At 52.6% G+C, this 60,948-nt stretch overlaps 3 protein-coding genes and 2 long non-coding RNA genes across 7 annotated transcripts in view; 2 read left to right on the top strand and 3 right to left on the bottom strand.

Moving 5' to 3' along the window:
* LOC142093365 (uncharacterized) overlaps nt 1–1,016 on the bottom strand; it is a 3,056-nt gene extending 2,040 nt beyond the window's left edge. Inside the window, exons 1-2 of the long non-coding RNA XR_012677414.1 lie at nt 993–1,016; nt 770–802 (exon numbers count right to left, since the gene is read on the bottom strand). This is a non-coding gene — a long non-coding RNA (uncharacterized LOC142093365). The remainder of the gene's footprint in view (nt 1–769; nt 803–992) is intronic.
* A 16,280-nt stretch (nt 1,017–17,296) lies between these two features.
* On the top strand, nt 17,297–25,123 carry TMEM9 (transmembrane protein 9). The gene is made up of 6 exons (XM_075174422.1): nt 17,297–17,358; nt 19,712–19,813; nt 20,360–20,451; nt 20,896–21,004; nt 21,512–21,643; nt 23,834–25,123. The coding sequence occupies exons 2-6, from the start codon at nt 19,721–19,723 to the stop codon at nt 23,981–23,983; spliced, it is 576 nt and encodes a 191-aa protein (XP_075030523.1). The 5' UTR covers nt 17,297–17,358; nt 19,712–19,720; the 3' UTR covers nt 23,984–25,123.
* Nucleotides 25,124–26,424: 1,301 nt separating this feature from the next.
* On the bottom strand, nt 26,425–39,815 carry LOC142093342 (alpha-1,6-mannosyl-glycoprotein 4-beta-N-acetylglucosaminyltransferase-like). 3 transcript variants are annotated; one of them, XM_075174424.1, is made up of 7 exons: nt 39,049–39,815; nt 38,780–38,960; nt 35,342–35,416; nt 33,523–33,656; nt 29,162–29,293; nt 28,706–28,853; nt 26,425–27,671 (listed from the first exon to the last, which is right to left on the bottom strand). In XM_075174424.1, exons 5-7 carry the CDS (start codon nt 29,267–29,269, stop codon nt 26,527–26,529), a joined length of 1,401 nt encoding a protein of 466 aa, XP_075030525.1. In that variant the 5' UTR covers nt 29,270–29,293; nt 33,523–33,656; nt 35,342–35,416; nt 38,780–38,960; nt 39,049–39,815; the 3' UTR covers nt 26,425–26,526. The 3 variants fall into 3 exon arrangements, with proteins under 3 accessions (XP_075030525.1, XP_075030524.1, XP_075030526.1); XM_075174423.1 differs by having other exon boundaries at nt 38,780–39,815; XM_075174425.1 differs by lacking the exons at nt 38,780–38,960; nt 39,049–39,815 and adding an exon at nt 35,547–35,865.
* Nucleotides 39,816–40,048: 233 nt separating this feature from the next.
* TMEM183A (transmembrane protein 183A) lies at nt 40,049–53,250 on the bottom strand. The gene is made up of 8 exons (XM_075174433.1): nt 53,105–53,250; nt 52,300–52,389; nt 49,115–49,270; nt 46,740–46,899; nt 45,433–45,613; nt 42,030–42,110; nt 41,226–41,381; nt 40,049–40,352 (listed from the first exon to the last, which is right to left on the bottom strand). The coding sequence occupies exons 1-8, from the start codon at nt 53,199–53,201 to the stop codon at nt 40,167–40,169; spliced, it is 1,107 nt and encodes a 368-aa protein (XP_075030534.1). The 5' UTR covers nt 53,202–53,250; the 3' UTR covers nt 40,049–40,166.
* A 32-nt stretch (nt 53,251–53,282) lies between these two features.
* On the top strand, nt 53,283–55,630 carry LOC142093348 (uncharacterized). The gene is made up of 3 exons (XR_012677402.1): nt 53,283–53,529; nt 54,785–54,931; nt 55,039–55,630. It is a non-coding gene; the product is annotated as an uncharacterized LOC142093348 (long non-coding RNA).
* Nucleotides 55,631–60,948: the final 5,318 nt, after the last annotated feature.

Here is a 60,948-nt window from a genome sequence, read left to right on the forward strand (position 1 = left end):
CAAAGGCCCTGATTAACCCTGCATTTAGAGGGAACTGGTCTGTTGCTCTGAGGCAAACTGAACGGCAAGCAAATCGCTTGCAGTTTGGGCCTTTACAAAGTCCAGCACATCCTTGTCAATCTCTTTGACTGACAGACTGAGAGTCCCAGATGGTTCAGAGCTGTCTATGACCATGACAGTGAATGGGTCATCCTCTCAGCCATTATGTGGTTTTCAGCTTCATTCACCTTATTTTTCAGGCATATTTCATTTTACACTCACCACTTACTCCTCTCTTTTCACCCAGCGAGTGTGCCTACTTTGAAGGGGTTGTAACCAGCGCAAAGGTATTATTCCTCCCACTGTGACCATACAGGGGCAGAGCTGTCTATGCAGCCCATGGTGGAGATGAGAAGGGGAGAAACCTCACATGTTTATCATCTGAGAGGGCTGGCCTGTATTCTTCAGTGCCATTACAATTTTGGAGTCCCTCTGTTCCTCCAGGCCAGCTCGGTCACGCTGACAATTTCCCAGTCCTCGCTGGGAGAAGGAATGCACTAGTGAGATGTTCCTCTTGGCCATCCTTACCGTTCCTTTAATGGCAATACTAAGGAACTTGGGTCCCACCCTAAACTGGCAGCAGCAGCAGAGTGGGAGGCTGCCGATGCAGGAGGGTCAACCTAGCACAGAGAACAAGACTCCTAGCAGCCCAGGAAGATACAGAAAAAAACTCTAAAGAGCTCTAAAAAGCAAGGAGCAATCAAATAAACCATTAACTGTTGCTGCTCACCTTCTGGAAGAATATGAAGACAAAACTTCTGGGCTTTGTGTTTATTAAGACTCCATGTCCATCTTTCAAAGTATAATTTTAATTCTCTTCCTGGTGTAGTATTTTCCTATCTATCCATCATCTTCTAAATGGCTATCTCATATTCCAGGCACTTTTCTTTTCTCTGTCCTCTCTATTTATCCTGTTGAACAATTTGTATCTTCTTTGTAGCTTATGAACTTACATCTCATTGATAAGAACATCGAGATCTGCAGTTTGTCTTCTCTGGAAGGGTTTTGGCCTCCTTCCTGACTCTCTAGGTATGCCTCCAAAAATAGAACATGCGCATTGCTGACTTATGACCATATCCTTGCGAAATAAACTTCCTTAAACAACAAGCCACAGCCGTCTGAGGCAGAAGCCAAGATACACTGGCCTTGCCACATGCCACAAAGGTCAACAGACCCAAATTGCTGGATCAGACAGGAGGACAGAATGCCAGAAGCAAAGGACATAAAAAATTAATGACTGTCAGCTTAACTATGTCAGCTGATTTCTGAGCTCAACTAGAAGGTGAAAGGAGAAGGAGGGTCCCAGTTTACCTTTACAAGCCTCAATGAATTGAGGCCTCTTTCAAACACAAGTAGTTATAACAGTTCCTTAAATGTTTCACCCAGGAAATGTTCTTTAACACTCAGCTATACAGTGTATCAGGCAAAGCCATCTACAGGTCCCAGGCAGCCAGTCACGCTGACCTGGTCAGAAGGTGACAGGAAAGCTGTGAGAGTCTACAGAGCAGCTGAGGCCTGTAGTGCTCTCCGCTGTATTTATTAAAAAGGATTTATTATTTGCCACATCACATTGTCCTAACCATTGTTTCCAGAGATGCAAGGTCACAGCACTCATACAAGACTCAGGTACAAGCAAAGCCTTGGTGAACCCGAAAGCCACCTAACTTGGCGGTTGAAAGAGAGCTGCAGCTGGGTCACTGATGGTCACTGAATCACAGAGGTGTCAGTGAAAGGGGGCTCTGGAGGTCCCCAGTCCAACCTCCAACTCAGGGCAGGACTATCTTGAACACCAGATGGGAGCAGCCATGGCTTTTCCACTGAGTCTTAACAACCACCCCTTACTCCCCCCAAGGACAGAGGTTCCCCCCTCTCTGATGACCTGTGCCAGGCCTGCACCAGCTTCCTGGAGAAGCCTTTTCCTAGTGCCCAACCTGAACCTCCTGAGCTGCAACTTGTGGCCATTGCCCATTATAATTTGGCACCACAAGAAGTGTTTGGCCCTGTCACCTTTGTGACCATCCCTTGCTCTGCTGGCCACACGCCTTCCGATTTAGCCCAGGATGCAGTTAGCTTTATGACGAGCACACATAGCTGGTTCATATTCAACTTGGCATCCACCATAACATCTGTGCCCTTTCCTAAAGGACCCCAGGTCCTTTTCCAGGCTGCTTGTTGTAGCAGCATGTTGTCTCTACAGACGCTCAGCGACATAATTCAAAACAGATCTGAGGAATGGCAAGTTGGGGACTGGACAGAAAAGCCACTCACACAGGAGAACATTGCCTCAGCCCTTTCCCCTTGGAGATATGAGGATTTTGCATTGCAGAACAGCCCCACAGGACTCAGGATCCACTGTATTTGGGATGGAAGCAGAGGTTGGGGGCTGCAATCACGAACCCCCACTGGAAGGGAGTTGTGATGGTGCTACCAAATGGCAGCGAAGACAGGAAGGAGCAATACAACATTGCAGAGGGTGGTGTGAAAACTGTAAGAGGTCTCAAAGGCCTCACAGAGAAAGTCTCATAGTTCTTGGGACAGAGCCTTTGGGATCCAAAAGCAGTGAAAGGAAAGGCATAAGTAAAGGATCAGGCTTTCTGGCCAAACACATATGGCAACTTGGGACCCTGAGCTCAGATCTTGACAGCAGCTGTGGGAAGTGCAAGTGACACAAATCTACGTGGCGACATTCTTCTATCCTCCCTTCTCATATCCAAAACTCAAGATCCAGGCAGGGTACAGTCAATATGCTGAAGAGCAGGGTATCCTATTCAGAGGGACCTGGACAGGCTGAAGAAATGGGCTGACAGAAACCTTCTGAAGTTCACTGAAGGCAAATACAAAGTTCTGAACCTGGGCCAGAATAAGCCCATGGAGCAGAGCAGGCTGAGGGCCAACTGACTAGGAGGCAGCTTTGAAGAAAAAGACTTGATGGACAACAGATTAAACAGGAGTCAGCAGTGAGCCCTTGCAGCAAAGGCACCCAACAGCATCCTGGGCTGCATCAGCAAGAGCACAGCCAGCAGGTTGAGGGAGATGATTCTTCCCCTCCTTTTATGAGGCCACATCTGAAGCACTACGTACAGTTTTGGGCTCCCCAGTTACAAAAAAAGGCCTGGACATACTGGAGTGAGTCCAGTGGAGAGCCAAAAAATAGGAGGTTCAGTTGGGGGTTAGAACCCATGAGGTAGAGGAGAGGCTGAAGGAGCTGGATTTGTTCAGCCGGGAGAAGAAAGGATGTGGGGGGACTGAACTCTTATCAGCAGTGCACAGCAATAGGACAAGAAACAACAGGGTTTTGTCCTGATGAGTTTGAGAAAGGATGTTTTACTAGATTTTATGCCTTTTCCAACCTGGTATGTTTTCAAAATCAAGATGTGCTTGATCAAGTAAGAATTGACAAATATCAACCTAGGTAGGATTGTATAAATTCTTTCAAACAAATAGTGAAAAAATCTAGACAAAAAAAAGAAGATGAAATGGGTTCACTCTGCAGTGTTGAGAGGGTGAGAATGTGTGAAGCCTCAGTTTTAAATAATAATGATGGCAATAGTGATGACGACAAAGCTGAGTTGAGAACAGAGTATACAGAACTGGAAATTACCATGAGAGCAGTGGATGGAAAACTCCAAATGCAATTCCAGCACAAGCTGATAAAGCATTGCTATTAGAAAAATATCAATGCCAGCATTTGATCTCAACTTTTGAGGCCTCCACCAGAATACGGGAAACCCTGCTGTTTGTCCATACTCAAGAATGATTTGCTCAAGTAGGAAGATATATGGGTTGCTCAGGTTAGTGGAGGGCAAGCTGTATTAAAAAAGAATGAATAAGGTTAGTTTGTTCAGTGCAACAAAACAGAGATGGGGGAAAAAAAATATTAAATACCTGACAAAGGTAAATACCAAAAGGGAGAACAAGGTAGGACAGAAGGACAAATGGAAATAACTGACCATAAAGAGGAATATCAGGAGATTTTTAACCATCATATCTGGCTAACACAGCCTCCTAGCTGGAATAATAAGGCAGAGTGTCTGACAGAGTTAACAAAGATTTATTTATTTTATAATGGGAACTCTGTGACACAGCTTTCTGCCACTCAAATTCAGAGGTCTTTTCTAAGGTCAGGAACGAAGTCTAGGAGGACAAACAGCCAGGAGATACTGAACTCAGAAACTCTTGGCTGCAGTAAATGCCAGTCGGGAGTGACTTGCTGTAAGTTATTTTCGCAATTTGTTATCCCTACCCTTGGGCATTCTCTTTCAATAGCCAAACTATAGTGAACTTTGTGTACTGTGGGACAGGGCACCCATATATCTGGCCAACAGTAGGGCAATGAAGAAAGCTTTAAGTAAGCACACTCATTTGAACTAACATCAGAAATCAGAGATTGGTGTTTCATCCAGACAGATATACCACTTTTGTCTGTCTGTCTTCTCCTCTGCCAGTCATAGTGATGATTCTTCCCTCATTTGGTGTGTACATGTGTGTATATGTATTTGTGTACATGTCTGCGTGAGAGCATTTTATTGGGACCTGCTGAGTGCTTCAGGGCCTAAGAATCACAACAGTTGTCTTAGGGTTCATGACTCTGCTGACTTGCGATCAAGAATGCAGAAAGCTGTAACCCAAAGAGTATCCCCTCCACCTCCTTCGGCATCCGGCTGACAATTGAGCTGACAGCAGAGCTAATGCTCCAGCATGCTGTCTCTAGTGGGCTGAGTCCCCTGCTGCAGACTATAAATTAAACACGGCCAATTTTAACACCTCTTGATATAGTTATGCATAAAAGGTTTTGGTCCTAGTGGGTCTGTAAGTGGTCAGCCCATCTGCCTGTTCAAGAAGGTGTCAATAAGAAGGAAATAACTCCCCTGGTGAGAGGAATTTTAGAAGCTGTGAGGAGAGGTCGCAGTTGCAGGGAGGACAGTGTGAATGTGGCGGTGTGCACCTACTGACACCCCTGGGCACTTGGCTTCAAGGGCAGGAGCTCCCTGGCAGAGGCCTGTGCCAAACACAACTGCTACAATAACAACAGCAGCTGTACCGTGCCTTTTGGTTAAGAGCATTTTGCTGGACCATGAGCCCCTAGGCTGTTTCCTGAGGAGGTGGGAAACACAGAGCTATTGCATGATTTGTTTAACATTCAGAAATGAGCATTTCTGAAGCATTTACTGGAAAAATCTTTCTCCAGACTTTAGGACAAAACACACAAGACCTGACAGGAACATTCTCCAGTCTACAGTCCCTTTTAGAGCTACAGAGAGCATTCGGAGGCTCTCTGATTCATTTCTCCCTGTTTGGTGAGAGGCACTGACTAATTTGATTGCAAATCAAAGGACTCTCAGTGCCACCATTCAGAATGGAAATTCATCATGGAAACAGTAGCCAGGAAGCAAAACCAAAAAAAAGTCTCTTCATACTCAGAAATCAGCTTTTCCTCACACTCCAGCATCCCCCAGAGGTGAAGAAGTGCCTTGCTTTGACTAATTTGGATGAAGTGGGAGAAGCAGACACAGGGTGGGGCACTGAGACCAGTGTCCCGCTATGCAGCTCTGTCAGCAATCCCATCGCCAGCACGCTGCTGTAACTTGGCCGTTTGCCGCTGACTCCCTGCGAGTATGGGCTGGGCCAACCCCACATTACCCCGCGAGTTCCCAGCACACACGTTCCTAATGAAATGATCCAGCAGAGCATCTCCTCCAGCCAGTGCCAGAGTCCCCCTCCCTTTCACGCTGACCGTTGTTCTCTGTGCACTGCAGGAAGGTGAACTGGCTCACGATCAGGGCTGCATGACCTTCAGCATGACCACTAGTAGTCCCGAGAAGATGTCACTCCTGCGCTAGGCTTTTTGTCTCCACTGACACGGCCGTAGCATATTTTTCAGATCACCTGTTACAAGTGTAAGACAGCACAACTCCATGTTAAAGCTATTTACTTGTCACCGCAGAGGAAGAACTGGACCTGGGAAGTTGTGATCCCATCACAGCCTTCCAGAACACACCATCAAAAGACGTCTCTGTTACTCTGCCTTACAGTCTGTGTGGTGAATAGCTCCCTTGAACCATCAATTACAACACACAATTAGCTCCACTAAGCGAGAGTGTCACAGCACAGTCCTGGCAAACAGCTCTTCCTCCCACTTCGCCCTCATTAGGCTACTCCTCTCTTGCTAGATCTTTAATTAGCTTGTCATAAGCAACTTGGCCTGGGTTGAATACCCTGCATTCTCCCAAATGAAACCATATAAGACAGATGGGACACCAAAAGCAGCAAGAGAGCAGGGTGAGAAGACATGCAAAGAAGACGATATGTGTCTGTAACTTCAGGGACAGGCTTGCCAGGGGCAGTAGTAAGATTTCAGCTGGCTTGGACAAACTGTGGGTGTTAAAAACGTAGGTTGGCTGAGACCCAGCAACCTCATTTCAGCAAACCCACTGTAGGGCCAGCAGAAGGCAGAGACAAAACCCAGCAAAACCAGTGGCCTTGAGGAATAAAGCTATTTATTGTGCCATTAAAGTGAAGAGCCCAGCCATGGTCAACCTACCAATTCAGCTTGGAGCAGTTTCACAAGAAAGCTTTGTTTACACCTCGCCTGACTCCCTTGCTTTCGCTAATTCAGAAGCCAACGCTTGGCCTCAAATCACCTCTTCCCTGAGTTCTGCGGTCAGGCTGTATTCCCCCTGCCTGCCACCCACTGAGCTCAGCAGATGCTCCATGGCGCTGCTGCAAAACATTGAGCCAATACGTGGAGGGAGGGGAGGGCAGCAAAAATGCTGGATGGGGAGGGCAGCCCATAAAATATACACCTGTTGTCAATCAGAAGCCAAGGCGTATGTCAGTCTGCTGCAAATATTTTCCCTTCCACCTCGGTGACCTTTTCAATCACACTTCATGAGGGAGACTGCTCCCATTAAGTGCTACTTGATCCTCTGCTAATGCAGCAGTTATGAAAAGAGCACAGCACTTGTCATTAGGATAAACACCTTTGCAGTGGGAGAAGGCTGAAGAGAAGGGGCACACACCCGCTCTCCCCTCTGCTTCCTCAGGGCCCTTTACCTCTGTCTGCCCACCACCACTGTTACAGCCTCACGTTTGGGCAAGGAAAGCAGGGCCTCGCTGAAGCACCAGCCACTGTCTCTGCATCTGCTGTCTTGGCAGGCTCAGCTGCCAGTGCCCAAGCTAGCACACAAAGAAGAGAGTCGGATTTTCTGATAAGTGAAATGTTCCTCTGCAAGAGAGCAATTCAGGATAAAACGCTAGGTGCACACTGTCCGTTCAACACTCTGTATCACATAGGCTCAATTAACTTTCATGAAGATGGCTCCTACTGCAGCCATCCACTGTCCAGTCAGGTCTGAGAGCCCATTTGAGCTTTCAGTTTTACCACGCTCAGAAAAAAAGGTCTCACGGGAAGCATGAACCCACCTTGCCTGCTGCAGCGTTCCTTGGGACTGCCCTCAATCTTCATAGGTGCGACTGCAGCTTTTGGCAGCCTGTTCGGGTGGCGTGCAGAGGATGATCTGAACAAGACCTCCAAGGGGCTGGGACTAATGGGTGGGTGGGACTACTGCCCTGCAGGACTGGCCCAAGAGAAGAGAAGAGCTTGGAGGTCAGGGCAGCCTCTCCTCCAGGAGCATGCAGAATGATGGCCACAACTCTGGGTGCTGGGAGAGGCGAGATCCTGGAGGACATGGATCCCTGGTTTGATCTGGTGCTGTGTTTCTCTGGCCTCTTCAGAGCACAAACTAGTGCTGCCATTAACGTCCTGCCAGTTGGTTCCTTCCAGCTCCTGGTCACGCTCAGATGAGTGACCAGCACCAAGGTATTTCACCAGCCCTTTGAGGAGGGTGAATAAATTAATTTCTCTGACCCAGAACAGGACTGTACACACACAGAATCTAGCTCTTCAGCCCTGCGGAGAGACCTAAGGACCCCCAAAATGGGACTGACTTTGGAAGAAATGGCACACATTAATGTACTCAGCATCCGCACTGAAATATTTGTCAATGAAGAAGAAAAAGCAATGAAATGAGGTCCCTTTCTTTTCCAGCTGCTTTGTTGCTCCAGCCCTGGCTCTCTAAATTGTGGTAGAAGCCTCCTGGGTCTTGGGGAGCAAAAGAACACCTTTAGCCAGCAGAAGTATCTGGGCTGTCGTCAGCAGCTGTGATGGGCGGTGATGGTGGTAGCACTATTTGGGGCCACTTGGGCTGCGGGTTGCCTGGGTTGCGAGTGTTGAAGGTGTGCGTGCCTGCCTTACCATTATCTGTCCGGCGTGAGTGGTGTGAGATTGCTTTTGGGCAAACATGAGATGAGTATGCAGACGCTTAAGTATTAGCTGCCTTGGGTTTTAAATAAATCCCTTCTGGAAAAGACATCTACTGAGTGGTGTTATGCTGGTCACTGGTCCCTGTGCAATGCCTCAAATCATGTCTGTGTCAGAAAACACAGAATCACAGAAGGGAAGGGACTTCAGAAGTCTCTAGTCCAAGCCCGAACTTTTCTAGAGCTGTACCTGCTAAGGTATTTTTGGCAGGCTAGAGCTCTGTCATGGGAGCAAGCAGAAAAAATGGCAGTGGTTTTACAGGACCGCAGCTCTCTGCACCACTACAAGCTGGTTACTGTGAACGCAATGGTAATCTCTGCAGACCTGGCCACCACTCCTATGGACTATCTGGCCATCCCTGTATTACCAGTCATGAGTATTCTCCAATGAAGAAAGAGTGATCAGGACTGGGAAGGGACTGTGAAATCTGCCCATTGCAGCAAGATCAGTTTTCAGAAGAATTTTCCCTATTTCTGTTGCACTTGAGGTAGAAGACCTACCGAGATCTAAGGAGGTCTCACAGCACACCGAGGGCCCTCCTCCAAGAGTTTGAAGGAATCAAACACTGAACAGCAAGCAGCAAAGGTTCCTGCTGAGCAACTGCACGTCCCCAGCAGTAGCTTTCTGTAGATAAGACAAAAGAAGTAATGGAGGCAATAATGGAGACACTCTCCACTGGCTTTAACCAGAAAGAGATTTCAGCCCATCTGACATGCGGCTGAGTGGGCTTTTCCTCAGCTTGCACTGTGTACATAGAAAAGACAAACGATGCGGCTCTGGGAGATCAGATTGTTGAAATATAAAGGGAGAGATGTTATCTTAGCCCTCAGGAGAAGCTTCCTGACGTGTGACTGCCATCCAGGTGGTGATAACTGGGTATAATTTATTCAGGTAGAAATCCCTCTTCCCACTCTAACAATGTTTTGCTTGCTCTGTCCTGAGTAACAAGCCTACCAATGCCCTGGAAATAATGATCCACAACACATGTGCAGAGTTCCTAAGACTGTGCAATGACGAGAAGTTTCATCAACTCAGATAAATAACCCTGCCTTCTCGGTGACAGTCCCTCATACTTCAGATGTCTCACTTCCCCTACCTGCCAACATCTGAAATCTATAAATAGGGCCAACTGGAGAGGAACAGGGGATGTACACTGCCACCCACTAGATATCTGTTAGGCTAGGGCATACCTTTGGAGGGAGTTAGTGGTAAGTAAACAACGCAGCACGAGGCAGCAGAGGCGTGACCCTGCAAGGTTGGGGCAGTCTGGCGGATCACTAATCAATCCAGCAGACTGGCTCTGGGCACTTCTCCAGCTCTCCTGCCACCGCAGGAGCACAGGTCCCCGCTGCTCCAACGCCTGCAGCAAGGCTCCAGCAGAGACCCCACATCCCTGCAGCGGACTATGCTGAGCTGACGGCGAGGTTCAGGAGATGATTGGGATGCCCGGTGCAGCGCTCACTGACCTTGGTGTCAGCCTCTCCATCACTGCCAGTGCGTTCTGAAGCAGGATACCACCACCTACCTACCAGCACCTTCCAGTAACCTACCAGTACCTTCCAATGTTGCACCAAATACCTTCTGGCACAGCAGCCCGCATCCCCCTCTCTCTGCACAAAGGCTGCTCTCAGCGGTTTGCAAGTCCCAGCAGTGCAGATCACCCATGTTTCCATAGAAAGGGCAAGTACCTCCCTCCACAGACGTTCTTTGCTCCTACAGCCAGAGGCTGAATCTTGCTCTGCATTACACACCCCTTTGTCACTGAGTCCAAAAGAGCAATGGAGGGAAACACGATTTTTGGCTCACTCCTTCTGCTCATGGGACCATTTGTTACACAGAGCCAGAAGCCAAGAATTATCCAGCGCAGGTCTCAGTGATGTGGGAGCGTTTCGTGGTAGCGTGTCACATTTGCACAGGCCACTCCTGTGAAAAAATACCACTTGGAACCTACTCTTGAAAACACTCTGATCAAGCAGCAAGCCACCACAGCAGTAGTGCAGAGCTGCTTCTGTGCTCAGGCCCTCTTTCATCTTCCCTTCCAGGCAGAAGGCTCTTTGACAAGTACACAACAACCTGCTTTCCAATCAGTGTCTACTTGCTGGTAAAAGCTGTTAATTGCCTCGTATAGTCTTCTGTCAGCAACATTATACCCTCCCATCCTGCTGAGACTGGGACGAGGGATTGTCCTGTTCAGTGGCTGCAGTGGGACATGGAGAGGGGGAAGGTGAAATATAATATGAGAAATAATATCCACGGCAGCAAGCAAGGCTAACCGAAAAGACGCAAGGGAAGCAGGATTCCAAGGAGAGAGGAATGCTGGGGGAGGGAAAGCATGGAGTTCTCTTGACAAAGGTCCAGGATCATTTTAAAAGGGCCCAATAAATTATTTTTTAAAGTCTATTTTTAATACAGCCTACATGTGTGATGAGAGCACTGCCTGCCACCCTGCTATCTTACTACCTCCAAGATTAGCAACAAAAAGATTAATTTAGACAGGATGGAATATTTTCTAACAAAAGTGTCACTGCCTGCTGGGGAGCAAATCTGACCCAAAAATAACATATACAGACACCACAGACACCACCCACACCACAGACAATCCCTCACAGATAGGAGTCCCCCAGTTGGAAATACAACAGTTTGGGTTAATTTCAGCACAGCTGGGGTGACTGACGATGACATCATGTGACTGTAATATGTCACTATAATTGATCATAAATATATGTACTCCACTATAGCCGATAACAAAAGCTGCAGAGACAACAGTGGATTAGGCCTACACTCCTATTCTCTGAGGAAAGTTCATCAAGCAGCTATTAAATGCTAAAATGAGCCCACGGTCTTTGGTTTAGGAAGTTCCTAAGACACAGACAGACGGACCTGTGAGGCAAACCGGGGAGTGAATCCTTGTACAGTAGCACGGCTCTTGTACCCTGCCCTACGCATCGCTATCACACAAAGAGAGAAGCAGGCTATTTGGCTAGATGTTCTGACGTGATGCCATATAGGTGTGCACTTGTATTAAAGTGATCAGTGTAATATGGGGAGACTTCAGGAGCTTCCTGCATGTCAGTGCTTGCTTTTCTGGCTTACGTTTTATTTCCTCCAAGTAATATAGAAATAAAAGGCTTATGATCACTCCCTGTCCCCTTTCCAAGGGGAAAGCCCTCTCTAGGGCTGGTCCACACAGAAGATGACAAGCTACTGTAACTGGAGCCTCTGCCGCTCTCTTCCTTGAGGCTCAGCCCTGAAGTGAGAGGCAAAACTCCCATCCACATTGATGGATACATAGGGATGGCCCATCTGGGGACTCTCAGATTAAAAGCTGACGGCGCAGCTGAGAAGGCACAGGGTTTAGGCTGTACTGAGGGAACTTGCCCACTTATTAACATTTTTGCACTCTCTTCTTTGCCAGAGAAACTGAGCATACACTTTACTTACACTGAAAATTACCTCCTCCAAACGCAACTGAAACATTTCTCCACGTCGCTACTATCATTTCTGGAGAGCACCCTGCTCCAAGGGAACCAAACACAGATGGGAGCCACAGATAACCGCAGCCCCCTCCCAGTCCCACCAGCCCTTTCACACACTGGCAATTCATCCTGCCCAGGGCTCTCCACAGAAATCACCCTTTCCAAAACAGAGCAGCTGTTTAGCAGCGGCTCAGCATGGCAGGTCAGAAGATGACGAATCCCACATTCAGTTGAGACTTGGGAATTTTTAGGGAAACAAAACCCCAACTGTGTAAGTTGGAAGAGGGCTGAGACACCTGGTCCAATACTGCTGCTCCCAAAACAGCACCAAGCAACTCTTCCAAACCATGGGGACTTGGCTTTAAACTGCCCCCAAAGCAGTGACCTCTGGCCAGAAAGACTTCCTTCGTCTCACATGAAGTATTTTCTCCCACTCTGAACCTGAAGGAGGGATCCCTGACTATCAGCCCAGCTCAATAGCTCTTAGCTGACGAAGTTTACAGGAGCAGATCACAGCGCGAGGTGGGCTGGGAAGACTGCAGCCCAGCAGGAGCATGACCTTAGAAGGTAAAACCGAGGCACAGCAGGCCTGATGCCAATAATACACTTAGGCCTAAATGTTCCAGTGTTTCATGCCATTCCATCAAAAATCTTGGAGAAACTTATTTTTGGCTGAACCAGGTGTCACAGAAAAGAGCGCCAACTGCAGTGTTTCTCTGCCAAGTCAGGAGGAGACTTACAGGGAAGCCTGTGCAGTGCAGAGATGGGTGCAAAGCAACCAAACAGCAGAGGACTGTCACCAGAGGCTGCAGCCGCTCAGTCTCACAAACATCATCTATCACACCCAGCCTGATTTTATTCCTTGCCCTCTTCCCCCACATCACACGCACATTAGTGGGAGGATAGCAGGAAGGGTGTCACTGACGCTTCACAGACATCTATACACCCAAATGTGCTGTAAGCGCCACCTCTGTAGACAGTGCTTTACACTGATGTCTTAGAAGATGAAAAAACAGTTACGTGTCTGGCTCTGCAAGGTCTCTATCTGCCACAACTCCATAAAAGCACATTCCTCTACCCCCTTAGATGGCCGCTCCAACAGATGAGGCTACTTCTCAAGCTCCTGTGTGTTCACAGTAGGGCTGCATCACCACACAGGCTCCCAGGTTCCAGGACAGAGCATCGGCTCTTGAAAAATACTTATGGCCACAGATAATTCCCTTTTCCCTCTAACAAGACCTCTGTTCTTTACTTGGGAAAGCACATTGAACTCAAGCAGAGGGATGCAGTGCGGACCAATGGCTAGAGCACTGCCCTGGGGTGTAGCAGCTCTCTCTTCTACTCTTAGCACTGCAAGCGGCTTGGGTGAACTTGGACAAGGCCTCTCTCCTCAGCTGTCCTGTTTGTAAACTGTGAATATTTAGACTGGAAATGGTTTCCAATCTAGGGGCAGAAGCAGCCTACGAAACGGTTAAATGCAGCTAAGGTGGAGAAGCATGAGTCAAGCCCTTTGGGACATAAGCCATGTCTGGGTTGTTTCCTCCTCGCCGCCCCAGAGACACCCCGCCGCCAACGCTACGAGTCTCCTCACCATCGCACTTCAAGGTGCGAGTGACCAATCGCTGCACAACTGTGAGCCGTGAGACCCAACACCAAATTCCATGGTCTAGATTTATCCCTTCATGGCTCTTACGTTAATCGTTGTTCTCTATTGCGTTCATCCCATGGGAGGTCATGCCTGACAGAGGGTCCTTCACAACGCCAGCCTGTCTGTGCATGACCAAAGGACACGTACTGACACTGTATCAGAGTCCATCACGCTGGGAAAGCCACATTTTCTGTCAACCCCCACGCACACACCAGCTGCTCCTGCCTGTGACTGACAATGTTTGTTCATTAACATATGCTCAGAAATCTCTGTGAGGCTTCTACATATCTTTTTAAGATCGTCAGGTCCTTCATGTGGAGATCTTAAAGCTCCCTCACAAGCAGTTCTTGTGATCCTCACAAGTTCTTCAATCACTCTCACAGAAACCCTATAGCACTGCTGCGTACCATTTGATGGAGGAAACCGAGGCATGTCACCAGAAGTCACTTCCTTGGAGCTGTAAGGGAGCTGACAGCAAAAGAGAGAAGAATTGCTATTCCTTGGTCTAATCAACCATCCCGCGCAAGGAAGAGAGCTCAAGGAGGTTGGCCCAATGCCCAAGCAACCTTGCATCCTCTCTTGTCAGTTTACAATTCTGAAAGCATTTTGCAAGCAAATTTCATTTCGTGCTTAGTACAAAGACCAGATCATTTTGTTGCAGGTGAAGAATGAAGTGTCTTCTCCCTGAATTATAGGATGCCTTTTATATTGGTAGGATGCATCTCCAGGATATTTACAAGTCAATCTGTCGGTTTACAATTTAAAATAAATTGTCCTTTAAATATCTGGCAGCTGATGTGACCCCATCGTTGTGCCGGAAGGAGGTTTACAGTGTAGTCGCTAACACCCGTTTCCAGAAAGAACAAGGACAAGCTGTTCTTGTGTGTCCTTAGCCGCCGGTTATGTTAACAAAAATGCCACCTGTCCTTCAGAGGCTGACACCACGAGTACCAGCAAGGACTAATTACATCGATAAGGGGAGAGTTCAGGGCATTAACAGCGACGCCTGATGCATTTCCCCTCTTTTACATATTTGCGTTTCTTTGTTTCCTATGCTGATCTCCGATTCCCTCTCCTTCCATTCCAGATGAATTGTTTGGCCTCTGTTCCCAGGACACTGCCTATGGAAAGCTCCTCTGAGGCACCTCTCTCACCTGTCTGCTGCCAACAAAGCGAGAGGCAGAAATTGGGAATGAACAGCCCCACAAAGTCATTGCTAATCCTGCGGTCTCCAAAGTACGATGAAGCCTCTTGCCAGACCACTGTGCAAGTCACAGATCTCTGCAAGCCAGTTTCAGTGGCTAACATCAACCCAAATTACTCAGAATCCAGGGCAAGACCTCTAAGGATTCAGGACCCACTACTGGAGCTAGATTTTTGAAGGGACCTGCATTCAGCCCACCGACAAATTCAGGAAACATGACCACATCTGTTGGATCTGTATAGTGGTGCACTTATGAATGAGGACAAAGCTGAGCAACAGGTAGGGAGAAATAAAGCAGCAAATCCTGCTCTCTCCTCCCAAACTCTCTCTTTTTCCACTGCTGCTGGGCTTCAAACACAGCGACAGGGATGACATCCAGAAGGTAACTGAGCCCACTGCATCCCAGTAACCTGGGACAACCCAGTAACAGACAAAAAGGCTCCTGGGCAGAGGAAAGCCAGCAAGAAAGAGAACCGAAACCAGTCTCCTGGGGGTGTTGTGTGTGAGGTCTCCCTCCCATCACTATGAAGGAAATGCACATGCAGCTAATCCTCCCTTCCAAGGAATCGGAAACCAGTCTCTTGAAAAAGGGTCTTGAAACTGAAATGCAACTTTCAAGCTCATCTTGTATTTGGTCTGTCTGTTTTTGAGGAACTCACCTAAAAAACCTGGTCCCTGCATTCAGTGTCTCAGCTGCCTGGGCCGTTCCTTTACTTACTCCAAGGGGATCCCTCAGTGTCTTGTCACCAGTTCAGGTTGCTTCCTCCAGGTGTTTATCCAGCTTACTCCAGCCCCACAAGAAGCAGTGACATGTACCTTTGGGCTGCGAAAGAACACAGAAAAACAGATTGCTGTGACAACAGGCACGTCAGAGAAGATAAAAATATGTCCTCACCAATCATGCTGGGAAAGTTGGTAACATAAAATCCCCATGGTCATCTGGCTTCTAAACCTGTAAAAACTCAGTCATTTCACAACATCGACAGCGTCCCACAGCCAGGCCTAAGGTTCTGCTCTGAAGTGAGAGCAGCGAGTTAGCACCAAAGAGGTTCTTCCGCTCAGCAACGCTGGAGTAGGAGGAAGGAATTAGAAGTCCCTTGTGCATCTAACACCCAGGATTATTCTCATGGAGTATTTCCTTGGATCAGTCTAGCTGACGTAGGCCACGGTCCCGTAAAAGACTCCAGCTGAGTGTGGGGGGAATGCAGTCGTGGCAGGGACAGGATTTTACACATTACAGCAATGGGGTGAGAAAATGCTTTTACATCAGTAATTCCCATACCTGGGTGCATGGAGCAGTGTGGGACATTTTAAAGGCTGGCCGTTTCCACAGTCTATACATTCTACAGACCCTAAAACAAGCAGCCTCAATCAATTTACTCCTTTCTAAAAAGTTAAAACTATGTATGCCAGACAGACATTCCCCTCTGATTTACACATATCTCTAGCTGAATATATCTCACCTTAGTCTTCTCACCTTTATTTTCATCGAAGAAGCAAACTCTGTGAGTATACTGGAAACACTCCTCCCACGACGGGCCATGGCTCCCCACTGCATTCGTTGCAGACAGGTTCCTGCCACCGAGGCGGGATGGGGCTGCAGTGCTGCACGGAGCGGCCCCATCACCAGGCAGAGACACGGCCCAGAGAGGCCTCCCCCTGCCACAATTCAAGAACTTAAACCAGAGGTTTGGGTCTCTTTTTTTCCCCTTCCATCAATGGATGCTTTTTAGCTGAAAGAGAATTAGATCCTGACTTTATCCAGCGCCACAGACACAGAGCTCAGGTAAATCACCAAAATGCCAGAGCAAGCGAAGCAATTCGACCCAGCCGGCTGCGGAGCGGAGCTTCCCAGGGAGCTGCCACAGGGGCAGGGCCAAGGCCAAGGTTATTTGCACATCTGAAGTTAAGGGCGTAGCCACAGAAAATGGGGCAAAACCAAGATACTTCTAGAGCCGGATCTCAGAAATGTTCCTTTTGGGCAAACGAAAGACCCCATGGCCTTGGAAAAGCAGAACATCCTTCTCAGCACAACAATGGAGTAAAAATGGGTCATGGTGTCTAATACAAGAGATTGATTGCAGACCCACAGCCTTTGAGCCTAGAGGATCACGAATACAATTTCTAACTGTACCATGGCCAAAAACCAGATAACCAAGGGCACCGCTGTGGCCGGGTTTTCCCCTCTGATGGACGCAGCAACACCTTTGGTGTGAACGGCACAAGGGCAGCTGAGGGGAGCAGGTTCGGCAGGCAGAGCCCGCGGCTCTGAGGGAGAACGGGGCTCTCTCGGGGCTCAGCCCCAGGGCGGGGGGGCCTGGGCTGCCCGCTGAGGGGGCAGCCAGGCGGGAGCTGCCCCAGACCAGGCCCGCCTAACACCGTCTGGCAATAGCGATCCCGCCCGGGCACTCCCGGGGCCTCGGGGCCGATCACCGCCGAACACCGCCCGCCCGCCGCCCGATCCCCTCAGCTCTGAGGGGCGGGAAAGGGGATGCGGACCTGCTCCTCAGGACCCGGCGGGGCGACCTGCCTTCCGACTGGCCGCGGGTACTGCCTGTCACTGGGCGTCACCCTTCTCAACCAATGGGCGCGCAGAAACCGGTGCGCGGGTGGTGCTTGCAAGGGCCGGGGCCGGGGTTGGCGAGCGTCCCTCGCCGGTGTCGCGCCGCAGGTAGGGCCGGTGGGGGCTGCGCCGGGCCCGGCCCTTGCCTTCCCTTGCCTGCTCCGCTTCCCTCCCCCGCTGCTTCCCGCCCCCAGGGGCCCGGGCCGTGAGGGGTCTCGCTGGGGCGGGGCTGTGGGGGAGCCCGGTGGTCGCTTGCTCGGTGGGTGGGGGCGCTCCTGTGGCGGCGGCGGCCTGGATTACCGGAGGCACCCCGGGAGGCCGGCCCCTTGGAGCGGGGTGGGGCCGGGTTGTGGAAACCCCCGCAGGGCCGAGCATCCGCGGCCCTTCGGCGGGAACTGAGGGATCGCCGCCGGGGGAAGCCCCGCTCCTTGCGAAGGGGCCTGCTCCCGGCGTGGAACCGCGGGTCCGAGTGGGTCGGTTCGGTGTCGGGGCGGTGGTGGGCAACGTGTCGGAGCCGTCGTAGATGTAGTCTTAGAAAGGCTGCAGGTGATGTTAAAGGTGAAGAGTTTATCGGGGTTGCTCCCAGGGAGAAGGGGTGCAGGGCGGATGCACGCAGTTGTGCTGCGGCCTCCTTTTGGGGGGGTTTCATGCCTGGGAGCTGCCACACTCCTCAGTGACGGCCTCTGAGACCTTAACCACACGCGAGTCCCTCTGCTCCACTGTCATTCACAGCGCTGTTGGGTTTTGGTCCAGATACAGATGCTTTTAGACAGTCGGCTGTTGTAAGCTTGGCTGATTGTCTGGAAAACAAGAGCTTTAAGGCATGTGTGCAAGTGCCCCTTCGAACCTGTGCTGTCAAACTTGGAAAGAACTACTGTGAATTGCCCTTCGTGTGGCCGCTGGTGTTTTACAGTTCAGGGTGGACTCTGTCTAGGCATCATTCCAAGTTTTTATTTTGTTGCTGGTAAACGTGGTATAATAGATGACGTTTCCCCCTGCTTTTATTAAAAATGACAATTATGAGTTGTTCAGCTGATCTGAATTTAGTTGAGCAGGCTAAAACTACATTCCAGGTACGCGCTCCATTGTTGAGTTAAAAATTCAAACAAGTAGTAGTCCAAAAACACTTACAATGGGGAATGTGCACTGTGCAGCTCAGATAAGTCCTACATTAACCAGCATTTCTGGTAAAGAACTAAAACCCTGATGTGCAAGGGTGTCTCCAAAGAAAGAACCATTGTTTGAGGAGGTTTCTGCTAACTGGGGTGCAAAGGGTTAAGAAATCCTGCGATAAGCTGATAGGACTGGAATGCATTTTGATGTATTTTGGCACGTCGCTTGTTAGAAGTGGCGGGTGTTTTGTTTAGATAAAGAAGAGAGAAACTTGGTGTTTGTAATCCATAAAATCGATGAATAGAATTAGTCACATTAATTTTTAGAGTGTTGACATAAGATAAAGCAAACGGTGATAGAATATTCCAGTGATGTAAATACTAATGGAATTACGTTAGGTAATAGAGTATAAGTACCTGGAGTTAGCTGTGGGATTATGTGTGCCCTATGGAGCTGATTAATGAAGGTATAAATTACCTTCCCTGAATAAAGCTGTGCTGCAGTGGCTTTTCAGAGCTCTCCCCATGAGGCCTGCTGTGCCTTTTGTCTCCAAGCTGCTGCCGTTGCGAATGTGAATGCCAGCCTCGTTAAGACTAACTTTGCTTTTTGTGGCAAAGAAAATGAACTCATATTCTTTTGGATTTGTGCAAACACACGTCTCTAGAGTAACTTTATCTATGAATATGTAGCAAAAGGCATATAATGAATTCACCAAGCTAGCAACTTGAAATAATTTTTAAAATTAGGATTTTACTGAACAGGTATCTTGAGGTAAAGGAAGCTTAGGAATCAGTAAATATTCCACCCCCTTGCCATAGCTCATGGCTTGCGAGAGAGAAAAATATGCTGACCCCTTCAGAAGCAAAACTTCGAGTATCAGAAGATGAATGATTTAACATTTATTATACAGTACAGCAATGAGGCCCCAGTGTACTTCTTTAGGTCACTCTTGGTCCGTGGTTCTCCTGGTTCTGTGTCTTTTACTGGGCAAAACTGTCAGCAGCAAAATACCTGTTGCAGAGCTCCATGATAGTAAGAGAGTAATAGGAGGTTATGTGGAGTTGCAGAACTCAAATTGTAAGGAAGTCAGCAATATTTTTTTGCAGGACTGTGGTAGTTTGGATGTGTGGCTCTAGATGGTGAAAGCTTTTTTGATAGGAGTGTTTCTTGGGATCTGTGTAAAGTGTTTCCAGGAGTTTCTGACTGGCATCAGCCTTGATTCAGGGATAAATTTCTACTTCCTGGGCAAAACAGTGGCAAGTGGGCCAAAAAGCAAGCTCAAACTAACTCGTTCTGGCTGTATTCAGCTGACATCCTTTATCCTGGATGTGAATTTTTGTTTCCTTAGGCTTCCACAATGTTTGCCCAGTGCACCCAGAAGTGTGCAAGCTCCGTGCTGCTGATCGCGCTGCTGTCCTGCATCCTTTCTCCTCCAGCACAAGCCAGCAAGGTGAGTGAACAGCTTCAGACACAAGCACTGAACCATGTGTGTAGTACAACAGAAACAAAAATGTCAGAGAAGCAACTGTTTTTCTGTGGAAGTTTGCAAAGATAAGGAGTGCGATAGCAGATGTGTATTTATCATATGCAGAGCTCTGAATGTATGTGACAGTGGTCTCTGCCCTGCCTTCTGCTGTGTTTTGGAGTTTGCATTTTAAAATTTGTTTGAAAAGTACTTGGTGTCTGGAGCAGAGGTGCTCAAGACATTTTAAAAGTGTGGTTATTGATGTGAAAGAAGCAGTGCAGGAAGAAAGGACATGGTTGGACGGGGCTCTGACCAACCTGATCTAGTTGAAGATGTCCCTGCCCACAGCAAGGGGTTGGACTAGGTGACCTTTAAAGGTCCCTTCCAACCCAAACTATTCTATGATTCTGTGGTGTGAAGTCCTCCTCTCTTAGAGAATGTTTTGCCTTTTTCCACACCCCTGGGGGGTGAGGGCAGCAGAACTGTACGCATGTGTTCACTCACTAATGCCGTCTCCTCTTGCTTCTGCAGAGCTCGGAGGACATCCGCTGCAAGTGCATCTGTCCCCCGTACCGGAACATCAGTGGGCACATTTACAACAAGAATGTGTCACAGAAGGACTGGTGAGTTGTGGGTTGAAGCCTGAGGGGTCGGTCCATGAAAGCCAACGCTCCAGAGTTTCCAGCTGGTGCTAAGGAAGTAATTCCCTGCCTGCGCATTTGCAGAGGAAGCCCTTTTGGTAGGTGATGTTCAACCCCGGTGAGGGACATTTTTTGAACGGAGATTGAGGAATCTGGGAGGCGTGATTTCTTAAGCCATGGCTCTCAGCAGATGTAGGGTGTACCCTCGAGTCCCTTTCACCTGGACCGGATCCTTGCAGAGGACGCTTGGACAATCTATCCCAGGAACTTTGGGCTAGCTGAGCTGTGAGGGGAACTCTTAAAACCAGAGCAGCGTTATCAGCCTGATGGGAAAGCTGGGACACAGAAAAAGTCACCCCAGCATCCTTCCACAGAGCATTGGTTTCACCTTGTCCTGTTGCTGATTTTGGTTTCTTTGTGTTGCAGCAACTGCCTGCATGTTGTGGAGCCAATGCCGGTGCCCGGGAATGATGTGGAGGCCTACTGCCTGCTGTGTGAATGCAAGTATGAGGAGCGCAGCACCACCACCATCAAGGTGATTGTGGGTCTGCTCCCTGTGGCTGGCTCCTTCTCGTGCCATGCCACGCCATCCCAGGCACAGCTAGACTGGTGGGTTCCTGGAGAAGAGCCCAGAAAGGGAAAATAAAACTATCGCAGCTAGTACACGGTGGTAGTGCCAGGGGCACCGAGGCCGAGTCAGGAGGGCTCCTGGCAGTGAGGAGCAGGCTGCACGGGAGCTCGGTCTTCTTGCTGAGGCTGTGTGACAGTGCCAAGCACCTCTGACCGGGGACCCATCTTGTTGGTCTCCTTTCACATGCAGCACGTGTCCTGAATTGGCACAGTGCGGAGATCAGCAGGGTTTATGCAGTGATGGCACCTTACGTCTCATCGGCCTTCCTGCAAGTGCAAGAGACTTTCTAGTGAACAAAATTAGAATGAGAGATCAAACATCAGAGGCAGCTGTGAAGGGAGCTTTCTGGCCTCTGTGGTGCTTCTTATCTACACTACTGATCCTTTCCCACTGTGCCGTCCTTAACTGCAGGTGATCATCATCATTTACTTGTCCGTGGTGGGGGCACTGCTGCTTTACATGGCTTTCCTTGTGCTGGTGGACCCCCTGATCCGGAAGCCAGATGCTTATACCCAGCCCCTGCACAACGAGGAGGAGAATGAGGTGAGGCTGTGCTGCTGGTGCGTGCAGGGTGCACGTGGGTGGCTGTGGTCACGGTGGAGACGGGGTGGTAGGGTGACAAGAGAATGGCTGACAGGGAAACGGAGTGACCTTGTGCTTGTCCCCTCCGATCCAGTGTGGGACCAGTGCCGTTGCTTTTTGGGCACTTATCACAGATAAACATTTAGACTCAAATCCGTGCAGGTCATGCTGAAGCACAAGGCGATATTCGAAGTGCAAGTTCTGTATTACGAGCCCAAGACGAGACCTGTCCTCTGGGGTTGGGGGTGCCTTTTTACCAAGTGGCCTGGATTTCGTGTGTCCGTCTAGATGAAACCAAAAGCCAAACGGTTCCTGTTTGTGCAGTGTCCTAGGTGTAGTTACTTGGTGGTGAGCTTCCAGGGAAGGATGGGTTTAATTATTTGCTGACACATGGGGCTGGCCTCTCTTCTAGATGCTTAAAAGAACGGCCTCTGAGGTGCTGCTGTTTAACCCTGCTCTGGGGCTGGGCCCTGTTGTATCCAGGCTCTTGTTCTTTGTGCTTCTCCCCAGAGCAGAATTTCACTCAGATCCCATCTTTCTGGGGGACGTTGGCATACGACACCTTGGGCAAGAAGATTAGGACCCAGCAGCAAAGAGAGACACACACCCCCACCGCCACCCCTCCCTAGATTTTGGGGGAGAACAGATTTCTTGCCGCATGAGATTCATGCAATTTCAGCATCCAGCGTACAACATCCTTCCCCTTGGAAGAGAGGCAGTGCTTTAGGGGGAATGATCAGGCTTGATTCCAAGGGGGATTTCAGAACAAGAGCCCCCTAACTTGTAAATCTTTTCTTCTTCCCCTGAGGCTTCCCTTCTCCTGTAGGGAAATACAGGAGACTGAGGTGGGGATGGTCTCTCAGAGGGGGAGTGTTGGAGGCAGAGCTGATGGCTAGTGTGGAGGAGTGGAGTGGCTCCATGCACAGTGATTAGCTCTCATGCTTGATTGCATCTGTAGCTCGTGCTCTGTTTGGGGATGCCAGGGCTGTCCGAGACTTGCTGCCTGTTAGTGCAGCGTGTGGCTCTGCGACACAGCTTTCCCTGTGGCTTTCTCAGTTCAGACACGCGCAGCTTAGCAGGGCGCAGTGCTAGGCAGAGCTCTCTCCTGGAGCCGAGTTCCTTCCCTTGGTGGAGCCCCAGGGCTGTGCTCGAGCATTGCCCCGGCTGCTGCTCCAGGCCCCCGGCTGCTGGGAGGAGACTCATGAGGAGGCCTTCCCTAGCAGCGGGTGACTCTGCTAGTGATTAGCGCAGTCACACTTTGAGAAGGGAAGCTGCAATGTTTGAAGATGCTCTCCTTTCCTAGTCTCTGAGAAAACCACTGGATCAGACTGTCCTGTTTATACTTTGTTAAGATATATATATATGGCCCAATTCTTTCATGCGCGGATGTAAGTGAGGAGTAGCCACTCTGATGTGCACAGTCTATCCATTACCTCCCTCTGCTGAAAAAAGGAGGTCCTGCAGGAGGAGATGAATTGTATCCTAAAAGTACGCTTTTGCTCCACTGCTCCCCAGCAATAATTCAGATTTAGATCTAGGTGCACACTGTAAATGCCTGATATTAGACAAGGTTTATCTTACTCCAGTGCGTTGGACTGTAAACTCTTTGGGATAGGCCTTGTGATTGCCTTGGTGTTTGTGTGCCACGATGGATCCCCATCCGAGGAGCCTTCGGACATTGCTGCAGTGTGAATGTGGTAGTTTGGAGCAGTCTGAAGAGTGGGGCTGGGCAAAAGTCCTGCAGCACCGGCTGAGAAACAGATGAGCAGCTACTGTGTAAGCTAGTGCGCCGAGGACAACGGAAATTGTTGGCCCAGTTTCAGCGGGGTGATGCAGTTTGCTTTAGCAGTGCGTCTCCTTGCAGACTCTTAGCTGTGGATTTCCAGCAGAGGTTTAGACTTAGTGCAGTTCCTCTCCTGGGGACTTGTTATTTGGGGCCTATGACTTTGCCATGGGTGGTCCCCAAGAGCAAGCTTTCCAGCTGGAGTTGGGGGGCTGGTGTGGAGGAGCTCTGAAAATGAGGTTCTTTGTCAGAACAACCGAAACCTTGAATTGCTCTTTCAGTTGAAATTTCTCCCAGAGTCGAGCTGCCACCTTCTGTGTTCGGGCTGGGCATGCCTTGATCTCTTCCACCGTTTCTTTCCGTTGCAGGATGCTCGCTCCTTGGCCGCAGCCCCCACCCCGTCTGGCGCCAGAGCCAACACGGTGCTGGAGAGGGTGGAGGGGGCCCAGCAGCGCTGGAAGCGCCAGGTGCAGGAGCAGAGGAAGACAGTTTTTGACCGCCACAAGATGCTGAGCTAGATCTTTGCTGAGCTATGCGGCACCGCTTCCCAAGAGACAGGGTAGCTCTGCTGGTCGAGACGGACAGCAAGTCATCCTTCAGGACATCCGTGGTGTTTGACTGAAAGCTCTAACCCTCTCTGATTTACCGTCTTCACAGAGAGAAGCAGACCAAAATGCTTGCCTCTGGTTTTGCCCCCTTGCCCTTTACCTCTCAGCCCAGAGGCTCCTTAACCCTTGCCCGGCTGATCTGCGCTGATCGTTAGCTCCGTGGCTGCATGTAAATGGTCGGTCGTATGCAGTGGGTTGACTCGAGCGGGGGCTGCAGCTCCAGCGTGCTGTGCCCGGCTGGACCCTGCGGGCACCACTTGCTGGGACTGACGTCTCCGTCACCCCACCCCCACATCAGAGACAGGGGTCTCCGTACGTGTTGGAAGCTGGCTGAGTCTTCCTGGGATAAAAATAGCGGGATAATTTTTATGTGGGATAAATTATGTGGCGCTCCTCCAGGACGAAGAAGCCGCCGCCTCCTCCAATTTGCACCGATGTTAATTGGGCGTCGTGGTGCTGATACAAGTGCATTGCACTGGAAGGAGGAGAAGGGGTTCCCTGCCAGTGGTCAGCTGCTGCTTGCACTTACTCTGGTGTAAACTGAGCGGATTTCCACTCTATTCAGTGGAGTCTGTCCAGATTTTTACACTAGCATAACTGAGATTGCAGCTTGTTTCTGTGTAGGTGAATATCACAGAACTGATGAGTACATTCACAAGTAAGAAACCAACAGGTAGAAGGTTGATTTACATTTATATCTTTTTCTGCTTTAGCAGTGGATAAAAACATACTGGGGAGAAAGATTTCCATTTGTACCCACGTTAGTAACCCTTGACGCTCTCACAATGTGGTCAGGGGCATTTGTGTCCAAGAGAAGTGGGGCAAAGGCTGTACTGGAGCACTGTAAACACTTGTCTGGGTCTTGGGGCCCTGGAAAAGGGACACTTGTGCTACTCAAAACACTCCGAGAGCTCTGACTGTACTCGGGCTGTGGAGGAAACTGAAGTGATTCTGCAATGTGTGTACTGATCCCACTGAGAACATTGATAATGTCAGGAGGGTGCTGGAGTTTATCGTGTAGCATCTCTGTATTAAATGCAGACAAATCTATCACGTGGCTGGCTTCTTTTCAGGAAGAAGTCCCATCACGCCAGGTCTGGGGCTCCCAGCACTGAGCAGCTGCTTTCCAGTGCCCAGCAGGCAGGTTGAGGCAGGACCTCAAGACGGAGCTGTGGTTACGGCACTCGGGTGTTTCGGCACTGCAGGTGGGTCCCCTGGCGCTGGTTGTGCCTGTCTGCGCTCAGAGGGTGACTCTCTCTCTCCAGGACTGCCGGGCTTAAAACACTGGCAAACCAGAGCGGTCCTGTTTGGCCCAAGTTAGTGACAGACTGCTCCGAGCTGTCCCGCGGGAAGGCCCAGCAGATCAGAATTCCTCCTTGTTTGTTGAAAGCTGAGCAGTTGCTAAAAGCCCAATTTGGGAGAGGTGCTGGTCACTGCCGAGCATGCTAGTGCCAACGGCTTTTGATCGAGCTGCCCATGGGATCCAGCCCTCCAAGCTGATCCTGCCAGGCAAATCCGAACAGAAGCTTTTCGGGGGCTTTGTGCCTGCAGCCTGCATGCACCCCAGTCACCCTTCAGCACCTCGCCGGGCTAAAAAGTACCCAGAGCTTCACATTGTACCGAGGTCACATTTTCCTTTACCCACCCTTGTTCTGCAGTCCTCAGTCGTCGGACCTTTCTCCCCCTTTTAGAAACCCCATCTTCCCTGTCCTTCCCTCTCGGTGTGAATCCCTCATGGACACAGGGTGTGATCCCTGGGAACTGCAGCCCCCCGGGAGGGGGAAAATCTGTTTGAAGGATCTGAACAGGCAGCGGCTGGATGAGAGCTGCCGTGCGGGGCTGAGCCGCTGCGATGGGTCCATCTGGTGGCCGGTGCCCCTCGGACCCGCACTGAGACATCAGTGATCACAGTGGCGGGGGTCCCTGATCCTGGAGGGCGAGGGGTTCGGTGAGCGGCACCCCTGTGTCTTCCCCTGGCCCCTCCCAGGAACAGCTTGAAAATGGGATAGGAGAGGAAAAAAACTGCAGGATAGAAATCAGGAGTCGGTGGGTTAGAAAACTCAGATGGGGAAGGGAGGGTGTGAAGAGGTTGCAAAAAAAGCCACTGCCTGGTTAATTATTTGGTTTGTTAATTAGCTGATTAGGTCTGTCGTGTGCACCATCCTCCCTGGGAGGACATGTCTGCTGCTGCCCAGCCTGAAACTCCCAAGCCTCTGCTCCTCCCTGCACCCCCTGCGTGGCTCGCTGGGGCATCCCCCAAGCAGGCACAGCCTGGGGGGCCCTGCTCCCGGCCCCATCCACGCCCCACAGCAGCGCCTGCCATCCCTCCGGAGACAGGCGGCAGCGCCAGCGGGAGTCAATAATTTAATTCCTTATCAGAAAAAGGGAGTGAGAAAAATAAAGGACCTCTTGGTATAAAATCCAGCGGCTTTGGCAACCCGCCACGTCCCCGGTCAGGTGCCTGCCGCGGTCCAGATGTCGATGCTCTGGATGATGAGCCACTCGCTCTGGTTCCGGGTTACCCGGATCCTCACGCACTCCACGGGGCCGGGCATGCCCCTCTCCAGCCCCCGCTGCTCGAAGGTCCCCTTCTCGAAGGTGCCCACGGTGGTGTAGGCAGAGCAGTCCCGGCCGTCGGCCCGCCGCCGCCGGCCCAGCTCCAGCACCCCCGCGCGCAGGAAATCGCCCCGGCGCTCGTCAGAGCCTGTGCGTACCCGGACACGGGTGACACGGGCCGGCTGCTGGAAGACGATGGAGAAGATGCTGCCGGCTGCTGGGTCTTTCCCCCAGAAATACCCCTCTGCTGTGCCGTAAGCCTTGAGGGGCTCGTGGTTCTCGAAGACAGACATGCTGGTGAACAAAGCCGCTGGCGGGTTGTCCGGAAGGTCCAAGGCATCGGCCTGGAACTCATCGTCCTCCAGCCGGTTGACGGTGCCCTGGAAGGAGGAGTAGAGGCCCATGTGCTGGAAGAGGGAGGGCTTGAAGCGGATGACGTCCTTCTGGGTGAGCAGGAGGCGGAAGTGGACCAGCAGCCAGTCGCAGGGCATCTCCTGGTAGAAGAGGAGGAGGAAGCGAGCCAGGCGAGGAAGGTCACTGGAGCGGTAGAGCTTACCGATGTAGCCCAGCTTGGAGAACTCAAGGGTGGCCCAGTTGGAGCCTTCCTGGGAAGCCAGTGCCTTGCGGATGGCCGTCAAGAAGGACTTGGCGCACCACACGTCATCCTCGATCATCAAGTAGTAGGAGGAGAGGTTGGCGGCAAAGGCGAGGAGGAAGGCATAGTCCACATTCTGCTTGGACCTGAACCTCACCCGCTCCTCTGGGTCGTTGTAGTTTCTCTTGAGACCCTCCAGGGTGGGGTAAAACTCATGGGGAGCATGGATGAGCACGAGCCGGCCCAGGAGGATGTGGTGAGCGAACTTGTGGGCAATGTTGGCGGCCACGCGCACATTCCATCTGGGGTCCGCGTCGGCCAGGTGCACCACCACCACCATCTCCTGCAGCTCCTCCTCTGTCGACTGCTTGAAGAGGGACTGGAGCGTGGCTGGGAGGTAGTAGCCACGCGGCCGCTGCACCGACGCCAGTCCCACCGCCAAGAATTCTGCAAGGCGAAGGAAAGGCATTAGCAGACTGAAGGGTGACCTGGGATGCACCACGGTGAGGTTTTTCCCTGCAAGCCACAAGGAGGGGGCTCCAAAAAGCTCCTGCACAGCCAACCCGTGCAGTTAATGCTATTTATGGCCCCATGTCCAAGGCCAGCAGGTCCTTTCTGAAGCTGAAGCACTTGGCGTCTCAGGAGGTGCCCAGAATTGGTCCAAATGGCAGGGAGAGGACAGGATGAAAAGTCAGGGGCTCCTCTGAAGAATGAATATTTGGGAAAAACACCTTAAAAAAAGTCAAACCTGGGGAAGGAACAATATGGAGACAGTCTACGAGGCGGGGATGGCTTTGTGGCATGGCTACACATCCTGGAAGCATGCGCCTACCCTACTCCGAACCTCGCAGAGATGCAGCCCCACTAGGATGAGGCATCCTTCTGCCCTCCCCACGGCCCAGCTGTGGCTGCATTTGTTCAGCTTCCCTGCAGCTTCTCTTGCTGCTGGTCTGTGCGGCACCGTGCAGATGCTGGACCTCTGGTTTCGGCATGGGCTCGCGTGGGGCTGCCCTAAGCGCCTTCCCATGGTGTTTGCCTGTGAATTGCTTTTCGTGCACCTGCCCAAGAGCTTGACCCTCATCTCCCACACTGTGGTCCCAGTGGTCCAGCCCCACCATCTCCACCTTCCTGACTGGAGAGCAGGAAGCTCAACCCCAGGGAGATGAGATCTCAGCCACCCTCCCCACAGAGATCTGGGAAACCCAGAATGTCTGTGGTCTCCCCAGTCCTAAGGTGCAGAAGCATGGACCACGCTCGGAGCACAGCGACCTTCCTCTACCCTCCATCTCCCCAGACAGAGTAGCAAAGGCTGGCTAGGGGCATGGTCACCAGGTCCCCTATCCCAAAAAGGTTGGTAGCAGACCCCTCCCCACCCCAGCAGCAGCAGCGATGGGGCAGGTCCATGCTGGGACGTGCAGCTGCGATAGGAGAGATGTGCAAACCCCGAACTCTGTTCAGTCCGGGGTCCTGGAGCCACTCACTTTTGTGGGGTGACAGGGAGCCAGCGAGGAGGTGGTAGGAGACGTTGTGGAGCGCAGAGAGGTCATCCGTGTCCCTGGGGATGCGCTGGGCTCCTTCCGGCTGCAGCATCTGCAGGACCGTGTCTGGGGCCAAGCCCCTAAGCTCCGCCTGGATGGGGGCCGCAGGCAGCCAGGTCAGACCCCAGAGCACCACGGACACGCGTGAGCAAGGGGGAATGACAACAGGGGGACCCAGAAATGAGGGGGGCCCCCTGTCCTGCCCTCCCAGCTCCTGGATCGGGGGAGGCCCAGGTGCTCAGGGCAACCGCAGGGAGAGGAGAAGGCAGAGCTGGGGTTTGGGGATGATAAGGGGCAGGGAAGGGAGCGGAGCTGGGGTTGGGGTCTGTGTGGGGCAGGCAGGGATGGAGGATGCTCCAGTGGCCCCCTCCAGCAGGTCGTCACTGGTGGGGGACTCACCTCCAGGGGATCCTGTTCCTGCTGCCTGCCCCCACGGAGGAGGAGGAGGACGAGGAGGAAGGAGGCTGCGAGCGCAGCCGTGAGGGAGCGCTTCAGGGACCATCGCATGGCACCGGGCCAGCACGCTGAGGCCTGCGGGAGGAAGGGGCACATCAGGTCAGGGCGCAGCCCGGGGAAAACCACCATCCCCTGGACGGGATGGTGGGGCAGCACCTGGATGCACCTCCGGGGCTGACCCCTCTGCCCAGAGCACCCCGGGGTGTGCACCCAGGGGTGGCCATGGGGCATCAGAAGGCACCTGGGCACTGTCCCCTTTGGGCAGGCAGGGGCAGGACACCCCAACCCAGCCAGGAAAAAAAATCAGCCAGGTACAAAATCCACCCCCTCAGCCCTGCCAACACCCCCGGCTGCCCTGCAACGCCCCACGCAGCAGCCCTGGCGCTGGAGGCAGAAGAAATGCAGGGGACACAGGCCTCAGGGAAGGCTTTCGGGTCAGGGTGGCACCTCGGAACTTGGCACCAAGCCCTGGGAAACCCTCAGGTCTCAAAGGAGCCCAGGCGCTCTTCCAGCATCCCAAGGACGAAGCAGCTCCCCCAGCCCCTCCTGCCTGCCCTGCTCCCCCTCTGCCTCTGGGCAGCCACCAGCAGCCGTGATCGCCCTGTCCCAGCCACGTCCCTTGCTTGGTAGGACAAGAACGCCGTCCCCGAGGGGGGGAGTGTCACCTTCAAGGAATTCGTACTGTCCTTGAGATATTTTGCCTTGTAGCAGAGGCGTGGCAGGAGGCTAAAAGGCTCCTGTGTTCGCCTGGGGTTTTTCCATTATAAATACGACCAGGTTTGCCCTGGAAGAGGGGAAGCCGGAGAGTGGGCGAGCGCCCAGCTCAGCGGGGCAGACGCTATCTGCCCCATCCAAACTGCTCACAGCACGTCGGCTTCTTTGGGTCAAAGCGTCTTTGAATGCAAACCTGTGGAGAAAAAGCCCTCCCAAGCCGTATAATAAAATGCTGAGAAAGCTGCTAGCCTTCCTGAGCGAAGGCTGGGCTTTGCCTGGGGCTTCTTAAATACATCCCTGTATCAACTGCCACTGTGCGATGGACGCTGCCAGCCCACTCATGTTCCCCAAACTGCAGAGGCCGGCGCAGCACCTCTGTTGCTTCTACCCTGGAGCATTTGCTGGACTTATTTTAAGCAGAAAACCCCTGTTTTCCTGCCCAAATGTCCTTTGGGGGGTTGTTAGCATCGCAATGGGCCGGTGCACAGCAGGTCCCCTGATGCAGCAGCCAGTGCTGTCCTTGCCGCGCTGACCTCACCCAGGAACACTGCTCATTACTTAGAGATAAGCAATTAAAACAGAGCGAGCTGCTCTCTCCCAGGGAGGGTTGGGCTTAGCCATGGCATTATGAGACCCGTCTCGGCCAAGGAGAGCAGGGCAGCCACCTCCCCCGAGCTGGAACCCAATGGATATCAGGGAAGGGGATACAGGAACCCCCATGGTGGCACAAGGTAGTGGCTGAGCTCTGGTTCTTCAAAGCACTCGGGGACAACAAGCTCCCAGAGCTGCTTAAAATCTCTGTCCAGGTCACAGCAGAGAGTGGAGAGAATTGGGGGTGCTCACTGCCATGGACCAGCCCTATGGCCAGCCCTTCCCAAAGCCCCCCGGCCTCTCCTTCCCCCACAGCGATGGGGGCACAGGCAGCTCGCCGGCTTAGGGGGAAGCAGCTTTAGGGACCCATCCCAGGCCACGGGGACATCACGCCCTGAAGCTACTCTGGAGGTGGATTTCTGAGCCTGGACCTCTGTGATCTGTGGTGCAGCACCAAGGCCACGGGGCGAGCTGGGAATGGGGAGGCTTGGCAGCCAGCCACGCACCGGGCTGGGCGTATTTATACCCTGGGTGGCCAAAGGTTTTTCTGGCTGCTGGGAGGGCATCTGGCTGCCAACGGCCCATCCTGGCTGGAAAACAAGGTGCTGCTCAGCACCCCCAGCTCCCACAGGCAGCAGTTTCGTCCATGGAGCAGAAGCAGGGAGCCCGTGGGGAACGGCGGGGGTTGCATGCACCTCACCTCTCCAGCATCGCTCTGCATCGCAGGCTGAACAGAACAGAAGGTCATGAACACTGCCCCATAATTAGCCCCCTAATTGGGCTTTGGATTTTTGCCTCCATGGAGAAACAAAGCAGCCCAGCTAGATAGGCACAACCAGAGGCCACGCCACCGTGGGCAGGTCACTGGGATGCAGCAACCCCCCGGTGCCCGCGCTTGCTCCGGGAGCATCCCTGTCCCCACTCTTGCCCCAGCACCTCGTGCACCTTCCCCGTAGCTCAGCACTCCGCTGGGGACGTCCCCAAAAGCCACTCCCTCGTGGGGACATTGGGCCGGTGGCCAGGAGCAGCTGGCTGCCGAGAGCCGCTAGCCCGGAGCCAGATGAACTCCTCCACTTTAAGAGACTCCCGGCCAAACGGGCTGTGTGACGCAGCAACCGTGACTCAGTCCAGCAGCGGAGTGGAAGGAGGACGAGTAAATACACGGCCTCAGTCCCACGAGGCTGCGAGGAAGGGCCGGATGCTCCCCGTGCGCAGGCGGCTCCAGCTGCTTCCTCCGGCACTGGGTAGAGCGGGGCTGTTTGCACAGGCAGGAGGGGAGCAACCAGGGCTCACCGTCCCACTGCCAGAAGCGCATTTCCACGCTGGGGGAAACTGAGGCACGGAAAAAAGGCTGTGCGTCACCCAGCAGGGTAAGTACCAGGTCTCCTGCATCACGGGCCAGTGCCCCTCACCAGCTCCCCGTGGGGGTCCCCAGGATGGAGAGGGAGGACATGGCAAATTGTGGCAGCACAATGTCCCCGATGGGCAAATCGCGGCCGTTCGGGGCTGCACGGGACCGGGTGCTCCTGGGTCCCCTGGGAGCCACCCCAGGGTCCGGCCCCAGGCTCTGTGGGTCTCCCTGCTCCGAGCATCGTCCCGCAGGGAGGAAGGAGAGGAAAAGCCGTGTTTCAGTAGCGCTGGACTCTGGGAGCCAAAGCTTTAGGTCAACCCAGGTCTCCCACAGCCCCGCAGCACAGGAGGGTCTCCGTGGGCAGCTTGGTAAGGGTCTGATCCAGTCCCTGCAGCTGACAGCATGGGGACCCCCAGCCCACCACCCTGCCCTCACCACCCCCGGTCCCCAGGCGACCCTGGCACAGGGCACCCCTTTCCCGTGCAGCCCCTTCCCATGACACCAGTGAGATGCTCGTGCCCAGCACCGCTCCGGATGCACCCACCGAGGCGGCAGAGACTTACGGGGTGCGCGGCAGCCCGGCGTGTGGGTGCACGGCGGCGGCAGCCAGGCAGCCTCGCCGTCTCGCTGAGGTGCTCAGCCCTGGCAACTTCCCCAGGGCTGGCCGGACTCTGGTTTCTCGCTCGGCAAAGCCCCACCCCGAGTTCTCGCCTGCCTCCCGCAGAGGAGGAGCGTCCGCCGGCGTTCTCTGCCCCGTGCCGGCGAGCGCTTGGTAAACTGGCCAGGCTGGTGGGGACCCTGGGTGGGACGGGGTGAAGGGCCCCCAGCCCCGTTGCAGGGGTTAGGGCAGCCTCAGCCTCTCCCTCCGGACTGGGCATCCCACGATGGCACCGGCTGTCTCCCACCCACCCACCACCTCCGTTGGCAGCCCCAGATCCCCAAGCAGGATCAGACACCCCCCCACAAAGGGGGGCCCTCGCCAGGCCCCAGCACCCCAAACTCCCATGCAAACCTGCCACTTTGGTGGCACCAGGGTGAAAACACACCGTGCGCGGAGCCAGGAGCCTGGGGACACGGAGCCATCGCATCTTTTTACCCCCCTTTATTTTCCAGCCCTTGTGCTGAGACAGCAGAAACCTCCAGGGCTGCTGAGCCAGAACTGAACCCCCCAGCACCCAGGGCTGGGGCAGAGCTGGCTGCCAGGATCCCACCCAGGATGCACCCCATGGGGGCACCACGGCTCCTCGCTGGAGCGTTGGGCATTGCAGCCCTGGCTGGGGATGAAGCCCCTTCCATCCCCACAAGCCAGCGTGTGCCACGTGGGGCCCTTCCCGCGGCTCAGTTTGTCCCCAGCTCCTCCACCCCCCAAGCCTCATTTCTCCGCCACCGATTCTCTCCTCCAGACCCCCTGCAGGAATGCGGCCCCAGCAGCCCGGAGCAGCCGCCACAAGTTGCCCAACGGCATCGCTTGCCCCCAGCTCAGAGCCAGGCGCTCCTCCACATCTCCCCACGACACAGCACCTCACCTGCAGCATCCGAATGGAGGGAAAGACCCTTCCCTTTCTCTCCACCCCATCGTTCCCATTTATCCACACCGAAGCGCGGATCCCATTTCCCTCCTCTCCTCGCTGGCCGGGACCTCTCCTACCTTTGGAAAGGCCCTGACGTCTCTTCCCAGGCTCTGACTTCCACAAATCCCCCACGACACCTTCCAACCCGGCTGCTCGCTGTGGGTTCAGGCGGAACCGCCAGCGTCGGTCACATCTGCGAGGACAAAGGTGGCTGCGGAGAGATAAGGTAGGGCAGGAAGCAGGGGATGGTGCTGAGAAGGAGAGGAAGAGACGTCCGCAGGAAGAGACGTGGGCAGGCTCACGGAGCCACTGGCTTTCGCTTTTCCCACGCTGTTTGATTTTTAAATCCTTAAATTCCCATCGTGGGATGCCAGTGGCTCTGTCCCCGCGGGGTCCCAGGGAGCTCAGCGGGGGTGCCTTGCCGGCATCGGAGCAGGGGCAGTCCGGTGTTTGCACCCAGGCAGGGGCTGGAAGACACAGGGAGGGCCAAGGGAGCCCGAACGGTGCAACCCAGCAGAGATTTGCTGTTTAATCGCACATGATGAGGAAGGGATGTGGGGCTCCGTGGCTCACGTGGGATGTGGAAACAACAGGCAGCAGGATGGGGAGGGCTTTTCTCGCCGCAGACGCCCCATGACCCCCATCCCTGCACAGGAAGGAACCAGGGCTTGGTCCTTCCTGCCCTCGCCAGCAGGAAGGGGAGGGTGGGGGGGCCACGGCACCCAGTGCAGCCCTGGGGTCCCCAACGCTCGTGGGTGCAGCAGGCAGCCCCACCCTAGAAACGTGCCTTCGGGGGAACACGCAGCACTGCTACGGGGTGTGCAGAGCCACCAGAATCCCCCTTTGGTCCCCACGTGCCATCTCAGGGTGCAGAGCTAGGGCAGGATTTGACCCTCTCCAGGCACATCCATGAGCCTGCCTGGAGCGGGAAAGGAATCCACAGCCAGGACACAGCCACCAGTGCACACCATGATGTGGAACTGGAGCCTCTTGCCCTCCAAGCAAGTCCCGCAAGCCCAGCCTGAGCCAGCCCATCCCGACACCCCCTTGTGCTATGGGCAAGCCCCAAATGCTGGTTGGGGAGCTGGAAAAGGGCCCTTCCACCCGTCCCCCGCTGCGAGGGCCACAGCACAGCCTCAGCACCCAGGCACAACCGGGGCCCCGGCACCCAGAGCCGCTCGCAAACCTCCTTCTGGCCCAAAACCTGGTGCTCACACTTTCTGCTCGTTGAATAATAATAATAATAACAACTATTATTATTATTATTATTATTGTTGTTGTTGTTGTTATTGTTATTGTTATTATTATTTTGCCTGGGGAATAGAGAGGTGGCTTAAATGGGGCTCCAAGGCATATTCTTGTCCCTTCCACCTGAAATATTCTATTTTTGTTTGCTCTTGAAATAAACTGGAGAAGAGAGAGAGAAGCCCCAGGTGCAAAGGCTGTTTTGAGATGGGCACAGGACTGCACGGGCACAGAGCCAGCCCAGGGGTCCAGGGAGGACCAGTCCCCCCAGCTGGGGCTGGAGCCGAGCACTGGGGTGGGACAGGCACAAGGGGACCCACCGCAGGTACCGGCCACCCTCCCCGCAGCGCCCAGCCCCGGCTCAGCTCCCGTCCAACACCTGATCCCCCCGAGGAGACGGGCAGGGTGAGGCCAGGGTGGTGGCCAAGCCTCCACGTTTCCCCCGGGGAAACCGGAGAGGCCGGCCAGATCCGCTTACAGCCCTTCCATTATTGAGGAGCGCGAGCAGGACAAAGCGGAGGTAAAACGGGGCCCCACGCAGCAGGGAGAGCGTGGGGGCCCCGGCCATCACGATGCCGATCTGGGGCTGCGTTTCCACACCACCGGGGACCCTTTTGAGTCACATCCTTCGGGAAAGAGTGATTATCTTACACCAAAGCGCAGCCTCTCCTGCCCTGGCAGGGACCGCGGAGACCAGTTGTATCGCAGCCTCACTGCATCCCACGCCTGGAAAACACAGAAAAGGATTTTTTTGGCAAGCAGCCTTCAAGAGGGGCTGGGCGTGGGGAACAGGGTGGAAACCCCCCCTGCCTGGGGCCGAGGTCTGGCCGGGGGTCACCCACATCACTGAGCAAACCTGACGTGGGGTTCCTGTGCCCCGGGTAAGGGAGGAAGGGGAAAACATGGTGCCCTGCAGCTCTACACGTGGGCAAGCGGAGCCCAACCTCTGCAGCATCCCTGCCGCCTCGCTGGCCTCCCCGCACGGACCGCAACAGGCCCCCGATCCCTGCCAGGTCTGCTGATCAGCCCGGCTCCATCCCGAGTCATCCTGAGGTTTGCTACTTGCAAAGGAAAAAATTGAACATCGTTCTTCTACATTTTTATACATTTCAGCCTTGAAAAAGGCTGGCGTGGGAGAGGCACCTCTTTGGGTTACGGGCATCTGTCCATATTTAAATATCATAGAATCATAGAATCATACAGGTTGGAAAAGACCTCTAAGATCATCGTGTCCAACCATCAACCCAACCCCCCCATGCCCACTACACCATGTCCCCAAGCACCTCATCTACACGGCTTTTAAATACCTCCAGGGATGGGGACTCCACCACTTCCCTGGGCAGCCTGTTCCAAGGCCTGACCACTCTTTCAGTAAAGAAATTTCTCCTCATGTCCAATCTAAACCTTCCCTGGCGCAACTTGAGGCCATTTCCTCTCGTCCTATCGCTGTTACTTGGGAGAAGAGACCGACCCCCACCTCGCTACAACCTCCTTTCAGGGAGCTGTAGAGCGCGATGAGGTCTCCCCTCAGCCTTCTCTTCTCCAGGCTGAACACCCCCAGTTCCCTCAGCCGTTTCAAATATCCTCATTTGAAACCAGCAAGTCTGCTGGTAGCAGGAAAGATCCCATCCACCCGCCTCCTGCCGCGACAGCCCGCGCTGCCCGCTGCGGCCGCACCGCTGCGGGACCGGCCGCCCAGGGAGAGCCGTGGGACTGAAGGCCGTTCGCTCCCCGGCGCTGCTGCAGTCCCTCTGCCCCAGAACATACCCCGGGCGCGCCCCGCGCCCCCCAGAACCTGCTCCTGCTTTCATGGGTGTCGGAAAGACGCAGCCCTAAGATTTGTTCCGTGTTGCTCCACAGAAGCGGGAGCAGGGCGCAGGCGGCTGTTCCCAGACCCGCTCGGCCGGGTCAGCTCTGCGCAGGCGAGGGCAGGGCTCTGGGCAGACACCGGCCTGCTCCGTCCTCCGGCCGCCCCGAGCCAGGGGCCGAACACCTCTGCCCCCACCCTCCCGTGGGGGGGATGGGATCCACCCGAGGGTGCTGAGGGAGCTGGCGGAGGAGCTTGCCGAGCCGCTCTCCACCATTTACCGGCAGTCCTGGCTAACCGGGGAGGTCCCGGAGGACTGGAGGCTCGCCAATGTGACGCCCATCTCCAAGAAGGGCCGGAGGGAGGATCCGGGGAACTACAGACCGGTCAGCCTGACCTCGGTGCCGGGGAAGATCATGGAGCGGTTGGTTTTGAGGGCACTCATGAGCCATGTGGGGACAACCAGGGGATCAGGCCCAGCCAGCACGGGTTCATGGAAGGCAGGTCCTGCTTGACCAACCTGATCTCCTTCTATGACCAGGTGACCCACCAGTGGATGAGGGAAAGGCAGTGGATGTGGTCTACTTGGACTTCAGTAAAGCCTTTGACACTGTCTCCCACAGCATTCTCCTGGAGAAGCTGGCGGCTCACGGCTCAGACAGGTTCACTCTTCGCTGGGTAAAAAACTGGCTGGACGGCCGAGCCCAGAGAGTTGTGGTGAACGGAGTTAAATCCAGTTGGCGGCCGGTCACGAGCGGTGTTCCCCAGGGCTCAGTGCTGGGGCCGGTCCTGTTCAATATCTTTATCAATGATCTGGACGAGGGGATCGAGTGCTCCCTCAGTCAGTTTGCAGATGACACCAAGTTGGGCAGGAGTGTTGATCTGCTCGAGGGTAGGAAGGCTCTGCAGAGGGACCTGGACAGGCTGGGTCGATGGCCGAGGCCAATGTATGAGGTTCAACAAGGCCAAGTGCCAGGTCCTGCACTTGGGTCACAACAACCCCAGGCAACGCTGCAGGCTTGGGAAGGAGCGGCTGGAAAGTGCCCAGAGGAAAAGGACCTGGGGTGCTGGTCGACAGCAGCTGAACATGAGCCGGCTGTGTGCCCAGGTGGCCAAGAAGGCCAACGGCATCCTGGCCTGTATCAGAACTGGTGTGGCCAGCAGGAGCAGGGAGGTGATCGTGCCCCTGTACTGGGCACTGGTGAGGCCGCACCTCGAATCCTGTGTTCAGTTTTGGGCCCCTCACTACAAGAAGGACATGGAGGTGCTGGAGCGTGTCCAGAGAAGGGCAGCGAAGCTGGTGAAGGGTCTGGAGCACAAGTCTGATGGGGAGCGGCTGAGGGAACTGCGGGTGTTTAGTCTGGAGAAGAGGAGGCTGAGGGGAGACCTCATCGCGCTCTACAACTCCCTGAAAGGAGGTTGTAGTGAGGTGGGGGTTGGTCTCTTCTCCCAAGTAACAGCGATAGGACGAGAGGAAATGGCCTCAAGTTGCACCAAGGGAGGTTTAGACTGGACATTAGGAGAAATTTCTTTACTGAAAGAGTGGTCAGGCCTTGGAACAGGCTGCCCAGGGAAGTGGTGGAGTCACCATCCCTGGAGGTATTTAAAAGCCGTGTAGATGAGGCGCTTAGGGACATGGTTTAGTGGGCCTGGGGGTGTTGGGTTGACAGTTGGACTCGATGATCTTAGAATCATTAAGGTTGGAAAAGACCTCTAAGATTCTATGTCCATATCTTGTGCACAGCTCAAGCAGCAATCACCAGGCACACGGCACTGGCATCATCGTGTAAAACAGGCGTTTTCAGGGCACGTAGCGGAAAACGCCTTGAAGCATGCTCTTCAAAGCAGCTCGGATTCTGCAGAAAACAGGCTCTGACTGAATGGACACCCCCCTAGGAGGGCATACACCAGCCGAGAGAGGGCTCCCACCCAAGACAACAGACGATGGTTTCACTTACTGAACTCCAGTGGAGAAACTCCACCACGTGACCAGAGGACTTGTCATGGATTTCAGCGATATTTAACCCCATCTCAAAAAGAAGATTGTTATTCACCCGTCGCCCTGGAGCAGCTTCCTTCTGCACAGGCACTGCCGCGTGTTGCACAACACGGGGACGGAGAGCTGCAGCTGCAGCCTTTACACACAGCTCCTGCACCACACAAAGGCAGCCACCACGCAGACCAGGCTCCACTATCGCAGGAACCAGCTTCATTATCACAGTTAACCACACATTTTTCTTGCCCTATATCCCTACTTTAACTAATGTAGTTTCAGAACTTACCTGTTGGCATCAACACGTGTTCAGCAGCAGTGAAAAGGGGAACTGTGAGACAGTTTTCCCAAATATGTTTGTTTGAAGTCACCATCACAGAGCCTCTAACGTAGATCCAAGTTTGGGGTAGATGTCCTTGGTGGTGATTACAGAGTGGCAGAGGCACATGCAAGAAACTCCTCGCAGGCAGCTACACAGGGATCGTGAGGTATTTGCATATTAAATTCAAACGGAGACGGCAGAACTCCCTCTCCTTCCAAGACCCTCACTAAACATACCTGGAAAAGAGCTCAGTTACTCCTGCTTGAGACAAGATCTGATGTGAAATAGGACTGAGGAGCTAGTCATCAATAGGCAGCAAAACCCACCCAGAGTTACTATTGCCACTGTTGCTCACCCGCACTCCAGCACCTCCTCTGCCTGCCCCCTCCACGAGACCCCCCTCTGTCAGCAGCAAGATGTTCACCAGCTGAATTACATCTCCAGCCCAATTCATTCTGGACACGACAGACAGGCCCAGCCTCTGTGCCCCTCTCCCTTCTCAATCAACCCAGAGCCACAAAAAATTTCGGGGCTGCTTCTTCCTCACAGAAATTAATTTGTTTAGTCAAGAACCAGATCACCGATTGCTTCTGGGCTTTCCAGTGTCAACAGGCCAACACTCCTCCAACGCTCTGAGAAAAGACATGGGTCAAGTCCTTCATCACTGCTTCAGTTATTTTAGTTTATCCCCTCCATCTCCTCTCCCTCCGTTTAGGTCTAGATCTTCTTTTCAAAGAGGAAACATCAGTGTGAGAACTTGGAGTATCTTTACATTCAAGACAGACTTCTGCCTTACAAATCCTCTTTGAAATAATGCCTTTGTTTGATCATTTATGCTTTTTTCTTTCCTTAAACTCATATCTGTTGGACTGTGAATTAGCATTATTGTTGATCACTGCTGCTTTGCTTACTGCTTCTCAGACGCTGAAATATCATACTGTGTTTGAGCGCAATTATGCTACAGTAAAACAAACATGCATTTTTTTTGTAAATTGTTTCTGGTCATATTAAAGCTGGAAAGCAAAACCACCTGCTTCTTCCCAAACAGAAAACAGGACCACTTTCATTAGCACCAAAAGGATTTTAAATGAACAGTTCCAGGGAGCTCCTTTCAAATCATAAAACGTGAATTTTACATAAAAGTGTGTTTACAAATAGTTTCTGCTTTACACTCAGCTCTGCCCATCACTGACCAGAAGTTATATACATACAGACTAGCTCAGTAGCTTCAACCACTTGCAAGGAGACTGCAGAATTTATTTAAGAAATAAAAATAGGATTTCCTGGGTCCTAGAAATTCTCTTCAGCCTGCCAGATTCAGTCACCTGCCGGCTCCTGCAGACTCAGGAGAGCACTAAGCTTTTGGAGAGAAGGGGTACTGTGGGTGCCACCAATCCAGGAGCCGCACACTATGCACAGGGTCCAGCACAACCTGCACTCCTTGGTCAAGGCGAGGTTTCTTCCCATTGCGAACTGGGGCGTCCTGGAAAACCAGGCGCACGCGATGATGCCTCATGTCTGTGCTCACATTGATGGTGAACTGCAAGAAAAGAGACCAGGACGTGCTTCAGAAAATCAGTGATGAATAAATAGAGTTCTTAACAGTACACTTTTAGGTATTTTTTCTTTTAATTCTAAATTGTACAAGTCAGAGGTGTTTCAGGTGCTGGCAGAGCTACTGTGAATCTACAGCACTGGATTCAAACCAGTTCTCTCTGGCTGGCAGCTCCAAATAACAATGCCAGAAAATAATAATGCCAGATACTTGAAACAAGTGGCTGTCAGAGGAAGTCTGGAACTCACTGCCCTACTCTTAAGTGAAGCCTCTCTTGGGCACAGGTCACGTCTGAAACCCTGACTTACAAGTACAGCCACATCTGCTGCCCCACGCTTTACCACTGCTCTTGCCTAAGCACACCTGCTCTGCTGCTGTCTGGAGCCGCGTTTGTGGAAGCTGGTTCAAAAGCTGCTCTTTCTCCCAGCGATCAGCAGTCAAGGACCATATACACACTGAAAAAGTTTGTTCATATAGGTTTTTGCTCTCAGAATTTATTGCCGTAAGGTAAGGAGATATTTTCTTGAGGAGGGAAGACCTCCTCTTCTCCTGCATCCCCACCTCTTGTACCCTGCTGGAGTGCTGACAACTAATCTGCCTCCAAACGCTGCACCACCACAGCTCCTTGCAGAATCACTACACCATCTGTATTTGCTGCACCAAATAGGGAAGAGCTGATGGAAATGCAGAAGCTAAACTGAGGAGATCCTCAGCATTTCCTCTGATCGTTAACCTTAAGATTCCCAGAACTGGTTTGTTGATGCAGCAGTGTGATTTACGCAGCACCAAAGAAGCGTCCTCTTCATCTCCTTACAGAAACTGCACATGCAAACTTTGCCTGGCAGATTTCTCACTTACCAAGGTAAACGTCATACCCATGACTATTGGCACGAATATGAAGTTAAAGGTGGTGATCTGCAGTAGACAGCAATCCTGATCCGGATTTGTATGGACTTCTTCATACTGAATCGGTGGCTGAAGACCTTTGCAACACTTGCTCTTAAATCTGGGAGACTTGAAAGAAAGAGAGACTTATTTAGCTAAACGGGAATCTATGATGAGAGTTCGGCCGCTTCTCACCGGTGCTGACTAGCAGGTTCTCACCGCATTCCCACGCGTCTGGGTTACATAAACAAGAAGCCATCACTCAGGACAGGCAATTTGCAGGACCATTTCTTTAGAGGGGAAAGCTGCAGAATTCCCAAGGTTGCCTGAAACTACTTGCTTCTCCTGAGACCCATTACTTGGGTTTTCATTGGCTGTGTTGGCTTTCTTCACTTCTCTGGGAAATCTTTCCAATGGTAAAACAGGAAGTTTCAGATTTTGGTCTACATTTTGACCACTGAAGTCAAATAGTCTGGTTTTTGGTAGTAATCAGTAGCGATGACCCAAAGATTAGATTATTTGGGGTAACAAATGATCGACAACTTACAGTGGAGAAAGGATACCAAATGAGGAAATAAAAATGTAGGATTCCAAATGTCTTGGTGATACAAACTGAAAACTGAGGGTAGTTTCAGAATGTGCTTTAGTTTACCATGGGAGTCAGAGTTTCCATTTACTGTCTGAAGGCATAAAAAGTTTGCACCTTCCCTTCTACCACCCAGAAAAATCATTACTGCTTCAAAAAAAGTCACAGCCGTTCTGGTTCTTCTTTCATACCTGCTTTTTGAACTTGAAGTTGAATTCCCACATTGCTTCTTGTCTGTTCCCTTCAATCTTTTTGCACCAGAAAAGCAGACACTGAGGTGGGAAAAAAAAAAAAAAGAAACACAAAATTACAAAACCCTTAGAGGCACCACTTTAAATAAGTTTTAGCAGAGCATAAAGGCTTCCAATTACAAACACAATTACATAGGAGCAGTTAGGAGCCATTTATTCAAATTAATTATGTTCAAAGAACACACTCAGCAGTTTAAGTCTCCCAGTTTCAAGTTGGCCAACTCATCATGCAACTGGATGACACAACACGTAGCCAGTGACGTGCTCTACAGAAAAATCCCATTGCGCAATTTGTCCCTTTCATAAGGCAGAGATGAGCGGTATAGATTCACCCATTTCCCCCACCCACCAAGAACTCCCATTAAACTGGGCTCCAAACAACACTAAAGCGAGGAACAACTGAAAACAGAATAAGGATCAAGAAGGAGAGAATCCAGAGGGAAACGCAAAGACCAATACATGAGCTATGAGGTGACAGATGAGAAGGTTCCTAAGCCACTGTGGTGTCAAAAGGTCTTGACATCCCTAGGCACTGACAGTCATACTTCAGAGCATAAAAACACCGCCAGGATAGCATAGTCTGATCAACCTACTGTCCCTTTTTAAAAGAAAATGAGAGAAGGGCCTCAAACGGCATCAGAGATAGCCAGCACTGCCCTTGCATGCAGACATACACCTCCAATTTAATCCGGTTATCTCCGTGTGGTCCACAGGATCCATCCCAGCATGCAGTACTTGTTCTAGAGCAGGAGTCTCAGCAGAACTCCTGTATTAAACTGAGTAGGAGGGAAATTCCCTGCCTACCAGTGAGTAGAAGCAACTAGCCTTCAACAGCCAAGAAAAGAATCTGGCAAGTCAGTCCAGCCACCACTGAAAGTGTTTCCACACCACAGATGCCAGCCCACCACAGCTGGTCTTATCTTTTAACCGTGTCAGCAGGAACAGGAAGAATAATATGGGTAAAGACAACTCCCCATGACCCATATACAGTCTCTCCCACGCCAAGAGAAGGCCTGACTGGGTTGCAGGGCAAAGCACACATTTAATTTCATTCCAGGATAGCGTGACCCCAAATGAAACAAAGCCAGAGCCAGCCTCCACCATGGGTGCCCCATAATTAGAGACTACAGGTGATACAGGACCCTTTACTTCAACTCTGAGTCATGTCCATAAACAAAGAGTCCTTAAAGGACCTTTATCTCGGCAATCTTCATGAGGTGAACAACAAAGCTATGTGGAGTCAAGCTCAGAAACACGCGTAAAGTAACCTCCACCTGGGAGGAGGTAGCCCTCAGGTTTTTATCCGATAAAAACATTCTCCAGATCTTTTTTAACTCAGGTGAGCAGCAGATGCTGCTGAGTTTAACTCCACCATCAGTGGCATTTGTAGTTCACCTGCAGAGACAGCCTGGTCTAGCAACTTGTTTGGTCATGGCAAGTAGTGAAGCACAAAATGGTCAGTACCTCCTAAGGGGCAGAGGATGTCATCCACGGGTCAGCCGTCCTGCCCTTCAGACGCGCCGTATGGCCTGCCGCTCCACCAAAAATAATGGGGGTGTCTTTAAAGGGCAAACACTTCTGCTGACACCATAACGGCTCCAGTGTCCCACACAAGCTAGGCTAGGGAAAGAAAAAAGGAAATTAAAGAGGAAAAGCTAGATTTGATAACACCCGGGTCTGGGGTCTCCTCTTGCCACATGCAGTTTATGTAGGCATTTGCCATTAGTTTCAACGACCCGTAAAGGTATAACCAAAGCCCGTGAAAGCAAGAACGTGGGGAGGCAATGTCAGATCCTCCCCCGTGCCCACTGTGCCAAGGCATTTCTGTGCACAGTAACACAGGTGGAGCTCAGAGTCTTGCAATGCAGTAGTACAGCAAGACCAGACTCAGGATGGCTCTTTTATGCTCCAAGGGGTTAGGTCAAACCTCTCTTGTTCTAACAAAGCTTTGTCACCATTTAATTTCCTTTTTTAAAAGCTGAATAATAAAAGACTGCAGACTGCACTTCAAGAATCTTCCTCAAACCGTTAGTACAGTAGAAGCACTAGCAGTGGGCACCAAAGCCGTTATGATGTCAACGTGAATGCTTCCAAAATGCCGACCCTGCCAGCATCAACTCAGGGTTTCTAGCTCTTACAGCCACACTACCAGATCTGAGCAGTGGTAGGAAGTTAGACTCGGAAGGACTAACGTTCAGTTGTAATTTCCTAGAAATCTTTTGCTTTTTATTTTTTAAGAAAGATGATACTCAAACTGGGGATTCGGGAAGAGAATGAAAAGCTCTGGATGCAGAGATAAGACTACACACAGAACTGTGTGCTCTTCTCCTGCTCTGCAGCACCACCTGCTTGTGTTACTGCTGGATTGCTCCCTAAGCGCTATGACATTTTTTTCCAGTATCCACACAGGGAGAGGAAGGAAGAAAGGAGGGATGTCACATACAGATAGATGAGGTTGCTCTATTTTGCGTGGAAAAGAAAGTACAACCCTTGAACCAAAACCACTTCAGTTTGGCTCCAAAAACCTCATTCAACAGGTTTTTGACTTGGGATTCGGAGGGTGGAGAATTCACATTGTTGCTTAAGCTGCTCACAGAGTATCAGCCAGTTGCAAGTTAAAACCAAACAAGAGACACAGAGGCATTTCAGAGTTAATGGTCAACAGCAATTAAAGAGGAATGGATATGTAAGTGCTCCAAGCTGGGATAGCAAAGGGAATTGCCTGCCCACGCCAGAGACAAACCCTTTACAGCCCAACACAACTGCAGCCCCAGTCCCAAAGCAGACATTTGCTCTGCACATCTGCCATGCTCACAACCTCGCTACCCTCCCTCGCCCAGACACCAAAGACGATGGATGACCTACAGGAACGTAGTATGAAACGACTCCCTTTCAGAGGCTATCAGTGTCACTTCTGATCTCTCCAGATGCCTGCTACAGAGAAAAGATGTATTCTGGCAGACAATGTCAGAATAAAGCAGAAGGTATAAAAGCTGCAACCTCCTTTCAGCAACAAATTTGCAACAGAGGAGGGGAGAGCTGCAAATATCCCTAGCAGTTCTGACATTCAGTGAAGCAAGTGCCTTTTTACTGATTACAAAGATGTTGTGGGAGGACTTAGGCACAAGTTACCCAGAAGAGTAACTAGAATCCTCTGCAGTAGCAAGATACAAGTAACCAGCATACTTTTAAAAAAATCACTATTCAGAGTTAGTAATCATCCTATACCCAAGCTTCACTGGCAACCACCTAAACATCATCTATTTTTCTTATAGAAAGAGAACAAAAAACAAGAAAGAGCAACATCTCAGACACAGCCAACTTCCTTAGTGATTCCACTTACTCTGGAATTTTTTAAAGTGCTGGGAGTACTGTCTGGAATAGCTGGATTCCTGGAGACTCGAGACGCGAAAGGCTCGTACATGTGGTACAGCGACCGGATGACACACGCACGGAGACAGTGCAGCTTCTCCATGGACTCTGGTCGCAAGCGGAGAGGCAGGTACGCATCCAGACTGTAGTGCCTGAAAACCCAACGACAAACCCATGCTGAAGGGTCAGAATGCCAGAGATGTGCAGGAGAGAGCTATGAAGAGATCAACGTTGAGAGAAAACTGAACATCTGCTTGATCAGAGGACCTCTTGTCAACTCTGAGCGCTTCAAGGGTGTTGTACTGCTCTACATGAAATCACACGACAGTCTCAAAGACTTTACCTGCATCAGACAGGTTTCCAGCATACGTATAAGCGTATCACGCTACAGTTCCCCATAATTCCTTGCAGTTTGCCCAGAGAGACCAGATGGTGCTTTAGCTGCAGGATGCACAAAGGCCTGCACTCCTGCAGGTTCTCAGGGACTCACTTTAGCTGAGCTTGACTGCATGCTTGCAGACAACTGCCTGAGCAGTCTGAATGCCTGCGCTCGGGGGTCATTCTTTGATCAGATGCCAAAGGAGCCTTTGCTAGGGAACTTCACACTGAAAAACAGGGGCGAGGAGGACCATGGCTGCTATATATGCTATATGCTCTGTACCGCAGCTGCTCGCGCCTCCTGGGCAAGGGATATAGAAATGTAAAGAAAATGTTCTCTCCTGAAGGAAAGTCCAAGAGACACGCACCAGGACAGAAGGGTTTGTTTCAAGTTTTGACCACCTCTTTGCTCTTCTCTTACTTTATTTATAACTTACTTCTGCCACCAAGACAGCTCCAAAATGCTTTAGTTTCTCTCAGGCCACCCTAATTACAGGAAGGTGGCCATGATCAAAGCTTGAGGTAGGGCAAGTTTTCTATCAGTGATGTTTGCCTGTCTTTCGGTAAGGTGCTGACCTTACCATAAGCACTTTGTGCTTTACACACAAAGCACACTCTTACAAACAGGAGTGTGTAGGCCATGGCAAGCAGAAAAGCCCACGATACTTTGAGATTTTATACAGAGCATACAGGAATATGCCACAGAGATCCATCTCCAGATCCAAAGCAGATGCAATATACCACAACCCCTTGCCAAATGAGGCCCGCATCACCACGTCAATATGCAAACATTATAGGACCCTAGCCTATAGGGAGTTATTCCCTTATTTACAGCTCTGCAGAGAGCTGGTCACTGCTGAAGCCTCCTACAAACGGTTTAAAAATTCTCTAGAGTCTCACCTTCTGTAAAGCCTGGTCCAAAAGGCGGCAGTGCAAGTAACAGTCCAGGCCTTCTTGCAAATCAAAGAAAACCGGACAATGTCCTCAGGGCGAATGTAGGAAGCCAACAACAGCCAGATATCAATGGGGTATTCTTCTCCGCCACCCCCATCAGGATTTTCTAAATGCAATGAAGGTATGTTAGTGTAGTAAATAACCTCTTTATCAAGTGACATCTAGAGGCATGTGCTTTACTACTGGTAGCACAGGGCAAGCAGCTGAAATATGTATATACACACCGTCAGCCAAACAAGCCCAAGTTAGTACAACTATCACTGCTACCAGTTTTCATCAGCACGCACTTGCCCCCCGTGCAACCATGACACTTTCCCTTTGCTGGATATATGCCACCATTTATCCCTGCTGCAGTGTTTGCACAAGCATGCAAAGTGGCAGATTCAAAGAATAATTCAGGCTGAAAGGGTTCTCTGGAGGTCTCTAGTCCACACAGCCCAGCTCAAAGCAGGCTGAATTAAATCATTTTGTTCAGGATCTTGTCCAATCAAGGATGGACAAGACTATATCGAAGGATGGAAACTCCACAGCCTTTCTGGACCCTGTTTCAATGCTTGACCCTTTCACAGCTGAAAACACTTAAGTGGAGAAATAAAAATTGGATAGTAAATACAGAGGCAACTTTATGTAAAGGAGGGCCAAGCTCATGCATATTTATCAAAACTGCTCATTTAACAGGTCATCAAAAAATGCTTTACACTAGAAGTCCCTGAACATTAAGACATTGCCAAGCTTGTCAATGCTTTGTTCAAATAGTCACAATATTTTTGTAGGAGCTCTGCTATGGAGGGCAAGCAATTCTCTTCTGCAACTGGCTAATCTGCCCCTTTTCTTAAATCTGTAATTTCATTAAAGCTTCTTGGATGGGAAACATTTAATGCAATTCAGATGAACAGAATGGCCTGTTCTTCCTCTCAGAGGTGTCAGAACTGCTCAACCAGAACTGAAGGTTCAACAACTCCTTTCATTCCTGCAGTGTTTTTAAGTTAACTTTAGGAGAAAAAATACTTTTAAAGAACATAAATAGCTAAACAATACCGAGTATTAGGAACATTAAGAGAAAGAAAGCATACAGCTTGTACACAGTGCTGACAGAAAAAACTGCTATGAGGTTTGTGAACAAGTGGCATAAAGGAGGTGTTTAAGAACTTGAGGGCGCCAGATCTAATCCTGAGACAGCAGGTTAATAACAAAGGGCAGTACTTTATCCTCATGTGATAATTGCTACCTTCATTGCCAAGGAAAGCTCTGGATGTGATCACTTCCCTACACCACTACAGATTGATGCAGGCACACCCACAACGGACCGTAACATCCACTCTGCTCTGACACAAGAAGCCATCAAACTACACAACCGCTGAGCTGCAGAGTGCAGCCAGAAGTGTCATTGGTCTATTATAATTTTTTCTTCCCCAAACACTTAGCAGAAATAAGACAAGGTTGTGGTAGAACAGAATACTGTCTTTCCAGACTCGTAACTCCCATAACTCTAGCCACTTGGATATTCTTATTTTCCCAGAATTCCCAAAGAGATTAAACTCCTATCCCAGAGGAGCACTGTGCATCTACAATCCATAGTGGGGGTTCATGTGTTACACAAATTAGTATCAGTATTAATAAAGTTAAGTTTTTCTTAAGTTCAAGAAACCAAGTTAAAATTTGTTTCTCAACCTGAAAGCAACCTGTTATTAGAAACTCCTGCAGGATTCCACAGCACAGAACAGTTCATTGCTTACACTGCGTTGCAAATTGCTTTCTACAGAGTTGCACAAAGTGTAAATGCTGAAGGATACATCTCTCTGGAATTAACTTACTATGATGCCACTAGGGCCAAATTCACTTGCTTGCTGGAAAAAGAGCCCTCTAAACTCATTTGTAACAAACCACAGCCTTGGAAACATCCTGAAGACAGAGCTTGTATTTTGCCAGCAAATGCATCATGGACAGCAGCATTGTTTTTTTCCCCAAAGCAAACCCTGCTTTCACCAACGTGTTCAATGAAGTAACATGTCCGGTGGCAAAGTTGCACAACTCTTTCGAAGAGCAGCATTCATTTCCCAAGGTTGAGAGAGGTTTACTGAAAGCAAGGAGCTCTCAGGCGTTGATTTCATGCCCAAGACTCTGCCTTTGTGAAAAGACAACACCTCTGAGGACTCCCAGCAGATTTAAAAGTGATTTAACCCTCGGCATTTCTTTGTGCACATACAGGTCACAGAACGCCCCGATGAGCCCCGTGACTAGCCTGTAAGCGTTAACATCACACATGCAGAAGGTGCAGAAGCAGCCCACACAGAGTCCCCAGGAGAGGCTGGCGACCATACCTTTGTGCCTTTTGCTCTTCTTTTTTCTAGACGCAGTTCGCCCATTGATGCTCTCCTTTGTGTCCATTTCATCGCTGCTGTCACAAGACTCTCCCGACACGGAGAGAACTTCCTCAGCAGGAACACAAGAAGCTTCCAAACCGCAGAGAGACTTTACTAGAATGACAAGCAACGACACAGTAAGTATACCAGCAGAGAAAAAGGTGATCCAAGTTCAGGAGATACTTCAGTGGAACCACTGCCACAGCCACTGCTAAGCATGCTAACTGCATTACAGCTTTCTGGTGAGTGACACAAGCAAGTAAATTCTGGGCCGAGGATTACCTTGTCAGAGAAAGATTAGCAGGGTGAGTGAATTGGAAACAATTACTCAGCTTCTTCTTTTAAAAAATGAACAATGAGGACCATTATCAGCACATTATGCAGATGATCCCATTGGTTTAGCTGAAGCTGTTTACAATTCTGAATAAAACAACAGGCTCTTTTTCTACAGTGCTAACTGGTTCCCCTGCATACCAAAGCTTCCTTGCATGACCACCATTCAGCCTGCATAGAGCCAGCACCTACTCTGTAATTGTTCTGTGAACACAGAGAAGATACACTCCCTTCTCAGCAGGATGAAGAGATCCTGTGGCCGATGACACACACCCCGTCACCGATATAACTCATTGCCAAGCATACGGAAGCTCCACTTATCCTAGAATTTAGTGAAGGGAAAGACTCTGGCCTAATGAGGAAAACAGCAAGTCGAGTCAGTTGGGTGTTTTGGGCTTTTTTTGCTGCCTCTGGGGAGATGTTTAGACACATCCCTGTTAGGAAATATTATTTTTAAAACTTGATCTGTAAACTGAGGGCTCATTAGGGCAGAAAAATTCACGTGTGAGGCAGTAATGAGAGTCCTGAAAAAGAAAGGTGCAGTCCTACATTACAGCTGTGTGAGGCACTGCCACAGAGAGACCAGCATTGCAACAGCATTACAAATGCTTTGCAAATAGTCTGTAAAATTCATTCAAGAAAGTTGAATTTCAATCTAATGTGCTGGGTGAAGAAAAGGACTTCTACCAAAAGGCACCTGACCATGCCAGAGGAGGCTTGCACTGCTCGAGCTTTTCTAACCTAGCAAACACCGAAGCCGGGGAGGTTTTATACATCACAGTTACAATCGCCAGAGCCACTGGAAAGCTAGACGTGCTATTTGAATTAAAGGGACAAGGTGGCTAGGGGGGGCGGGGGGAAGATCAGGAACTGACCATAAATAAATTCAGGTGAGAGATGCTCTCATTTCTAGCCACAGAACAATGTTTTGAAATGGTAAGACAGCAGATAGAAAGCCAGTCTTAAGATAGAACTTGACTGTACCCACTGCCTAGAGATACTTTCAGTGCTTTGCTAAACCAGTTCCACCTCGCTTTGCAGTTCACTCTGTAAACTCTATGCATTCAGAACAGTGGTATCCCTCAGTGCCCTCTCTACATGACCTTTTATAGGCAAAAAGAAAGAGAAATAGATGGCAATACGAATGGCAGTAAGTTATGACATCAAATACAGCCAAGCAAGAGAGGACGACAGCTGACAAAGACTCAGAGAGGTGTTTAGAAAAAGAAACCGTCACCCTCTGCAAAGGAAAGATCAACATCTGAGTCGACCGAATGACACTGCATTGCAACCTTGCAGAGGCACCCTCTCTTCATCTCACAGTCGTAATCTCCACCCCATCCCTGGGGGGTAGGATGGGGAGGAAAAAAGCTGAGGAAAATTCCACCTGGCCTTTGCTCCCCTCCCCGTGAAGCTCCCCGCTTGCTGGCAGTCACACGCAGCGCAATGTTTACTCGGAGCCAAGAGACAGGAGGTGAGCGAGGCCGAAGGCTAAAGCTCCCTGGGCAGAGGCTGCTGCCTCCTCCGGCTGCCTGCTGTCCCCACGCCGTGGCAGGCTGCGCCAGATAAGGCTGTAGCATGCGTCAGGACTGCACCAGATAAGGCTGTAGCACAGCCCTGGGGCTGGGGAGGAGAGATCCCGAGGATCCCGGCGTGAGGAGGGGAAAGCCCCAGTGACTCTGCACTGCAAAGGCCTGAGAAAGGGGTGGGCAGGGAAATGCTGTGACCTGGAGTCATCCAGCTAGCGTGGAGGAGAGCCAGAAACAGAGCAGGATTTTAGGAGAGGGGCATAGCTGGACAAAGCAGGTGATGCTGGATGCAAGGACTCGGGGTGGTGCAGGGAGAAAGAAAAGACAACAGAGTTTGCCAGGTATGATGAAGTGCAGTACTTGGAGGCACTGCCTCAAGGAGAGAGAATATAGAAGCATGAGCAGAGAGGGAATGGGAAGAGGGATGCCCCCAGCCTATTACAAAGGAGGCAACAAAAGAGGGAGATGCCCTGATTTTAAAAGCTTGAGAAGTAGCAGCTAAAAAGGATATTCACCAGCATCACTGCCCCGTACAGTTTCCGCATGACAGGCACTCATGCAAAGAGCATATTATCTTTAAATATGTAAGACTTCAGCATCCTAACAAGAGTTTTCCTACATGAAGGGTTCAGTCGTCACTGTCAATGTAATAACATCCACCTCCAACATGTGTGACCAGCTACATTTAAGAGTCAAGGCCTAAACATTAACATTTCTCAAGCAAACAGGGTGTGTTAGTTCAGAATGCTCCCAGCAGCTAAAAACCAAGGAGGAAGTAGATAACAAAATATTGCAATACCCTTCCAGGAAATTGCTCGTTTATACAGTTCACCAAAGAAACAGCAACACCCTCAAAAGACCTGCTTGCAGCACAGGGGGGGAACACATTTGCCAGAACTATCATAACCTTATGCCCACTGCAAAGAATTTTACCTGCTAATAACGTTGTCTACACCTTTATATGAGGTAATAAAGTAATAAACTCCTATCACGTTACTTTCTGCTTCAAGCAGGAGATAACACCCAACAGTTAATGGAAAAAGGTCTTCCATTTCAGGCACTAACAAAGACTCAGCAATTCTTACTGGACTTCGAACAGGCTTTTTGCAAAACCTCCTAAGATCCTAAAAACCTGATTCTGCAGAGGAACACAGACTCATTTTCAGGCACCAAATGAGACAGATTTTCTCAGGCCACGAAGGGGGAGTTTCCCACACCATGCAGCGGCCAGCAAAACAAAGAGGCAGTCCAGGGAAGGCAGGCTCCCCAGTCTAGACTCACCTTCCTGCTGAACTGCGTTGGCCACAGCTTTTTTCACCCGTCCAGATTTCACCACAGCTGGGTCAGAGTTAGCATAATCTGCCACAGTCACTACAGGAGAGTCGGGAGACAGGGCGTCAGCGGGATTATGGATTATAGGGGAGGGGATAGAAGGTCTAAGAGCCGCGATCCCTCAAGGGACACTCCCTATAGGAACAGAGGCCTGAGGTGCACAAACACGAAAAGGAGCCCCAGCAGAGGGGTGCGGGCCAGGAGCCCCCAGCAGGCCTCTACTCCAACCCACCAGGCTACCAGGCCCAGGGGACCCACCGCCCTGCCCAGTTCTCCCTCCCGCTCCACCTCAAAACTCCATGGCCCCCCTCGCACACAGCCTAACCCATGCCTGGCTGATCCCCGAGGCCCAGGCTCCTTCTTCACAGACCAAGACGGCTCACTCCCACATCAGGCCAGATCCCCCCACAGCTCTCTCCCTCCACAAGCCCGAGGTGAGACTGGACCGTCCCCAACTCCCCTCCCCCCGGCCAAGCCCAGGCCCCTCAACCCCTCGGGCGAGGCCACTTCGTCCCTCAGGCCCAGGCCCCGGGCCCGGCTCTCCTCTCCGGCTAGCCCAGGCCGTCTTCCCCCCCCAGCAGCTCCAGGCCCCTCCTTGGCCCCGCTCCCCTCAGGCCCCGCTCCAGGCCCGGCCTGGCCCTGGCCCCGCTCCCCTCAGGCCCCGCTCCCCTCAGGCCCCGCTCCCCTCAGGCCCCGGCCCCGGGCCGTTTCCTTCAGGCCGCCGCCCCCCTCCCCGGCGCGGCCCGCTCCTCACCGCGCTCGGAGCACACGTCGTCGGCCCGGAACTTGAGGCGTTTGCGGGCGCCCCTCTTGGGCATGGCGGCGGCGGCGGGGCGGCCGCGCGGGGCCATGTCCCGCCCGGGCCGCAGCGGGGCCGCGGGGACAGCGGGGACAGCACCGCCCCCGCCCGCCCCGCGCGAGACCATGACGTCACCCGACCGCGACCCTGCCGGCGCGCCGCTCTGACGTCACGCCGGCGGGGGAGGGGTAGCGCTGCGTGCCGCCGCTGCCTGACCCCCCCCCAAGTCATCCCAGTAAGAGCAGCCCCTGTACCGACGGCCTGCGGGCAACCGCCCCGCCAGTCCTCCCAGTAAGGAGGGCCTCCGGGGGGATTTCCCCGGTAACGAGGGCCTCTGAGGTAACTGCCCCCCAGTCCTCCCAGTAACGAGGACCTCTGAGGTAGTTGGCCCCCAGTCCTCCCACTAATGAGGGTCTCTGAGGCAACTTCTGCCCCTGCCCAGTCCTCCCAGTAATGAGGGTCTTTGAGGTAATTGCCCCCCAGTCCTCCCAGTAACAAGGACCTCTGAGGTAATTGCCCCCCAGTCCTCCCACTAATGAGGGCCTCTGAGGCAATTTCTGCCCCTGCCCAGTCCTGCCAGTATTGAGGACCTCTGAGATAACTGCCCTTCCCAGTCCTCCCAGTAACAAGGGCCTCTGAGGTCATTGTGCCCACCCCCCCAAGTCCTCCCAGTAATGAGGACCTCTGAGATAACTGCCCTTCCCAGTCCTCCCAGTAACAAGGGCCTCTGGGGTCATTGTGCCCACCCCCCCCAGACCTCCCAGTAACAAGGACCGCTGAGGTAATTGCCCCCCAGTCCTCCCATTAATGAGGGCCTCTGAGGCAATTTCTGCCCCTGCCCAGTCCTCCCAGTAATGAGAACCTCAGAGATAATTGCCCTTCCCAGTCCTCCCAGTGACAAGGGCCTCTGAGGTCATTGTGCTGCCCCCCCCAGTCCGCCCAGTAACAAGGACCTCTGAAGTACTTGCACCACCCCCCCACTCCTCCCAGTAATGAGGGGCTCTGAGGCAACTGCCCCTCCCAGTAATGACTCCGGCACCCGCAGCCCCTCTGAGCGCTTCCCCAGTGCCAATGCCTGCATGATCCCCCTCCCGCTCCCCCCGCTGCCCCTCGAGAGCCCGGCTCCTGCCATGCCCCCCGACCCTGGGTGTCTGCGACCACCCCGGGGTGCCCCAGCAGACCCCCCACCGCCCCGCAGACGACCACCGATCAGCGCCCGGGAGCGCAGCCTGCACCACCGGCTCCCAGTGCCCACCCCGCACCTTCATGGTGGGCGACCCTGCAGGTGTGGTGAAGGGTGGTCACCGGCTGTAAACGGTATTTACCGTTTCTTTTAGGGCTAAAATGGGTGCTCAGTGCTTGTCGAAGAAGCGATGCCACCTCCCGGGGGAGGAATTGCTCAAAGAGGATCCACAAAGGGAAAATGGGAGCGGCAGCCCCGAGTCTGATGGCGATTTCGGGGCCTGTGCTCCCCTGGTGCCGTGCTGAAACGGGGGTTTGGGCACTGCCAAGAGCAGATGCTGCTTGGGGTTCCTGGCCAGTCCTGGGGGTGTCCAAACTGGGAGGCTGGTGGGTTCCCGCTCCTTTGGGATTTACACAACAGCACAAGCCCTGTCCCTCTCCCTCCCTCGGCAGGCACTGAACGGGCCCCAGTGTGCTGCATTTTCTACCTGCGCTCCTTTACGACAGACCACAGGAGATGATTTGGCTCTCGGGAGGCCGGGGCCGCGGCGAAACGCTTTCAGAGCTGTGGCTTCAGCTCTCGCGCCTCACCGGAGCGAGGTAACGCACGGGGTACAGAGAAATCTACATTTCTTCTGCTTTCCTGGCATGGCCAGGAGCTAACGGTGTATATAACTTACGTTCCTGACCATATTTCTTTCTCTCAGCGTTTCTTAAAATATGTTTAGAGCATTTTATCAGCAAAGAACATCTCTGACGATTGAGGAAAGTTTTGATCGTCCCAGACAAGAAAGGCCTTTCCTTGACAGATCCTGGCTCTTTACCCACCTCTCTGGTACTTGAAAATCTTTTCCTTGGACTATGCTATTCATCACCATTATTTGAGAACTGTATCACAGTATTATTTTTAAAAAGTAGAGGTTGTCTCAGCTTGGAAAACTCTGGCACATGGAAAACAGATGAAATTTCACCAGGACGGGACAAAAGCAACGTGAAGGTGGCTGTTTGCAAGTCCCGCCGGTGTTCAGATCCAGCACACTTGCTCCTCCAGCAGGTTGGTGGCATTTATCTGAGACGTCCCCAAAGTCCTCCAGCAAAAATACTGAGGAATGAGTTCGACGTCCCTGATAAAGCCTGGTGAGATGAAGGAACCGGTGCTGCTCTCCGACCGTGGTGGTGTGGCCTCTAAACCACTCATTCGCGACAGCGGTGATGCCGGTCCCCTGCTTGTCCCTTGCTGCGTCGCTGAGAGGGGCTCCTCGGTGATGGCCTGGGAGAGGGATGCCCGAGGGATGCTGATGGCTGTGCGAGGGTAGGAGCAGCCTCTTATGGTTTCAGGGGGCCCAAATTAATTGTTTGTCTGCTAATGACACCTCCCCATGCTGGGCAGAGTCCTCGGCAGCTCCCGCTGCAGTTCATGGACAGCCTCTGTCTCAAATCCCATTTTAGGGTGCGAGAGACTGTCCCCAGGGAGGGAGCCAAGGGTGACCGGTTTTGCCAGAATCAGGAGGGGCCATGCGCCCCGTCCCCTCACAGCTCGGAGCCGGGCCTCGGCAGGGCGAGGAGGGGGACGTGGCGGGGCACGGGGCTCCCCGCCTGGCCCCATCTTTGCTCCTGGAGCAGCAGCGGGGGGGAAAGGGGCACCCAGGGCTTGGCTGCCCCACAGCCCGGCGCTGCCCCTGCCTTCCTGCCTCTAGGGCTGGATGAGGCCCCCGGGGGGGGTCCTGCCCCCCTCGGAGTCTTCTGTCCCCCCAGGGGGGTCCTGCCCCCCCGAGGAGGTTCCTGCCCCCCAGGGGAATTTTCTGCCCCCCAGGAGGGCTCTTGCCCCCGCCGCACCCCAAGCCCCCCCATCGACCCCCACCTCACCCCGCGGGGCGTGGCCAGTTGGGAGGGTGTGGCTAGCGGGGCGTGGCCAGGCGGGGACGGTGACGCAGTGGGCGGGGCGGGGCGGGGCGGGCAGCGGGAGGCAGCGGCGCGGCGGCGGCGGCTTCCAGCGACTTCGGCGGTCGGTGAGTGCGGGCGGGGCCGGGCGGCCCCACGCTGCCCACGGGGGATGCTTCGCCCCCCGCGGAGCCGGGAGGAGGATGCTCTGCCCCCGTGGTCCCCCGGCGGGGCCGGGCAGGGGATGCTCAGCCCCCCTTTTACCCCCCTGGTGGGGCTGGACTCGGGGGGCTCTACCCTTTCTGCCCCGCCCCGGGGATGCTCTGTGGGGCCCCTGTGGGACTGAGCCGGTGGGGCTTTGCTCCCCATTGCCCCCCGGCTGGGGCTGGGCTGGGGAATGCTCTGCCCTGCCGTGCCCCGCGGGGATGCTCTGCCCCCCGGGAGGGGGTACCTCAGTCCGGGGGTGCTTTGTCTCCCACCCGTTACCCCTTGGAGGGGGTGTCTGAGTCAGGGGTTGTGCTGAGCTCCCCCGTTTCACTTGCGTTGAGTCTGGGCTGGGGGGATGTCATCCTCACCCCGGAGCTGGGTCGTGGGGGCACTTGCTGTCCCCCGACATTACCTCCAGGCCGGGCATCTGAGCCAAGGGGTTGCTCTGCCCCCCACACCACTGGCCCCACACCAGGGGGCTGAGCGGAGCAGATGCGCTGCCCCATCCCCGCCGGGTGTGCAGGCAGGAGGGGTGAAGGAGTGGGCACATCCACCCCCCCGGGAGGCTGCATGGTATGGGGGGGCAGTGACTCCTGTAACCCAGGAGTGGGGAGGGGGTTCCTTGATTTTCAGCTTCTCTCTGCCCCTGGCAGCCCCCCAGTATGGTCCCAAGCTGTCCCTTTGCACCCCCATGCTTCCACCTTACACTGGGGGGGAGGGCGGGCATTCTAAGACTGGTCCTACCCTGGCCTTCTCCTGCTTCTCTGATTTCCCAGCACCGTATCCTCCCGCCTCCCTCAGTACTGTCTCTAGCCTGCGAGCATCCGCCCTGCAAGCATCTACCCAGCGCCGAGCTCGGGGCTGGATCAGCCCCGTGAGCATCCGCTCTGGGAGTATCCACCCGGCACCGAGCTCTGGGCTGGACCAGCTCATGGGGATGCTTGCTAGACAGATGCTCGTGGGGCTGGCTCAGCCCGGGGCTCGGCACCAGGTAAATGCCCGCCAAGCTGGTCCAGCTTGACACTGGACAGATGCTCACCAAGCTGGTCCGGCCTGGACGTTGGCACTGGGCGGATGCCCACTGCGCTTGGGGCTGGACGAGCCCAGTGAGCATCCGGCCAGTGTGGCTAGCTCCAGCTGTGCTCACACTCGTTCCCGTCCTCTGTTGGCTGCTGCCGTCTCGTCATGGCCATGGCAAGCTGCCTCCAGACACCATGATTTTCTCCTGAATAACACCAGACCTTTAAGGGCTTGTTTATCCCCTAAATTGCATCATTATAACAGCAATTGGCATAGGAAGCTGGGTTTTGTTAAAGCTGTGCAAAACCTTCTGGGGACATCCTGGTTTTGGCCAAGTCAGGGTTGGCAAAGTGTTCATTTAAGCTCATTTGCCACCATCTGCTCGTACCCTGGAATGAGGTTCTCGTGGTGGGTTTAACACCACCACACCACTTCGCGAGCGTGAGCTGGTGCAGAGGCAAGGTGCGAGCTGGAGTTTGGTACCTGGATGAACGTGCCTGCGTGGCTCGGGAGTTTCTTGGTTGCGGTGCTGCCTGGGCTTCAGAGGAGATGGAAAGTTGGTGTCTTTGTAGCTCTGATGGTCTGGGAGTCTCAGGTATCTGTGCTTTTGGGGACTCCGCGATGTGCTGCTCCCTGCGTCTCAGGACGGTGGTGGTTGGGAAATGGGACTGATCTCTGGGGACTTCCCTGGATATTTGTCAGGGAGCCCCAGCACAGGTGGCTGGTGCCGTCCCCTCAGTGCCCGGAGGTGCTCAGGTGCACGGATGACTTCCCGGCTTTGGTGCAGGCTCCTCCTGCATCTCTTTCCAGGAGACAGACCGGAGGTTGTCTAGGACCTATATGACCAGCTGGAGGGTAGGGGGGAGCCCCCAAACTGGCAGGTTCCTGAGACACCAGTGGCGGGACTGATGGACAGATTTGGCTTTCCGGGGCAGCCAGCTCAGCTGTAGCTTGGCAGATGTGGGATTAAACGACTCGTCCGACTCCATGCAGCTTTCTGGCTTCGTGGTGAGGGCGAGCGGGTCTTGCTCTGCACCAGTGGCTCGGTCTAGCTATGCCTTGGCGCTCCCCAGCAGTTGAAGTGCGGATGCTGGGGGATTGAACCTGCTGGAGATTTGGGTTCCTACCTATCTCAATTGTCTCTGAAGGTGCTGGGAGTAAAAACCACCCTGAAAACCTCCTTGTCTGTATCTTTTGAGGGCCCTTTTTGCAAGCCTTGCCCTTTCAGGCAGCTCCCTCTGGGTGCAGGGGGATAGGGACAAGGACGAGGATGGTGGTGTGAGGAGGAGGGGACTGAGTGAGTGCGAGCTGGGTGGGTGATGGGGTCGTGGTGTGCTGGGTGGGGAGATCAGTGGCAGTGAGTCAGTGCTGGGAAAGAGCCTGACACCGTGTTGGAGGTGGGAGTTCATACTGAAGCTGGGGGAGGCGGCCCTGGAGCCTCAGAGGGTGCGGAACCCAAACTGGGACCCAACTGGAAATGCTTCTGGAGGTCTCCACTCTCTGGGGACAGGGACCGACTTTAGCATGAGTGTCTGTCGACTGCCTGGGCTGTGCCATTTCATGTTTTCCAGCAAAGCAGAAAGGTACTGGATTCTTTAGCAAACCTTGAAACCTTATTTTACAATTATTTTCCTCCTAAAGAATGCTTTGGTGAGTCTGAGGTTTCCCAGATGGCTCCCAAAAGTGAGCTGGAAGGTCTCGGGCTATTAACTGGAGGGGAAGGATGTTGGATCCATTGCCCGACTTTCTTCCCATAGAGGTGTTAAATGCAATAACAACCCCCCACTTTACAGATGCTTTCTGTGAAATGCCAAGCCCCAAGTGTGGGGCTGACGGTCCTGACCGAGGGTGAGGGCTCAGGCGTGGACTCCGCAGGTGGGTCCAAGCCCTGGCCAGGCTCCTGAGGGACGTGGTTGGGAGTTTTCAGTGCTTAAAGGGCTCCTCTGTGACCAAACGATGCCGAAAGGCTTGGAGGTGGATGCATGTGTGGGTGTGCTCACACGAGTTGGCATTTGGGAGGGAGGAAGGGAAAATATCACATGAAACAACTGCAGCGTTGGGGGACAGGTCTGCATTTGGGCCCATCTGGAGCAGAAGTAGTGAAAAATGATTCAAGGCTCTGCTAAAAAAAAAAGTTGCGTTGATATAATTGGATTTTACTTCTGTTTGTGCTGTGGTCAAGCAGGTTAAAATCCTTGTGGGGACATTGTAAAGCCTTCCATTTAATTTGCACAGTGAGGATGCCCTAAGGAATGAAGTGGGTGTTCACGTCTCTCTCATTTTTGTGCAAAGCCGTGCATGGAGCAGCCCTGTCTGCCCCTCAGTCCCTGTGCAGCGCTGGCAGTGCAGCGATTTCCATCCCGCAGCGGGGATGGATCTTGGAGCTGGGTGCCAAACCTTCTCCAAAAGACAGGGCCAAAAGTCACTGGCCAGGAGGGGACTAACCCTGTGTCCTCCAAGTTGCCCTTCCTCTCCTGAATCTCCACCCTGGTGTTTTAAATCAGCTCATGGGTCGCTGTCTCCAGCACTGTAATCCTGCAGGACTGACAAGGCTGGAATTTATCTGAAATGCAGATATTTTTTTTTCAGCTCCCAGTTTTCAGTTTCTGCCACGCTTCTCTTAGCAAGCGCGAGGAGGTACCGGCTGGGTGGCTGCCTTTAATTGCATCAAAAAGAAAAAAAAAAAAAAGAAGAAAACTAGTGGCGGATGAGAGCTCATTTCCTCCATCCTCCTGTCCGTTGCAACCGATTTCCAGGAGAGGGCAGTTCCCAGGGTTTTTTGCTGCATGATGCCTCTCTCCCCTGCAGCCTCCGAGCCAGCATCAGCTATGCCGAGCCCCTGCCGCTGCGTGCCGGCAGGTCACGGAGGCAGTGCCACGCCAGGAAATGCCGGGGCATGGGCCCAGCTCCTCCGCGGGGAGGTGAGACATCAACAACGTGCGGCCGATTTCTTTACATAGCGAGCGCTGTGCCGTGGGGATGTGCAGCAGGGAAGGATGCTCTTCCCACCTGGACTCTCCATCCAGGCTCCCGGAGGGGAGAGGATCCATCGCCAGGGCAGGATGGCACAGCAGCGGAAGGGACCTCCTCCCAAAATCACTGCCCATCCACCAGGTGCATTGATTTAAAGCTCTTGTTTCCACCCTTTCTTGGTAGAAATGAGTTTTCTCCATAATTACAGATGGGTTTTACCTCCCTGGCTAGCGTCGTTCGCGATGTGGCTAATGTGCTGGGACAGAAGAAATGTGCTGCTGCGAGGCTGGCGACCGCGTTGTGCCCTAGGGCGTTCGATAGCCAAGAGGTAGGAGCTGGGCTGCGCATCGGATGGCCGGAGCCTGGGGAAAGGGGGATGTTCGGCCGTGCTACCAGCCCAACGCTCACCTTTCCGGGAGTCTCGTTAGTGCAGTGCATCCTCAGCGGATCCTCTCCTGCCAAAGCCTGGCTTTTCTGGCTTCCAAAATCGGGAAGGGTGTATAAACAGCCTTGCTGTGGCATTAGCACAGGTGTCA

The sequence above is a fragment of the Calonectris borealis genome, chromosome 26 (genome assembly GCF_964195595.1).
Source record: "Calonectris borealis chromosome 26, bCalBor7.hap1.2, whole genome shotgun sequence".
In the NCBI taxonomy this organism is placed as follows: domain Eukaryota; kingdom Metazoa; phylum Chordata; class Aves; order Procellariiformes; family Procellariidae; genus Calonectris; species Calonectris borealis.

What these genes read in the sequence shown, in the direction of transcription:
- TMEM9 (XM_075174422.1), top strand. Translation starts at nt 19,721, where the DNA reads ATGTTTGCCCAGTGCACCCAGAAGTGTGCAAGCTCCGTGCTGCTGATC. An exon ending in CTCCAGCACAAGCCAGCAAG is followed by an intron (nt 19,814 to 20,359) that starts GTGAGTGAACAG and finishes TTGCTTCTGCAG; the next exon opens with AGCTCGGAGGACATCCGCTG. An exon ending in GCAGCACCACCACCATCAAG is followed by an intron (nt 21,005 to 21,511) that starts GTGATTGTGGGT and finishes CCTTAACTGCAG; the next exon opens with GTGATCATCATCATTTACTT.
- LOC142093342 (XM_075174424.1), bottom strand. Translation starts at nt 29,269, where the DNA reads ATGCGATGGTCCCTGAAGCGCTCCCTCACGGCTGCGCTCGCAGCCTCC. An exon ending in AGGAACAGGATCCCCTGGAG is followed by an intron (nt 28,854 to 29,161) that starts GTGAGTCCCCCA and finishes GCCCCCATCCAG; the next exon opens with GCGGAGCTTAGGGGCTTGGC. An exon ending in CTCCCTGTCACCCCACAAAA is followed by an intron (nt 27,672 to 28,705) that starts GTGAGTGGCTCC and finishes TTCGCCTTGCAG; the next exon opens with AATTCTTGGCGGTGGGACTG.
- TMEM183A (XM_075174433.1), bottom strand. Translation starts at nt 53,201, where the DNA reads ATGGCCCCGCGCGGCCGCCCCGCCGCCGCCGCCATGCCCAAGAGGGGC. An exon ending in CAACGCAGTTCAGCAGGAAG is followed by an intron (nt 49,271 to 52,299) that starts GTGAGTCTAGAC and finishes TTGTCATTCTAG; the next exon opens with TAAAGTCTCTCTGCGGTTTG. An exon ending in GAAGAGCAAAAGGCACAAAG is followed by an intron (nt 46,900 to 49,114) that starts GTATGGTCGCCA and finishes CATTGCATTTAG; the next exon opens with AAAATCCTGATGGGGGTGGC.